The sequence below is a fragment of the Mercurialis annua genome, linkage group LG8 (genome assembly GCF_937616625.2).
Source record: "Mercurialis annua linkage group LG8, ddMerAnnu1.2, whole genome shotgun sequence".
Classification (NCBI taxonomy): Eukaryota; Viridiplantae; Streptophyta; class Magnoliopsida; order Malpighiales; family Euphorbiaceae; genus Mercurialis; species Mercurialis annua.
The window spans coordinates 17,383,116-17,455,204 of NC_065577.1; the positions used below are offsets into that span (position 1 = coordinate 17,383,116).

A 72,089-nucleotide genomic window follows, 5' to 3' on the forward strand; every position below is an offset into this window, starting at 1 on the left:
CGTTTAAAAATCATTATAAAACTTAAGTATTTTATTTTCAAAAATTTGGCAACATAACGGCTGTAACTTTAATAAACTTCACATGTTACAAAAACACACAAAAAACCCTGTATAAAATACCAGATAACCATATATTAATTTCTAGATAATTCACTTTTCAAAAATACATCGTTAGTATAGGGCGTAAGACAATCACAAATCGTTTGCTATCGACTAGGTCTTCTATCATGACTACTGCAGCTCTAAGAAGAATAAGACTCCCCATAACTGAGACTTCCGGAACAACGGATGGAAGCTCGACCACATCGTTATATATTAAGCCTGAAACGAAACATTATTGGGGGGTCAGACAACGCTGAGTGAGTTCAAAATTTACTAACAGTATTATAATTAAAATAAGGTCGCATTAACGATAAAACATACTTCTCTAAATACTTCAACAATAAACCTGTATTTAAACATACTTCGATAATAAACGATTAATTAAACATAAATAAACATAAAATATAATTTAATAGTTTCCAATATCGGATTCGTTCGAAACCCTAAACCCAAGAGCTACGGACTTATTTGACATAATCGACGATAACTGTTTTTTTGAATCATATCTTCCGAGTGGCCGGGTCCCGAGATAGTTCGACCGAGTTACCCGCTACCACGTGGCATAGTCCCGAGATAGCTCAACCGAGTTACTAATGCCACTTCTTAATCCCAAGTTGTGGGTCCCGAGATAGTTCGACCGAGTTACCCACTAGACACAGGTCCCAAATAGTTCAACCGAGTTACCTTGTGTCTATCATATTTCTTTTATCCTCCTTATTCCATTAATCGATCGATAATCACAATTTATCATTTCAAATCATTGACCATAGACGCCTAGACTCGTATCAGTACTGGTGATCACACAGCCTATTTACGCCCAATAGGTAGCTCGTTTCTCCCGGATCACATATTGGGTTTAATAATAATAATTTCATAAGATAGGCATCTTACAAATTACATATAATAACCTTACAATTAACAAAACTTTTAAAATAATAAGTATTTTATAAATCTCATAAATTTTCTATGCCAGTGTATGTATCTTAGACTTTTAAAACTACATAGCATCTATTTAAATAAATTTGAGCTATGTAACACGATATACGTCATTTCTATGACGTTCTCACGATATGACAATCATCACTTATACTTCACATTGCTCTTACTAAAATCAAAGAATATTATAATTTGATAATGTGATATAAAATACCACCTATTATAATTCAACTTCATTTTATGCGACCTTTACGAAAATATAGGATATCTTTGTCATTTATTGCATAAAGTGAGTTAATAATAGAAAAATTAAGAATTTCTATTAAATTATTTTTAATAGGTTCCCTAGGAACATCGAAGATAGATTCATTAATCAATACATATATTTTTAAACTAAAATGCTTAACAACATATATATACATATTAAAATAATAATACGCGAAAGTAAATCGTAAACTCACCTCGACCGCTTATTCCAAAACACCAAAACAAAATAAAGAAACGGCTCGTCGCTTAATCGCCAAAATCCTCTGTTTTGTCGCCAAACAGTTTGTAGGATCTATAAATAAAATATAACGTCGTATTAAATTTTACCTACAACTAGCTCTTTTAGCGATTTTTGAACTTAAACTCAAGTATTCGAACTTGAATTCAAACTATTCCTTTTTCTTTTTATACTTTCCTTCTTAACCTATACTTAAACACCCATCATTTTCACACGTAATCAATTGACGTTTTTCATATGCAATCCATCTCTTAACAATTTGTTCAAGCTAACCATTCTTAAGAATCCATATTCAAGTATTTAAACTTGAATTTAAACTATATATTTTTTTATACAGAAAATTAACTCCAAATTACCTATTTAACTCATCATTTTAACATAACTTTCTTTTAATCTTTTTAATCCCGGAATTAATTCAACAAAGGGAGAAACCGCCACCCGTGAGGACCCACACCACCCGGCTGGTCTGCCCTGTCACGACCCGATTTCCGCCTCGAAACTCGAGCCGAGACCGGCGCTAGGGAATGGGAATGGTTGTTCTGAAACCCGTAGCAAGCCTAAAATCTCTATAAATTTTTCGCCTCCTAAATATAAATATATATAAATCTAGGTCGTACCTCGCGTACGACCCGTTTTCAGAAAACACCGTTAAATTATTTTTTCGTTTAACGTGGAAAACACATTCTGAAAATATTCATATAAGCAAAATCGCATTTTCAGAAATTCTGGTTGAATAACCCTGGTTATTCTGACCCACGCGCATTTCTGAAAACCGGTGCGATGGTACAGGGACTTAGCTCACGTGCCTTGCCTCGCAGGCAGCCCTGTCTTAAACCACGCATCCGAACAATATGTTTAAAAATATATCAAACACTTTTCTTTTCAAAGCGTTATATCAAACATATTAAAAACATGCACAGCAGGCACACAAACGTAAGGCCAGCTAAACTACACACAGTGTCTTTGCAAACCAAAGACACGAAGCTTGGCCCACCCGTAGGGGACACCATAAAACACCATATGCCTATTAAGTAGCCACTCATTAGAGCTAGACAAAGTCAGGTTCCTATCAGAGTATATAAACAGGGGAACCATGACGTGGCCACATGCATATCAAACCTATATACACTATTGCAGCATCTAAGAGTTTAAAGTGTTATTTACATAGCAACAGAATAAGCTTCCCTGATGGAAAAAGGGTGGAAGCTTGACCAGACCCGGTAGCTAGGTACCTGAAAATGATAAACAACAACGGGGTCAGAAATATAAATATTTCTGAGTGAGTAGATAGGTTTACAGTTAAATACCAAAATCGCGTATAGACAAAATATCGGTATATAAAAATATTACCAGTCCTCGATCCAAATGAAACCCTAATCCTGATTACGTTATAATGCTATCATAAATAATGCATATGCACAACTCTTGTTTAATACAGGATGAGCTGTATACTTATGTATCACAACCATCTTGACTCTGTATAGGGTTGCTGGGCCGGAACTTAAATCACTGCCACCTCAGGACTACCCATTAGGTTTAAGCCGCTTAGCAAGCATCTGGCTTAAAACCTAATCTCAATATGTATGCTAATAATATTTACCTCTCATCTAGTTCATTAACACCGGTGATCACACAGTCCTATTGTTGCCCAATAGATAGCTCGTTTCAATGGATCTTCCTTGGCTAAGTTTCATACTTAGTGCGATTTATGGAGTTAAAACAATTGAATACTAATATTCAAAAGTAAACAAATGAACTCACAAACACCGCTAGGTCTGGAACTTAATCCTGTGGTTGTGGTCAGACTGCTCACTAGCTGGTCGGACTAAACACACAAAGCAAACAGGATAAAATACATCAATATATGTTTCCTATAAAATTTCTAGGTCCTTAAACCCAGTTCTAGGTCAAACATATAATTATTTAAACACGTAGCACTTATGGTCTGTTTTCTTTTAAAATCATATTATAAATTCTCATTTTGAGAAAACGTTCTAACTTCTCTCTAGAAGTTATTTTAGGTATCGCAATACCTTAAGAAAATTATTTATAGTATAGACCTGATTGTCAAAACAATTCTCGGTCATATACTAAGTATTTAGCAAAACTGATTGCTAAATCTTTAAAACCGTTTAAACGTTGACTTTAACTCTTTTAAAGTCCATTATAAACGTTTAACTTTACTTTTAAAATCTCCTTTTAAAAGTCTTTAGGTTTAGTATGTAAAACCTTTTCACTTTCTTCTAACACAAGTTATCGTTTTAAAACGTTTTCGAATCAACGAAACTACGTCAAGTTCTTAGGGCAAAAAGCCCCGAAAAGTCCCCATCCGTCGGCTTCTCAGCAGGGTACACGATCGTGCACCTTGGGTGCATGATCGTGCACCTTAGGGTAGTACACGATCGTGCATTATTGGTGCACGTTCAAGCATCCCAGATGGTACACGTTCGTGTACCTTAGTGCACGTTTGTGCACCATCTCATGGTACACGTTCGTGTACCAAATGGTACACGTTCGTGCACCCTAGTGCACAGCCCCGGGAAAGTTGATTTCCCGGGCTTTCCGACGTGCTTTAACTCCATTTTTCCGCCCCTAACACGTATACACATTCCAATCTATCCATATTTACGTTCGAAACGTAAAACTAATACGTTTACGTTCGATTCGATACGGTAACCGTTTATAAACGAATATATATTCGAAATATATCGATATATATCAAAATAACCGTTTAATACGGGTATAATACCTCGATTACGTGAGTAATCGTTGAAGAAATGGAGTTAGAATCGAGAAACGGATCGAACGGCCGAAACCCTAATCGTCGCGCACGTTCAGAGCCTAAGCAGCTCACTTAATTCTTTCAGAATGAAAGAATGAGGCTTCTGCCTCTAATTTCCAAAACAAATGATATATATATAGTAATGGCTAAAGTGCAGTTTAGTACTAGCTCAATCATGCACTTTAAACCAACTTTTAAACTAGTCGTCCGTAGCCTAAACGGAAACGATTTCAAAATTTCGTAAACATTTTACCAAAAATCTAATAAAATATAAAAAGAATAAAAATATTATTTTTATTCCCATCCGACTTATATTTTATTCTTAATAAATCATTTTTGATTTATTAAGCCCGCATTGACTGCGCTTGATAAAATTTCTACTTCCAAATTTTATCAAATTTTCACGATAACCTTTTTAAAATATTTCGCGAATACTAGTACCAAAAATATTCGCTAGGGACTTATGAATTATTCTGCACCCAATTCATAAATCCAAATTTCCACCGTTAACTATATAGTTAATCAAATTTAAATTCTAAAAATTTAAATCTGCAATCCTATAGCCATATTAAAAATTTAGGGACACTTGTAAATTAAATTTATCTTTAAATTTAATTTACCTACTCCCGTCTAATAAAATATTAGACACGTGGCTATATTTTAACTCTTAAATTTCCGGGTTATTACATGCCCAGCCAAGCAGACCAGCCAGGTCTGCTCTGCTGAGCAAACTCAGGTCTGCTCGGTTGAGCAGACTGATCAGGCCACAGAGTGGCCTGATCGGTCCTCCTCCGGCCGCCACGTTCCGATAACTTCGACCTCAATCCGCCCTCAATCCACAACACATCATAATACGCAAATTTTCAGCTTTAATTCATAAAATCTCTTAAGGGAAAGTTGCTTAATTAAACACCCAACTACACTAATCAACCAATAATTCAAACACTAATTCATTAATTACCCACAACAAATCATCCATAACATCTTTAAAACACTTAGAGATTAATAATAAACTTTCAATTAAACCTCTTTTTAAAACCCACAACGTTCCAACCAAAACAGCCCTTTTAAAGTCAAAAATACAACCAAAAACGTGGCTCTTAGCTTAATTAACAACCCTAGGATGATAGAGAATTGATTTCTTGAAATGTTGGTTAAACACTTTAACTCAATTATTTACGTATTATTTATAATCAAATAAATAATACTACTCCGAGACTTTAATAAAATAATGTCCGCTAATCTTGTATAAATTAATTTCGGATATTAATATCCAAATTTTCAATTTAAAGTATAACGCTCACGCTATAATTATTCTCATTCTTTTTCTTTTTAACTCCTCTTTTATCCAAAATATTACTTATTGCCTTTTTTTCTTAGAAATTTATTATTTAGCCGTATAATTTATTATCGCGCTTAAATCCGTATTTAAAAAAATAATATTCCAATTATTTATGGATTCTGTTATAATAATCCAATTGTTTAATAGGAATTTCTCCAATTTATCCATTAAATCACAATATATTTATCTCGATATCCAAATACGAGATAAAATTTTAATCTAATAATATAGTCCAACTTTATTAAAATTCACTCCTCGTCAAAACACTATTTTCCGCCTCATTTACGGAAATTCTCCTCATATTAGCTCCCATTGGCTAAAATAATATAACTAATCCAATTAAATATTTATCCCAAAAATACGGGGTATTACATAACTCTAGAATTAACTCTATACCTTCTTAATTTAATTTAATTAATTAATTCTAGCCTTCAAATTATTCCTTATTTAATAACTCTATATTTTTATTCATATAATTTTTTCTTTACTTATCTCTTTTTACACATAAAACCATTTTTCAGAAATATTCATTTAAATATTTCACTTTTCATAAATATACTTTAATATATATATATTTTTATATAGAATAATACTTTCCACTTGAAGGTTATTTATTTAAATTTATTAAATCAGCCCCGCATTAGCGTAAATTCCATTTTTGGTTAAAATACTAAAATACCCTCAAACTTTTTAAAATTGACCATTTAGGTCCTTTCGTAAATCAATAAATTTTAGAATCAACAAAATCATTTTATCTCAGATTATTAACTTACATAATCTGGAATTTATGGCTAACATACCATGTAATCCCATCAATTTTGGAAAAAATACAATTTAACTCAAAAACTCTAGTTTTCGGCAAACATATCCAATTCTTTCAAAAATCATCAAAATTCTTTAAAATTCTCAAAATCATTTCACATCATATTATACACATCCATAATATGAAAATATGGTTAAATTATAGATTGGTCATTTATTTTATAAAAAATGCATTTTAACCCCCCTAAACTTTAAATTTTGACAATCAAGTCCAAATCCAACCAAATTTAATAAATCATCAAATCTCAAACTCAGAATCCCAACTATGGTTTGATCACTCCGGTCACCAAGTTCCGTTCACCGGATTCCGGTCAAGTTCCAATGAGCTTTAAATCGTTAAAACGTTAAAGAATTATTTTTACACAATTTTAATCACCCAAAAATTAACCAATACATATTTTAATTTAATATTTTAAAAACAGCAGCCCCTAAATCACAATAAATTATTTTTCATGGTTTTAATAATTTAAAACCGATTAAACAATTAATAATCAAAACCGATTATTAAACCACCAAAACTCATCACTTTAACACATTAATCTCATGAAAATTTAACCAATAAATATATTTAATTTATCAAAAACATAAATCAGCCCAGAAATTAAATTCAACTTAAATATCCACATTTTAATAATTTTTACCAAAAACCAAAACCCATCTCTTTAAACTAATTACCCACTATTTTTAACACTTTTAATCCATGAATATCACATTTTTAAACATATATAAAAATAGTATTTAACATCAGCCCATAACTTAAAATTAATTTAATTTCCCATATATAAAAATTAATTCAAATCGAATATATCAAAACTATACATAAAAACCGAATTAAACACAATTAAACCACAAATTTCAACAACTAAAACACATACTTTAAGCTTATTAAATATTAGAAAATAAACACAGAGTTTTGAGCTAGCAATTGTACCTTGATCCTGCATGCAATTGTAGATTAGTAATTAGCGGGTGATTTCCAACGTTTTTCGTTAAGGAATTATTGAGATATAACAAATAAATAATATAGCTAAGGGTAAATGGTGAGTTGAGAGCATTCAACAATGGAGGTAAAAGAAATTTGCTGGAAATGAAGTGGGAAAGAAGACTTAGGATTATTAGTCTAGGCAAAATTACAAGTTTGCCCTTGTGGCAATTTCATAAATAAATCGAAGTTTAGGGTAAAATTGACTTTTACCATTTTCGATATTTAATTCTCAAATATTTCAAAATATTATTTCATGAATAATAACCTCCAAATTATTATCTCGGGACGTCTATTTTATTTTATAATGTATTTTCTTTATTAATTCTGCAGTCCAATTGCAGTCCGGCTAAAATATACTTTTTCGTCCAAAAATTCTCAAATTTATTCTTTGGACTCCAAATTTATTAATAAGCTTCCTCGATTATTTAAATTCTCAATTTGAACTTAAATAATACGTTTCCTTAGTCCTGGTTACCTAAATCCTGACGAACCCAGCGGTTCGATTTGAGCTGCATTGTTCTTTAATTTCTGCACTGTTTTTCATTCAAATTTTATAAAATAAAATTCATAAAACAGAAGAGGACGTCGATAGCTTCGATTTGACATATAGATCATCGAATTCTGACGTCGGAATAGGAAGATATGAATTTTGGAAGTTCGTCATTCCAAAATTGCATATTATTATACTTATCCAAAAAATTTCAAAATAATTTCTTATGATTCCAATATTGTTATGGGCTTCCCTAAATATTTAAATTCTCCACTGGAATTTAAACATCACTTCTTATAATCCGATCGTCCAAATTACGACATATAGCTTAATTTAATAATTTAAAATTCCGGGTTATTACAAAAACAAACTCAATATAAATAATAGTTTTGACAAATTCATCGATAGAATCAATAAATAACAACATACAAAATAATAACATCAAAGCATATAAAATAAGAAAAATAAAAAAATTATCTCAAATATTAAATTTTTCTAATAGATGATTCTTATTTATTTGGATAAAATATATTAGAAGAACATCTTTGACCTTTCTAAAAAAAATTAACTAAAGATCTTAATATGTATATTTATAGAAATAGTTTTCTGAGTTCCCTAATGCATTTTTGTTGGACTCTATATGTTTGTATTAAAATACACTACAAATATAATAGTAATTGGTTTAGTTTCTCAGATTTATAGTTGCATTAAGATTGTAAATCATTATCCGTATTTGTTTTACTCCTATTAAATGTAAAACTCTAATTATAATTATTCTTCTTTAACCATAATTTTTTAGTATAAATTATACCCTTAATGAAGTCTATTATGGTAATTTTGCTTGTCCCCCTTCCCCCCTCTTTCCCACGTATAAGATAGTTATATCTATACTATATATAAAATCACGGAGGGGGGGGGGGGGGGGGGGGAGGGGGGGGACAGACAAATTTACTGAATAATCGTTTTCAGTTTATTACTAAATAAAGGTTTTATAGTCATTAACTAATTAGTTATTTAATTAATCACTATTATAATTAAAGTCCTAATTAGAATAGGTAGCTAAATTATCTCCAATTTAATTTTTAGTATATAAAAAATAACTAAATTGTCTCCAAATTAGTATAAATACCTATCTTTTAGTTTGATTGAACTACAACTATTGTAATAACTAAATTGTCTCCAAATTAGTAGAAATACCTATCTTTTAGTTTGATTGAACTATAAAATTAAAATATTGTATTTGGTCAATATATTATTATTTAAATTTTTATCTTATTATTTTTAAAGATATTATTAATAAAATTAAGTTAATTATTTAATTATGTTTATTATAAAACCAAAAGAAGAATAAATTTAGTATGGAAAAAAAATTTAATAATCGAATATATTATATTTATTTTTATAAAAATTCTTAACTAATTTAATATTAATTATAAATAAAAAATTGATATAATTATAATAAATTTACTAATATACTCATTGACGAGTTACGTTACGAGCCACGTGCAATAAAAAATTGATATAATTATAATAAATTGATATAATTATAATAAACTAATATAGATAGATAGATAGATTATAGATAGATTAAGTGTATTAATGTATTTTTTTATGTATTTTAAGTATACTAGTGTATTTATAGTATATCTATGGTGGTTTTTAGAGTATTTATAATGTATTTATTGTATTTAGTAAATTGAAATTAAATCAAACTTTTAAAGTTTTTTTGGTTTATTTTTTTGTTTACTTTTGATATACTTCAATTGCTCCAATTAAATTAAATTCTCAATAATTTAAGATTCTATTGTAGCATATTAAAAAATATTATTAGTGTTTTTTAGTTTGATTTTAAGTGTACTTTTAATGTATTACTAGTGTATTTTTAATTTGATTTTAAGTGTATTTTTAGTGTATATTATAAAAAGATTTGGTTAATTCCTAAAACAATCACGAACTTTACACGAAATTTTATTTTAATCATGACCTTTAAAAGTTGCCATTTAAAGACACGAACTTTCACATTGTTTCAAATTCATCATTTCAGTGTATTTTTATTGACTAAATTCTTCACTAAACCATTAATGAAAGACCCAAGTTATTTAATCAACATCAAATCTTATTATCTTTCAGTTAGAGTATTGTCACGATCCAATTTCATGGATCGCGACCGGCGTTAGGGTATGGGTATAGTTGTACCAAAACCCGTATCAAGCCTTGCGGAAAACAACCATTCATGTAAACCTGCAGAAAATCCAATGCTCGGAGGCAACTGAGACTTTAACTAAAACAAACAGTCTATATAATAATATTTTTATTAAATATTAAATAACCAGAGTTAAACAATTTAATATGCCAAAGCATAAAATAGGCAAGTCAGACCCAATCCGACAATAACTATAATAATATAGATTTCTAGTTTACTACTGCGGTCTAAGAATAAAAATTAGTTTAACAACTTGTTAAAATGAAGTAAACCTCCGAGGAATAAAGAATCGGAGATCAGCAAACTCGCTCAAAATAATAAACCTGAAAAATTTGGAAAAATAACGGGGTCAGATATACTCACATGAGTTCGCAACGCTATTTACATTTATTAAGTTTAAAACCCTTAAATCAAAACCTTTTATATTAATATAATATTATTATGAAATAACAGTATTGAAATGATCACAACGTTAGTATGACATAACATACTGTAAAATAAACCCAGAGTGGACTGGAACAAATCCTCGTCAAATTACCAGCGTAAGAAAAACCATAAATAATAAATAATAATGCGGTAAATAGCACTACAAACTCACTGCTTGCTTATCCACGTGAAACTTGGCAAACAGCTAGCCCTGCGTAGACACCGAAGAACGAGCACTCGACGGGTCTAAAATAATAAATAAGTTAAAATCCATTCAACCCCTAACTCTAAGAATACTATACACCACATAGTACTAGCACAATACCGAGTCAAGCATAAACGTAGCCAGAATAGAATGAACAATTAACCACGTAATTACCCTAGTCAAAATGAACCACATCGAATAAAACAATACTCAAATAAATAAATAAGCCAAGTCTATTGGGTTTTCCGCTTTAAAATTTGTTCCGAAAAATATTACTTAAATAATAAATATATGATAACTTAAATTCATTTCCTCAAACATTGGGTTAGCCGAATTACCAATAACTACCAAACTACCTCACATGTCGGGTGACCCAAGTCTAATCCGACCCAAAATATTTTATCATAATATAAAACATAGTTTATAATTCCCAAAATCACTTTGATAAAATATGTATAATCATATCCAATTATAAACCATAGTTTATAATTATAAATCAATTTTTGATAAAATAATAAATTAATATTTAAAATGGAACTCAATAGCTTTAACTTCAAGTAACCCAAGTTACAACCAAAAACTTAATCAAATAAGTTTTAAAAAAAACGATCAAGGGTTAAATTATAATTTATCCAAAAAGACATACCAAAAAGATATTTACAATCAAATATAATTACCCGAGTAATTACTATAAATTTTAGATAGTAAAATAATCACCGATTTCAATTTGTCAATCTATAACTCGAAACAAAAAGCAAAAGTTAAAAATATAAATTTAGTCACATTCGCATGTAAAGCCAAAATCTCAAAATAATAATTAAATAATAATATCCAATTCCCATCGAATATAGTTAAAATAAATAATTTAAATTAAAATTATTTAAATTAGGCTTAATTACTTAAAAACCACCCACCTTGAACTTTTTTTTCCTTTATATCCTGACCTAGGAAAAAATTCATTTGTACCCTGACGTATGTGTTTATGTTTCACCTCTACCCCAAATTTTAAAAAAAAGGATGATTTATTGAAAACAATTAAATATAAGGATTATTTCATACTTTTTTCTATTAAAAAATATGCAAAAAATCATTGTTTTACCTCTATCATGACGTTATTTAAATTTTGTTCTAAATGAAAAGAAGTTAATTTAGTGCCTCGGGGTAGAGGTGAAACATAAACACATACGTCATGGTATTAATGAATTTTTTTTCTAGGTCAGGGTATAAACGAAAAAAGTTTCAAGGTTGGTGGTTTTTAAATAATTAAGCCTTTAAATAATAATAAGATTAGTATAAATTCTCATATTAAAACAATGAGGCCCAAAGTAATTTAATATCATAAATACTAATATTATTAACTTGCCAAATTATAAGTCGAAACTAAAACCATAGATTAAAATTTAAAATACTTAACAATAGATGAAATGTGAAAATAGCTAATAATTAATTTAAGGAACCACTTGTTTTAAGCTAAACAATTCAGTGACTATAATAATCCTTTAACCATAAAAATGGCCACACAAGACCTAACCAATCTCACAATCAAAAGTATAGGCCCAACACGCCTAACAAGTGATGAATCATCACTATCAACACAAGTCATGTAGTAACTAAAATCAATTACACAGACATATAAACTTGAACAGAAACTCAAGCCCGCCAAGAAATAATGAGAAACATAATCACGCAAGAATGAAGCAAACAAGAATTTTTCATTCAAAGACTTCTTATGGACTTCATTAAGACAAAACAAAGAAACCTAAATAACCAAACGAAACCCGGTTTAATAACAGTCAGGAATAAATATCAAACAAAGCAGCAACTTTAAATATCAATATAACCAATAATATAAAGAAAAACGATGAAATGACAACAGATATAACAGATGGGATAACATACCAAATCCGAATCTGAAACTTAAGAATTGTAGAGGATTGAGTAAACTACGGCGAGAATTTTAAAGAATATGGACGGATTTGCAGCGAATGATTTTAGAGGATAATAGGACGTAATGACGGCTAGGGTTTATATTAGAAAAACAAGAGAATGGATTTTGGGTTAATAAGGAGCATCAATATACTAACTTATAAAAGAGAAGCAAAAATCACTGTTCATTGAACAGTGTTCTGCTTCTCTCTTTTTTAACCTTCGCACCGCCTTTACTTCAATAGATATGAAAACTGGTTTTGTTGAAATAGTGCCTTATTAACTGTCTAATTATGTAATTTCATTCCTTTTTTACTATTCAGTCCTTGGAATAGAACACAATCACACATTAATAACAGGGTATTTACGCCTTTTACTTATTACAACAAGCCACATGCTGTTATTAAATTGAAAATGGATGTCCTTTACGGTAAATAGTGCGCAACTTCTTGAAGAAGCACCTTCTTGGAGAAGTTATATTTCTTTGTGAGCTTATCCAAATGGTTACAGCTGTTAAGTTGTCTCATGTGGCAGCTTCCTGTCCACACTTTCTGTTTATATCCTTCAATCTTTACCTCAACATTAAACCAATATATAACTCAGTGTTTGAAGAAGACTACCAACTTTCATTTTCCATCTTCTTCATTAGGTTAGCAATTAGTTGCAGTACCGATTAATTGTTTGCTAATTGAGCTTCTTTAATTTGTTTCAGAATTACAAGTCCAGTTACACAAGCTATTCATGTACAAATAATGAATTAGATAATTTGTATTGCTTATATTACCTACAAGTGAGCTCTTTACTGTCGATTTTACTACTAACTCTTTTCATCTCTTGGTATTAGAGACAGAAAGCAGGAGATCCAGGTTATTCAATTCAACTTATCAGTAATTCACTGTTGGTCTTTCTATCGGTCTTGCATGTGTCCTTGATTGTTGCGTTTCACCTCGCATATACATAAATTTAGAATATTCAAAGAGAAATATAATTTTGAATTGAACACGTAAAAGCAGTGTATGCAGTTTCAATGTTACTCTATGCGATTGATCTTTTTCCTTATCGGAAGTCTGCTTCTTTTCTCTGTTCCGTGTGTATCCAGATGACTCTCACCGTTTTCTCTTGATAGTGGCTATTGCAATGACTTTTAAAGTTTCTTTTTGAATTTGAGACAACATTAGACGGCTGAAGATGATGAAAATGAACGTTGTTTAATGTGATGTTCGTTTAGGGTTAGAGACACGGCTGTCAAATCAAACGAATGTGAATAGCCGATAAAATGAACGCTACAATTTAAGTGGTGCTAATTAACTAAATAATGCTACGTTTAACCCGTAAACGCAGCCTTTGACAGCACGTTGAGCTGATGACCTTGAATCCATTCTGCCCTTAATTGACTGGATTCCAAATATCGGAGAGGAGGTGGCCTAATTTTAAAATTATTAATCATCAAGTATAATTAAAAATTAGTATTGGACAAAACACTCCAACCATTAATTGGCCCATTAATTTAATTTCTTAAGAGTTGGTAGAGGGCTATAATCATGGAAATAACTGGAGTCTATAAAAAAAACACCATTTTTCTAAGTTTAATTTTGCACAGTACAATTGTTTTAGAATAAATTTAGTATGTAATTTTTTTTTTCAATTTAACTAAATGATATTTAAATAGAGAAAAAAATACTTTTTATTATTGCTATTAATAAATAGACATGCATTTTAGTCGCTTATCATTTTTTGAGTTTTGTAGTATTTAAAAATATTCTTAAAAAGATGTGAATAAAAGAACCCGTTATATTTAATTTTAATAGTTATTAGCGGGTATTAGTTGCTTCGTATGAGTCACGGTAATGGTTTTACATGGTAAATAATTAATATAGTGTTTTTAAGTTTCAACAATGTGTTTTTAATAAAATTAAAAACACGTATTTGATATTAGACGGATTTACAGTATTAGAATTAATATTTTTTACATACATGAACAGATAAATAATCTTAAAATTAATTTTAAATACAATTATGTCCAAGCATGTTTTATTTATTTCTGATAAGGGCGTTAAAAAAGATTACTTTATTATACTTCAATTTTTTTCGTCTGTAATTGAATTTTTTTATCTTGAATTATTTTTACCTTTCTAAAACTCATTCACATAAATGTATATATCAATCTTTTCATTTAGGATTTTATTGTCCAATCAATATTGTCTAACTACAATACTCCCGAAGCAAAGCGAGGGTGAATGTACTAGTATATATATAAAGGAAGAAGAATACAATTTCACGCATAATTAACATGATTCATGTTAACAAATTTCATGGTTAAATTGCATGGGCTTTTCATGACAAAAAAGGCATGGCCCAAGCTAGAACATAATCATGGGCCAACTTAGCCATGCATCATAGACTTTAAAAGATTCATAGAAAATATTTAGTTTAATAAAAATAATAATAAATTAACTAAAGCTCGACGTAATATCAAATTTAAATTAAAATTTTTAAAAAATAAAGTAAAAGAAAAATACGGGATATTACAAGTATCTAGGATTAGGAATTTTTAGTCAGATAAAATACACCGAATTTTACTTTGGTGATAGATTTGAAATAAAATGAAAGTTCGTGCCTTTAAATGACAACTTTTAAACGTCATGATTAAAATGAAACTTCGTGTAAAGTTCGTGATTTTTTTAAGAATTAACCCTAGAAAGATTATTAATATATTTTTGATGTATTTTTAGTGTATTATAGTATATTCAATAACATTAATTCTAGTTTACTAAATAACAACCTAAAAGACAATAAAAATCTCTTAATGAAAACAAATTCAATTATGTTCATTAGTGCACTAAAAATACAGTGAGAATACACCTTAAGAAACACCTTAACTAATTTTTAAGATCGCAAAAATTCAAATAATGCAAAAATCATAAGCTTAATACAACAATCGTGCACCGCGCTACCGATTTGCAAGTGTTTACACCGGCCCAAATAATTACCGGGTAGAACTTCATATGGGCTTATCAGGGATTAAGGCCCAACGGAAAGCTTGTTTATTATTGCTTTTTCTATTTTATAGGAATTTGTAGCTCATTAGGAGTGATTATCTATTAGAGTTTTAGTCTTAGTTGGATTAGGAGTCTCGATTGTGAGGAGCTATAAATAGCTCAGAGCTTTATTATTGTTGTATCAACAAATCAATCAATCAAAAACCAAGCCCAGTGCTTTTTATCTCGCAATCTCCGGATTGTTTTAATTTAGGAGTAGTTTTCGGTATTAATCTCGCCTGAGTTCTTAACTCCCAGATTATTACTTCTTAAATCACGTGGTTAAGTGTCTTTTACCAAACAAGCCCTGTGAATATCTGCATAGGTTCGTTAAAGTATCAAACCTCAAACCGATCCCGATTATAAATTCAAAGATTCGAGTCCGGAATATTTCCAGGCGAACATCTTTTGGCGACTCCACTGGGAACCAGTTTATGGTTAGCACAAAAACGGACTTTAAGGACGTTTCCAGGCACGCTCGGTCCATACGCCGACAACAACGGAAGGAAGGTGACATAGTAGACGAATCAGATTCGGACAAATCAGAAACCATGGCCAAGGACAAACAGGTGAACCAATCAAGTAAGGTGCCGAATACAACGGATACCGAGGGGAACCTACCTAAGGACAAGGTCGACGACGCGACCGATGATATGATAGACTACTCACGTCAGCTTCCTCCCTCTCGCCCTTCTTTATCACAAGCCGATTTCTCGGCCATGAGGGGCGAGATAGCGCAGGAGAACAAACAAATGTTCGACGGTGCTATGCATCAGATGTCCGAAGTAATGAGGAACATCATGGCCGACCAAACGTCGGTCCAAAGGCAGATCCAAGGGAACTTAGACGGCCTCAACAAGGCAATGGAAAACCTAGGACGATTATTTTCTGGGCAATCCACGGCCGATCAGGGGTACAGGAGGGCCGAACAGAACCAAACACCGAGCCGTTTTGGTCAACCAGGTGGTTCGGCCGAACAACAACCCAGCAAGATGGGGTATACATATGGTTCCGTTAAGCTCTTAACGAGGAACGAGGCCGAGTTCTCAGGAAGGGCCGATCACCCGGGGGCAAGCTCGTCCAACCCACAAGGCGAAGCTAGACCACAAGGGGGAGCTACTGGGGCCAACACCCAGGAGCCCAACACGGGCGAACGATCGTACTCCGAGGGAGGCGATCCAAATATATACAATCAAGGGCAACTCGTGGACATGCTAGAAAGGCTCGGGGTGGACCTGCGACCCATGCCTCGCCCATCGTACATGAAACCATATCCAGACTGGATCGACAAGTTATATCCTTTCCCAAGAGGGTATAAAGTGTCGGAGTTTAGTCTGTTTTCGGGCGAGGAGAAGGGCCAATCTACGGTTGAACATGTCGCCCGTTTTTCAGCCCAATGCGGCGAAGCAGCCGCTCACGATTTCTGGAAGCTCCGGCTTTTCGCCAGCTCTTTGACAAAAATGGCGTTTACGTGGTACTCTAGATTGTCGCCCAATTCGGTTGACACATGGAAGGACCTCGAAATCCTCTTCCATGAAGAGTTTTACAGGGCACCACCTGATGTCACCCTGGCCGACCTCGCCCGAATCTCGCAGCTACCAAGCGAATCGGCAGAGAAGTACATCGGCCGATTTAGAAATCTCAGGACTAGGTGCTCCACCAAAATGTCAGAGGCCGATTGCGTACCTATGGTGGTAAGAGGGATGAGTTTCGCCATGAGGGAGCACTTCGAGGGCCACAGGTTTCGTGACTTGTTCGAGCTAACGAACAGGGTGACGAGCTACGAAAGACTCCTCCAGGAGAAAGAACAGAGGAGAGGCGCATCTAAAGGGACCTATTACAAAGACCAGCTTGACGTGGCCGTGGTGTCCGATAGCGAGGATAGTGGTTCCGAAGATGAAGTCAACATGGCCGAATTTTTGGGAACGAAACCCCTGGAGTGTTCGGCCTTGCGAAAGCCTGGCTTTGTTAAGAGAAATAAAACCGCGGTGGTACAAAAGGAGTATTCGTTCGACCTGACTAAAGCCGACGACATATTCGATGCCTTGTTGAAGGATGGACAGATCGCCTTAAGCGAAGGTCATACAATTCCACCGTCGGAGGAGCTGGTTGGTAAAGATTATTGCAAGTACCACAATTCCTGGAGGCACAGTACGAACAATTGCGTAAATTTCAGAAACGTGATCCAGAAGGCAATTAACGAAGGAAAACTTCTCTTCCCAACGAAGAAAGAGGCCGATGTAAAATGCGTGTCCATTAACACCGTTCGGCCCCACTTTGATAGCTACCTAGAGCAAGGGCAGATACAAAGCAAGTGGAACCCTAGAAGGCCCAAGCCGAGAGTAGAGACCGACGCTTCCAAGTGGCGAGGAGAAAAAGGACGACCTCAGCAACAGAAGAGGAAGCGATACAGCTCGCCCACTACAGATATGACTTGCCCATCATGCAGTACGTGTTTTAAGGTCAAAGGAGGCGAGAACACGAGGAAGCATCCCAAGACCTTTAAACCAAGATCGCCCACAGAGCAGTGGCAGAGGCATGAGCCACAACGGAGGCCTCCCACTAACGTATTCAAGAGGATTTTTCGGCCAACGGAGGAGACCCCTCGTATGACGAAGACCCAGAAGAGGCGAATGCAAAGGCCGCGACAAGAGTCGCGGGCGAATCACGGGGCAGAATCGGTTCCCAGAGAGCGGCACGGAAATAGGCCAATAGCCGAGAGACTGGGGACAAGGAACCAGGCTGATGCGGAAACCGAATCACCTGATAGGCGAAATGCCAAGGTAAGGAAGGTATGGATGCCGAAGGGCGAAAATCAAGTGGCCGATGTGTCCGTTACGGCAGTAGTTCATGAGGATGGCGAAGATTCCAGCGGCCGATCGTCCTACAAGGACGTACTTGTATCGCACCAGGGTGGCCAGCTTAAAGCGAGATTACCCAAAGACCGCGAGGTCGTCGTTTCGCACAAGAAGGGCGTGTTGAAAGCCTGGGTCCCGGTGGTAAGGGATGAATACGGAGTAAAAGTGGTCACGCTCCCCAACTCATACAGAAGTAAACCGGGGCAGAAGGCAACGTTGGAAGGCGATGTAATCGTACCGGAAGGAGATAGCGCCGATAGTACCGCGGTAGTATCTCTTAGCAAACCTCCAACGAGGATGACTAGGCACATTCGGCCACTGTATATCAAGGCCGATTTGAATGGGGTGTCGGTTAACAGAGTCCTCATCGATAACGGGGCTGACGTCAACATACTACCGACGAAGATGCTCAAAAAACTGGGCGTAACGCGAGATCAGCTGGACCCGACCGATGTTTACATGACCGACTTCGCAGGGGGCGAAACGCCGGCCGAGGGGTATATTACCCTCAGAATCAAGGTAGGGCGAGTGGAAACCGAAGAAGGGTTTTTCGTAGTCAACGCCCGGAGCAACTACAACATTTTGCTCGGCCGCGATTGGATACACTCCAACATGTGCATACCGTCGACTATGCATCAAATGCTCTTTATATGGCGAGATGATGGAGAGGCCGAAGTTGTGCAGGGTGACCTCAACCCCTTCGGCGAAGACCATAACGTGCTCGAGGCACGTTTATATGATGAAGAGGTGCGCAACATACAATCCCTTAGCTCGAAAGGAGAGACGGTCGTCCCTCGCTTGCTTGTTAACTCGGATCGGCCGGTATCAGTGACCCTCGGGGGCAAAGGCCGATCCACCATCCTCAGAGATTCAAAATGATAGCACGACATAAAGAATTGAGGGAGAAAATTAGACAGCTAACCTCGCTATATGATATTACATCGGCCGAATGCATCTATGAGGACCAAGATCAAGACCCAACAGGATCGTTGCGGATCGGGGACATACGATTGGCAACCGGGAAGTTAGAAGACGATCCCGCCCAGGTACAGGATGACCTCCTCGAAATCAATCTGGGGACAGATGAATCACCTAAGCCCATATACATCAACGCAGGATTGGACGAAGGATTCAGAGAGCAACTGGTCGCTCTACTCATTGAGTTCCGCGACTGTTTTGCCTGGTCGTATGATGAAATGCCGGGCCTTGATCCTGATATCGCCGAGCATAAGCTCCCATTAAAGAGTGGGTTTCGGCCATTTCGGCAACCTCCCCGGCGAATGTCCAGGGAAGTGGATACTCTCATCCAGGATGAGATTAAGCGGCTGGAAGATGCCAAGTTTATTCGGGAAGCCCAATACACCGGATGGCTCTCTAACATCGTACCAGTGATGAAGAAAAACGGGAAGCTACGAGTATGCGTTGATTTTCGGAACCTCAACCTGGCCACACCCAAGGACGAATACCCGATGCCTGTGGCCGATATGCTGATCGACAGGGCAGCTGGACACACGATACTCAGTTTCCTAGATGCGCACTCTGGGTACAACCAAGTTCCAATCAGCAAGGAAGACATCTCCAAAACGGCTTTTAGGTGCCCCGGGCCGATCGGAGCGTACGAATGGGTCGTGATGCCCTTCGGCTTGAAAAACGCGGGGGCAACATATCAGAGGGCGATGAACAAGATGTTCAGAGGCCTTGATTGCCTTGAAGTCTACATCGACGACGTCGTAATCAAGTCAAATACCGGCGAAATTCATCTGGCCGACCTCCGGAAAGGTTTCGAGCGTATACGACGCAACGGGTTAAAGATGAATCCTTTGAAATGCGCATTCGGCGTTTCGGCTGGAAACTTCTTGGGTTTCTTGGTTCACCAGCGGGGAGTAGAAATAGACAAGAACAAAGCCAAGGCGATTATCAATGCTGAACCACCCAAAACCAAGAAGCAGCTCCAGAGGCTCATCGGTCAAATCAATTTTTTAAGAAGATTCATAGCGAACACAGCGGGCCGGCTGCGCAGCTGGAGTGTTTTGCTGAGAGGAAAAGAGACCGATGAGTGGGTATGGACGGACGAGCAATAGAGGGTGTTCGACGATTTGAAAGGTTACTTGGCAAAACCTCCGGTTATGACTCCTCCAAAGCCGAATCAGCCTTTATTGCTATACCTATCGGCTGCACACGAATCCCTAGGATGTATGCTCGCCCAAGAGGACGATGGGATCGAGAGAGCAGTTTACTATTTGAGCCGAGGACTGACGGACACGGAAATTCGTTATACCGACATAGAAAAAATGTGTCTATGCCTGTACTTCACGTGCTGTAAGCTGCGATACTATATGTTGCCGGTCGTAGTGTATGTTTTGTCCCAAACCGATATCATTAAGTATATCTTATCAAAACCGTACTTAAGGAATCGGATTGGAAAATGGGCGATTGCAATGTCCGAATTCACATTGGTGTATGTTCCCCAAAGAGCAGTAAAAGGACAAGTGTTGGCAGACTTCTTGACCGATCACCCTGGTATTACCCTCAAGGAAGAAACAGTCACGTTCTTCGACATCGCCGTGTGGAAGATGTGGTTCGACGGATCCAGGACAAGCCAGGGGGCAGGCGCGGGGGTACACATCGTCACGCCCTTGGGGGCATCCTACCAGTTGTCATTCAGACTCCAGTTCGAATGCACCAACAATCAGGCAGAATATGAGGCCCTCATATTCGGTTTTGAGATTTTAGCCGAGCTAGGGGCAAGGGCGATCAGTGTAAAAGGAGATTCTTTGCTAGTCATTAAACAAGTGATATGAGAATTCAAATGCGAGTCCGAGCTGTTGGTAAGGTATTGCAACAAGGCGAAACACCTGATCGAAGGCTTTCAAGATACGAGGATAGAATACACAGAGAGGGCCGATAACGGCGTTGCAAACGACCTAGCTCAGCACGGTAGTGGTTACAAGGTAAACCGAGAGTTCGACGCTATAGAGAGGGAAACGCCGAATCTCCATACCGGGGGCATCACGATCGACGAAAGACAATTCTCGGTTTACCAGCTGGACGTCACCCAAGATTGGAGGGACGAGCTCCTGAAGTGGTTCGAAAAACCAGACTCCACGAATAGGAGGCTGAGGACTTTAGCCCTTAATTACGTGGTCTTAGCCGGCGAATTATATAAGAAGGGCTTTGAAGGGCTACTCTTCAGATGCATCGGTCCAAAAGAGGCAATGCTTGCTATGGCCGAGATACACGAAGGTATAGCGGGCGCCCACCAGGCGGGCCCCAGAATGAGGTGGCTTATCCATAAATACGGCTTTTATTGGCCGAAAATGGAACAAGACTGCATAAGATATGCCAAAGGTTGCGAAGCTTGTCAGAAATTCGGCCCAATACAACACGTCCCGGCCGAAGACCTGCACTATCATCAAGCCATGGCCATTCAGAGGATGGGCGGTCGACCTGATAGGGAAAGTATACCCCGGCTCGTCTGATGGTCATACTTTTGTGATTATCGCCACTTGCTACTTCACCAAGTGGGTCGAAGCTAAACCTTTAAAGTCGCCGACACAAGAAGCGGTGATCAAGTTCTTCAAGGAATACATCGTCCACCGACACGGCTTGACCGAGTCCATAACTACAGATCAAGGGACTATGTTCACAGGAGGCGATATAAGTTGGTGGGCTTCCCAAATGAAGATAAAAATGTTACATTCAACACCGTACTACGCTCAAGCTAACGGACAGGCCGAAGCCACCAACAAGGCCATCAAGCTTATAGTCCAAAAGATGATTGAAGAGAATCCAAGACAATGGCACGTGCTTTTATCGGAAGCCGTTTGGGCGAATAGAACCAGTCAGAAGTCGGCTACTGGGACCTCGCCGTTCCGATTGGTATACCGGTATGATGCAACGCTGCCAATGGAGTTGACAGTCATGTCGACTCGTCGCCGATACCAGAGCCAACTGTCCAATGACGACTACTTCGATAAAATGGTGATAGACGCTTTAGACCTGGACGAGGAACGATTAGCAGCATTGGATCACCTTGAAGCCCAGAAAAGAAGAGTCGAGAGGGCATACAACAAACGTGTAAAACGAAGAGTATTTACAGTGGGCGACATAGTCTGGAAGGCAGTCTTGCCTATCGGTCATAAAAATAATCGGCTTGGCAAATGGAGCCCAAATTGGGAAGGCCCCTTTATTGTAGTCAACAAGTTAGAAGGCGGTGCTTACTTGCTGGCGAATATTGACGGAGAGGAGCATGACAGGGCAATCAGCGGACAGTTCCTAAAAAAGTATGTTCCTAGTTGCTGGGAGGGCATCGACCGACGGCTGTTTGGGGCCAACGACGAATAGACGCGACCGCAAAATTAGGTCAAACACCGAGTCAGGAGAAATGTTCGTTTTGTTTGTGGCTTCGGCGGCGCTTTTAAATATTGCTGCTAGCCGATTATACGAGATACTTCGGCTGATCATTGTCACAGGTGAACATACTTTTTTACCTCGGACGCTCAGTTTTTATAACGACCAACGGCTGTCGAGAGCCGACGAGGAATAATGTTGGTTGTAAACTTTCGCCGAGCAATACCATAATTTGTTAAAATTCATGGAAAGCTCGGCAAATATATGCGAACGCCGATCATTTGGTAATACCATTTACGTTTCGGCGGTTCTGCGTTAGTTGAGTTTTTTCAACGGGTCCTCCGTTTTTCTCAACATTTTGTAATCATTTTTTGATAATAAATAACATTATTTCGTGTCGGACTAATTACGGACCGATAATATGAAAATAAGTAGACATGAAAGCAATGCAAGGTGTGAATAATGGTGAAATTTTCGGCTCTCTGGCCGAATAAACATTGAAAAATAACCGAAAAACAAACGAGATACGGCCCCAGGCCGATCAAAACATAGTGTGATTCAAAGTATTACAAAATTAAACAAACAGACATTAACATTGTTCGGAACTTGAAAAAACTAAAAATGGCTAAAAATATCGCCAAGCTCACTACGAACTGTGTTAAAAGACTTCCGGGCTTCATCCACCTTCGGCTTCATCTTGGCGAGGCTTTGTTTCAGCTCATTCCGGCTCTTCTTCACACCGACCCCCTCGAGCAAGCTCTTGTCCATGGCAGCTTCCAGTTCGCCTATGCCCTTCTCTTCAGTCTCCAGCTCGAGCTTCAAGGCTGAAATTTTGTCACTCAACTCCTTGGCATGGTCCCGGCGAGCAGTCAAGGTCGAAACAGATGCTTTCACGGAAGCCTTGAGCGTTTCCAGTTTCTCCCTTGCTTCGGCCTCCCGAAGGGTCAGTTGGTCATGATATGTCTGGATCTGCGTCGCCTCATCATAGATCTTTTGGAATGCGGGTAGCGACGCAGACAGCTGGACCATGGCACTACGAGCCTTCTCGTTCAAAACCTCTGGAGGGGCATCGGCCAGAGCAGTCGCCGCTCTTTTAAGACGACCAAAGTCTTCAAGTGACTTGAAGATCGCCACACCTTGGGACTTCAAAGAGCCAACGACGTCTAGGTGATCGCCCCATCCCTCAGAAAGACCGCTGATCACTTCGGCCTGTTGCTCAATCTCTGGTGCGGACATCTCTTCTTCCTCACTGTCAGAGTTAAGGAAGGCCGCTGCTTTTGCTGCCAGGTCGTCATGCTTCGCCGGGTCGTCATCCGGTATCTGCCATGTTTGGCCACAATAAAAAATTAGCTGATAGGGACATTGTTAAGGCGATAATAAGCAAAAATAAGGTACCTTAGTTTTAGCAGCAAGACGAGCCGGGAGGTTCACCAGGTCTGAACCAAGGGGCGAATGCAGAGTAGGGAGCGGAGAAAAGTTGAGCATTTGCGACACCGTCGGGGCGACTTCAGACGATGTTTTTTGAGGAGAGCGGTTCCCCGTCAAGGAGATGCCTTCGTCGCAAGTGTGATCGTCCCCCGTCTGGGTATCACCCCTTGAAGAGGAATGAGCGCTCCTGGAAGGGCGATTTATTTCTGGGTCAGAAGGAGCGGGATCAAAAAGGCGAGACCCAGAAAGTTCAGCCCTCATTTTCTTTGGCTTTGGCTCCTTAGGCTCCTTCTTGGACGATTTTTTGCTCGCCGGACGCTTGCGCCGAGATTTCTTTGCTTCTGGCGGGTCTTCGCCATCTGTGTCGTAAACGTCCCCTTTCGCCCATTTCGGCACGCCAACTGGAAAACAGCAAGTTAGTATGAAATAAAGGAAAGTTTCAAAGGCGAAATGATATCTTTGTTACCTGGTATTCTAGTGTAGCCATGTTTGACCAGTTCACTTATCGCCTCGACATCAGAGGGACATCTGATGCCAGTATAAGTGACCCCTTCGTTATTTACGATCGGCTTAGACTTTTTTACTCGTTTTTTAGGCAGTTTAATTGGATTAGGGGTGGACATGTTACACTTAGGAACTGGTGGACTCTTATATTTGAACTTCGGGCGAATATGGGCTAAGAAGAATTCATAAGAGTATGTTTTTTCGTACTTATCTTTCCAAACTTTTTTCATCTTTTCGTTGAATTTAGTCCTAGCTATTCGTCTATGACGTTGCATCCTAAGGTTCATGCCTGGCCGATCTAACGGGTCATATTTAAATTTGTAAAAACGTTCGGACCTAGAAATTTCAAAAAGAGGGAATAGGTTACCTTCATATTTGGGACGTTTCGGTGCCTGCAAAAGAAACAGATCGGCATGAGTTGGGTTTCTTGATAAAGGAGGTAAAGAAAAAGTATGAAGAGAGAGGATTTCTTTTGGAGAGAGGTCGAAACACGATTCTACGACTGAAGCCCACCAGCTATCAAATTCAGGGGTACACTTGGGTGAGGTGGAAGGGCGAGAAATTTCTGATATGGGGGGAAGATAGGCTCTATTAAGGCGAGTTATGAATTGCAAGTCGGCATAGTTTTCTAATGAAGGTCTGTAGGTCCCGCGATTATTGACGGAGATCAATAAAGGACAGGGAATTCCTAGGTTATAGCCGAACTGCCGAGCCACATAGTTAGGGCAGTATGCCTCTATACTACTGCGGTTATATTCCAAACCGGCGATTAAATTCCTGCTCTTTAAAGAGCTACCCCAATATTGACCTCCAAGTCTCCTTTTAGGGTCGCCCATAGCTTCTTCTGTATCGTCACTATCCCAGCCGAGGTATAACCAAGATGGGGGATACTTCAGGGTCAGGATGGGACAAAAAAGCTCTGAGGTACGAACAGAGTTGGTAAACACTTCTAGAACGTCCAATACATGAGGGAGACGGGTACCAGCAGCGATCAATTGGTAACCGCACAAATCGGCTTTGATGTGAGGGCCGATTTCAAAGAGCTCTGGAAAGTAAAGGGCAAGCCATAATTGCAGGACCCACAGTGGACCACTGGGGCATTGGAAAATTCATTTTTCGGCATGAGGAGCGATCTCATTCAGACTTCTGTACAAGTGAGCCAGCATGAACTCGCCCAAATTGCATTTCCTCCCTTCGGCCAGAGCAGTGGCGAGTGTGAAGCAGTCAGTTGTAACTCTGAAAGATGAAGTACAGAGGACGAACTTCGCCACAAAGAAGGCCAGGAATGCGATGTGCTCTTTGGTGTCTGGTTTGTAGTGTTCTTCGCCCATAAAAAGTTTGACGAAGGGACCGTAACTTCGTTGGGCCTTTGTCAGTTTAAAAGCAGGGATTTCGGCGTCCAGGTTGGGCGAGATACGTTCGCCGATTACAGGGATGTTCAAGATTGCAGCCATATCCAGGAGAGTGATGGTCATCATACCAAACTTGAAACAGAAGCAGTTGACAGCGGACGACCAGAAGAGGGAGGCCCCCATGATATAATGCTTCGCTATCGGTCTGCTCGCCTTACAGAGGCCGATCATGTCGTATATGCCAACATCTTTCCACAATTGGCCGAAGTGAGGTTTTAATCGGTTTACCCATCCTTGATAACCCTTGTGCTCTGTCGGCCAGTTTCTAAACATTGTGTTCACCCAAATGGAAGACTGGTGGGCGAGTGAGAATCGTGGTAGGACTTCTTCGTGAAAAGGGGTAGCAATTTCGCAGAGATGACTGGGCGAAACGAGTATTGGACCGACACATTCTTTGTCGTCGTTGGTTTTCACTATTACCTGAAGATCGGTATTTGGAGCAGCAGCTTGGATTTCGTTCATCTTGTCGGTCACTTGAGCGGCGATAGCGTCATTAGGAGCAGCCATTATAACTGCAGAATGGGATATCTCAGTTAGGCGAATGATCAGAAGAGGCGAATCAAAGACAAGAGAGGTTAGGGCGAAAACTTACCAGAAGAGACTTGGTGAATTACTTGAGGATTGCTGAGGAGAGAGAAAGCTTGATAAATGCAGAGAGAGTAGGTAAGTGATGAAATGAAATGGTATTTTTGTTAAAAGACAAAATCAGAGGAAGCCGAAGGGTCGTGGGGCCAAAACGTGGCATCGTGGAGAACAACTGGAGATGACGTGGCTTAAAGGGGGTACCGAAAGGGTTATGGATGCGCACCCCTTTAAATTTTTTCGAATGAATTGGGCCTCAGTAGTGGGCTTGGAAGTGCTGAGAAGGAAGAACAAGCCCAAAAGATAAACGTTTCAGACTTGTTGGGGGCATTGTTTACACCGGCCCAAATAATTACCGGGTAGAACTTCATATGGGCTTATCAGGGATTAAGGCCCAACGGAAAGCTTGTTTATTATTGCTTTTTCTATTTTATAGGAATTTGTAGCTCATTAGGAGTGATTATCTATTAGAGTTTTAGTCTTAGTTGGATTAGGAGTCTCGATTGTGAGGAGCTATAAATAGCTCAGAGCTTTATTATTGTTGTATCAACAAATCAATCAATCAAAAACCAAGCCCAGTGCTTTTTATCTCGCAATTTCCGGATTGTTTTAATTTAGGAGTAGTTTTCGGTATTAATCTCGCCTGAGTTCTTAACTCCCAGATTATTACTTCTTAAATCACGTGGTTAAGTGTCTTTAACCAAACAAGCCCTGTGAATATCTGCATAGGTTCGTTAAAGTATCAAACCTCAAACCGATCCCGATTATAAATTCAAAAATTCGAGTCCGGAATATTTCCAGGCGAACAGCAAGCATCATCACCAATTAGCTTGTCAGCAATCTGGAGGTTGACACTTTCTTTAAGCATGGCTTCGCTCTTGATGTTAGCATCCTCAGATCTTGCATTTTGATAATGAATTTTAAAACCTAGCTTAACTGGGACAAAATTAATAATGAATTCTTCACATCTAAACAACTTCTTAAAAGTTATGAGAGAAAAACAATTAAAAGCTATGATCATAAAAATCAATCAAGATAATCAAATACTTGAGCTCATTAAATCAACTGATATAAAATCATATATCCTCTCAAATTCATATTAGATTTTGCGAAAATGAACAGTTCCAGCGGTGGATCGAATTTGAAATTAACAACAGTATATATACATAGCGCAGCACAAACAATAGCTAAGATAAAATTATGACGGAAATCCTAGACAAAAACAATTGATAGCAGAGAAACGTGAAAAATTAATAAAAGAACATCAAACAAATTACCTGCAAAAGTGATAGCGATCAGATCATATTAGATGTTGATGATGGCGGCAATGGCTGGGCGTTAGACGGTGTAATGACGATGAACAAGGAATATGATGATTTTTGAAACAGAAACAGAAACAAAAATATTTTTATGTTGGGTTTGAAAGCTCCATAAATTAATTCCTCACTATAATTCACCAGTCCTGCTTATATTTGGGGATTTCTTGAGATCAGACCAAGGTTGAGCAAATGGAAGAACAGCAGAGACAAAATACACTTAAAAAACACTAAAAATACACCAAAATAGTTATAAAATTAATCACTTTCATTCATTAAAATTATCAAATATACTATCAAACTCAACACTTGAAAAATTCAATGAACCTAAATCAACAATCTAATTAGAAACTACAAGAAAATAAATATCCGAACTCTTGATTATCAAACCAAATATGATCTATTTCTGCCACAAGCAAATAAGTAGCTGTAGTAACTTCGAACCCCATTTATTGCTCATTTAACTTTCTGATACCCTCCGGCAGCAGGTTGAGAACTCACTTGATTAACTAGCAATTCATTCGCTCAACCTTAAACCCAATGACCCAATTGCAACAAATGTTATTATATTACATTTATACAGCGAATCAAAACCTATTACACAGCTCGAGCCAAATAGATCTACCTAAACACAGCAACTAAATTGCACAAACGATTATATTACATTACACAACAAATTAGAACTATCGACATGAGCTTAGAACAACAAAAACAAAGACTACATGCGTAATAAGTGCCAACAACAAGGACAAAATACACGAAATGAGAAAAGCACCAAGCAACTAAACATCAATTTACAAATCTTCCCAACTTACAATCTGACTAGATGAACATCACAAATCTCTCAATATGCTATAATATATAAAAACCAATGAAAATTATTACCTCATATTGAAGTTTCTTGTTGAGTTTGGGGTTGGCAGTTTAATTGCAAAAGAAAATTCTCACATCACATTTGGTTGTTTGAATTATGCAGCAGCACCAGCAGTAGTAGATGACTGTCTTGTCCGCCAAAACAACCACAAGTTCACACCATCCGCATTACTGGTATCATTCACAAGAAGATTCTCCACAAACAGCAAACTGGAGATTTTGTCATTTGGAGCCGGATTATCTCAGCAGATTCATGTCACTGATACCGCGATGGACAAACGAAAGTATATCAATTTCAATTCAAAGCAAAATCAGCCAAAAATTGAACAATAACACTAAAATTAAAAAACAAGAAAACCTAAAGATTATAAAAACTGATTACATAGTTGACTCTCATGTGCCACTGCTCCGACAACCGTTCCTGCAACTCCACCGCCATCATCTCCCTAAGCAACTACACATAAGATATATTAAAATTCTTAGTTAGTTACTTCTTGATTTTTGCATTCCGTAGACCGAAATAAAACCATTTAGCCTTCGTTAGCTTGTCAGATTCAAACATTTATACTAAATTGATCACTAATTCAAATCATAAACATAAGAGCTAATTTTCAAAATAATATATATGTTCCAATTAGTATCAAAATTAAACCGAATGTATTCCAAAATTAAAACTGAATGTTCAGATTGATAGATTACCTTTTAGACTGTTGGATCAAAAACTCGGGTTAGCATAATAATCGAGGTTCGGTATAGAGCGAACATCACAACAACAACCGTCGAACATCTGAAAACTGCAACGCACAATAAACAGCGACAGTAGCGTCTTCTCCGCTGAATGAAGTGGTGATTGATTTTAAAGCCACTAAGACTTGAAATTTCAGGGAAGTTTCTCGTTTCAGGGAAGCTTCGGGAATTTCAGGAAAGCCTCTTGTTAATTGGCCACCATCGGAGAAAAAACCACCACAGCCATCGGAGCAGCAACCACCATCGCCACTATTTACACCACCAGAATCAACATATAATCGAGGAGTAGCGGTGGAGTTCCGGTGGAGCAGGATTAGGGATTCAATTTGAAAGCTTTCCATCTTCATTTTCACTTTTGTCTAATTTTAGGGTAATGACAAACACCATTTGGTGTGTCCCGTTAGTACGAGTGGACGTTTGTACGACTGTGAAAGCCTTTTTAGACGGAGCTCTTCTTCCACGAGGCTTGAACCATACGACCATTACGCTAATTCCAAAAGTCAGCGTTCCTACGTCTATGGATGATCTTCGACCTATAAGCTTGTGTCCGGTGTTTTATAAAATCATTGTTCGAATTTTAACAAATCGTTTGCAACCCCACATGACTTCTCTTGTGAGTGAGCATCAAAGCGCTTTTGTGAAAGGTTGTAGGCACATGAATTGACGCATTATTTAAAAACAAGACGGGAAAATTCCAAGTTTGAGCTGGCTTTAATGCTCGATATGAGCAAAGCGTATGAACGAATCGAATGGAACTTTGTTAAAAAGGTTATGAGAAAATTGGGTTTTGACCATCAATGGATTCGCTGGATCATGGTTTGCATTTCCTCAGTTTCCTACTCCGTCGCCCTCAATGGTACCTCACATGGCTTCATCAAACCTTCGAGGGGGTTCGTTAGGGAGACCCGCTTTCCCCATTCCTTTTTCTGTTGTGCGCTGAATGCCTATCTTCCATATTAATCCGGGTAGAGGTGGAAAACCATATCAACAGAATTAAAATAGCGCGCCGAAGTCCTGAGGTTTCTCACTTACTATTTACCGACGATTCCCTTCTCTTTTTTCAAGCAAACCGCAGTCAAGCGAAGAAAGTTTCTGAATTGTTAAGCCTGTATTGTGACGCCTCCGGTCAGCAAATTAACAGAAATAAATCATCAATTTTTTATGGTCGCAATATACCAGTGTCTATAAGGCAGCAGCTTGGTTTGGTTTTGGAAGTTAGAAATTCTGGAGGTCAGGATAAATACTTGGGGCTTCCGGCGTTAGTAAACAAGTCCAAAGCAGAGACGTTTAAGGAAATAATTGTGAAAGTTCATCAAAAGGTCAGCGGGTGGCAAGGCAATCTTCTCTCCAATGGTGGTCGTGAGGTTCTCATAAAAAACATAGCTATCGATGTCCCGGTTTTCTCCATGGCCTGTTTCATGCTACCAAAGTCTCTCCATTAAGAAATCAATTCTACCATCTCAAATTTTTGGTGGGCGCAAAAGGGTGGCGAACGGAGAATGCATTGGATCTCGTGGGCAAAGATGTGTAAGCCAAAGATCGAAGGGGGTTTGGGTTTTCGGGATCTCGAACACTTTAATCTTGCTCTTTTGGCAAAGCAAGGGTGGAGATTTACTACTTAGCCCGACACGCTTATATCTAGAGTTTTTAAGGGTCGCTATTTTCCTCATGACTCTTTCCTCGACACAGAACACCGCTCCAATAGGTCATCGGCGTGGCAAAGTATCCTCTGGGGCAAATTTGTGTTATCTAAAGGGATTTGTTGGCAAGTGAGGTCCGGAGATCATATCTTGGTCAGAGATGACCTGTGGATTCCCATCACCCATCCCTTTAAGATTGATCAGGGAACGAGTATTCCCCAAGCCGTCTCAACTTTTGCAGACTTTATTGATAGAAATGCTGGGGTTTTGAAAGAAATCCTGATCAAATCCATCTTCACTGCTTCGGATGCAAATGCCATTTTATCCTTCCCTATCAGTCTTATGGGAGGAAGGGATAAAATCATATGGAACTACACTAACAATGATAAGTTCTCTGTCAAGTTAGCATATCATCTAGCTTTCGACGGCCCAAACCCCAACATCAGGAGCATATCCATCATCCGGAAAGAAATGCTGTTAAGTGGAGAGTCTTGTGGAAAATGAAGGTTACACAAAACCTCAAATGTTTTCAATGGAAATTTTTTAATAATGGAATGGCGGTAAACGGTAACATTCGTAAGAGGATCCGGGTGGCGGTTGGCACTTGCCCGAGATGTTGTGAAGAAGAGACTGTTGACCATCTCCTGTGTTAATGTCCTTTTGCGGATGCAGTGTGGATGGATACCCTTTTTTATAGTCTTATGACAGGCCATGGCATCAGTTCCTTCACTGAACTATGGACACAAATTATTATATTGAAGGAGAATGGGACGGATTTAACGGACACCCTTGATCGGATTGCTTGGATAGCGTGTGCTATCTGGCTTAGCAGGAATGCCATAATATTCAGAGACGATGCCGACCATCCACTGCACATCATTCAAACCGCTAATCTACTGTACAAGGAGTGCAACGAAGCCCTGAAAAAGGAACCAAGCAGCATTGAGAGTGCCCCATTAACAACTCAGTGGACTCCGCCCTGGAAAACGTTGTTAAAATAAATTTTGATGGCGCTTTTCATCAATGTTCAAGCACTGGGGTTGGAGCCTGTGTCATTCGGAACAAGTAATTGAAGTTATGGCACTTCGGGAAGCAATTTGCTTAGCCACCGGAATGCACTTAACATCATTTATTTTTGAAGGAGATACGAAGGGAATTATCGAAGCTATGTCAAGGGGTGTCTCTACAAATGCTGCTTGTGATGTTGTCCTTCATGATTTCTGTCTTTTAAGTCAAGCTTTTAGTGTTTGTTCTTTTAGTTTAATTAGGCGTATTAGTAATTGGGTGACTGATTCGATAGTCAAGCAATCCCTCAGAGATAATTCGTTTCATTGTAATTCTCTAGCACAAATGCAGTGGCTAGAGTCCAGACTCTTGTAGTCGCGTTTTGTTTAATGAAATTAACATCTTTAGACAAAAAAAAAATTAGAGAATCAGGTAGCGACGGGAAATAGGAAAAGATGGAACAAAATGCCGTAGATACTTTGGCAAAAACAGGTATTTGAAAAATAATCCCTTTTAAATCTAATAAAAAGATGGAATAGCTGCCAGAAATTAATATAGAATTTGGAGTCCATGTATTTAAATTGTTTCAAAATTCAAACTGAACTTTGTATTAATAAAAACTCAAACGCATAATAGTAATTAAATTTTAATATATATCTTAATCTAATTAAGACTTTAATTTTAAAAGTAATTAAATGTTTAATATAATTTCTATCATATTACAATATTGTTCTATATTTTACGGAAACCACTCATTATTTTTCAATTATAAATACAACGCATCATTATTCATGATGAATTTTATTAAAATAATAAATTAAATCCAATTAAGAAGATATTTTTAATTCAAATAAAATTCTAAATAATTTAACATCGATTATACATAAAATGTTGTAGTGTATAAATAATTTAACGTGGATTATAAATAATAGGGTTAATTCCATAAAAACTCACGACCTTTACACGAAATTTTATTTTAATCACGATCTTTAAAAATTACCATATAAAACCATATATTTTTTTTGACTAAGTTTACACATTAATTAAAGACACAAATCATAAATTGACACCAAATATTATTATCTTTCGGTTAGAGTATGTAGAATTGGTAATTTTTCGTTAGAAAAAAATACACCAAATTTTACTTATGTGATAGATTTGAAATAAAATGAAAGGTCGTGATTTTAGATGACATTCTTTAAAAGTAATTATTAAAATGAAATTTCATGTAATGGTCGCGATTTTTTATGAAATTAATCCTAAATAATATTATCAACGTTAATTAATTCCAGAAAATAATAAATTTGAAGTATTATATTTATTTATAATAAAAACCTAACTAATTTTAATATTGATGAGATTATAAATAAAAAACATTTCCATAATTATTATTAATTTAATAAATATATAAGTTGACGAGTCATGTTTACAAGTCACGTGCGTAGCACATAATGCGAAACTAGTATATATAAAAACTCATATAAATATCACTCATGTCATGTAAAATTATAATAATAATCTTCATTAAAATAAATGTAATTAGTTATAATTAGCAAAAGAAATGATAAGATTTAACAAGAGTTTGATTCTAATTTGACGAGTAATTATCGGGAGGTCAACATTGCATTAGGACTCTACCTCTACAACATACATGCATAATCTTCTAAATAATTGAATATAATTTTAAAAGTTTAATACAAAATTTCATTATCATGTCCAAATTTTAGTCTTCAATCATGCTAAATAAGTAGTAAACGTAATTAGTAATTGTTCGTCTGTAAATATTCCGGACTCGAATTTTTGAATTTATAATCGGGATCGGTTTGAGGTTTGATGCTTTAACAGACCAATAAAGATATTCACACCGCTTCTTGGTTAATATACTTAACCACATTATCTAAATAATATTAATATGAGAGTTAAGGAACTCAGGCGCGATTAATATCGAAACTACTCCTAAATTAAAGACAATCCGGAGATTGTGGGATAAAAGGTATTGGGCTTGGTTTTTTTATTGATTGATTTGTTGATATAAAAATAATAAAGATGTAATACCCAGTATATGTTTCGGTGTTTTCTAACGAGCTTCCAGTTGTGTTTTGAGGTTATTTTAAAGTTTTATGGTTTGGTTCATGGTTCGGTTTGAATCTAGTTTCGGTTTGGGTTCCCTTTTGGCTTGTGGTCCAAGCGGATAAACCAGGTGGCTCAACTCAGGTCTCAGCTTGACACCTGAATTGCTTCGTCAAGTCTCGTTCGAGACCATGCGGTCTCGAACGAGACCCCACGAAGTTTTGTGCTGGTTTCGTTCGAGACCAGCAAGGTATCGAACAAGACCTCAGCAATATTGCTGATCTCGTTCGAGACCAGCACCGTGTAACAGAGCATGGTATTGGCTCGTTGATTCTTTCCTACTTTAACTCTAATTCTAACCTAATTAATTCCTTTAAATACCAAATTTTTCAACCCTAAATCCTTCCTCACACTTTCAAGTAAACCCTAGCCTTTTTTCCTACTCTAAATCTCTGAGATTTCTTGTGCCATTCATCAATCAAGTTTGGTGTCCATCGGTAAGTTTTCATCTCTTGATTTCTCAGTTTTTCTTTTAAGGTATCTCCATATTTTGATCCGTTCGTAATCTTTCAAAACCGAATTCAGGATCGTTTCGTCTCAGTCGATGTAGACTCGATTCTTTACAATTCCCAACCTTGATTTCGCAAACCGTTATGTAGATAATTTCATTTCGTTCGCCGTCGTCTCACCTCTTTCAAATTCTTGTAATTGTGAATGCTTATATGGTTGCTGCCGAGTTCATGGGCATTAATTTTGTTACTTTTATGATAATTAGCATCCTTGGTTATTGGGTTATCTGAATTGTTTGAGTTGTGTTTTCCGCTGTGTTGATTTTCGTACGGTTCATCGTCGTCTTGTGTTGCTATATGTCGTGCCCTCATTACTGTTGCTACTGTTTCTTTTGGTTATTCTTCTAGGTTGTTTATTAGTTTAGATTTCTAACTCAGGATCTTCATAATAATGGTTTCAGATTGCATTGTTTCATGTTGTAAGGTTTGGAGGGAATTGGTTTTGTTTGATTGTTAAGATTGAATGGTTTCTTATTAAAAGCTTGAGCGGGGATTAGTTGGATTTTGCATTGAAGAGGATGGTTAATTGGCTAATGTAATCACTCCTTTGTTTTGTTTAAATCAATTAAATCCTTCAAGTTAAACTTTACCTATTGTTTTAATAATAATTTGGATTTTGTTTTGATTTATAATTAATACATTATATACGATATTTATTTATAAATTAAATTAATATAATTTCTCGGGTAATTATATTTGATTTCGAATATCATTTTGGCATGTAAATTGGTTAAATTACAATTTATCCCTTGAACGTTTTTTTAAACTTATTTGATTAAGTTTTTGGTTTGTAACTCGGGTTACTTAAAAATGAAGTTATTGAGTTCTGTTTTTTAAAATGGTTTATTATTTGATAAAAATATTTTATAAATATAAACTCGCGTTTATATTTGATAAACGTTTGAGTCGGGTTAAACTTGGGCCACCCGGCGAGTGAGGTTAGCTTGGTAGTTATCGGTAACTCTGCTAATCCACTATTTAGAAATTAATTATTATATAAAGATTATCAAATAATATTTATGAAATGGATTTTAAAGCAAGAATTCAATATACTTGTATTAATTGAGCGTTTTTACCTATTGGGTATTTGTGTTGCTCTGAATTGTTTATTCCGATGTGTTGTTTGTGCTAGTCCTATATGATGTCTAGTACTCTCTTGAGTTAGGGTCTGTTTTAATAATTATTGATATTGTCTAGACTCGTCGACTGTTCGTGCTTCGGAGAGGAACCAAGATTAGTTGCTTGCCAAGTTATCATGTGGATTAGCAAGCAGTGAGTTTGTACTTAATATTTACCGCTTTATTAAGTAAATTGTTATTTTAGTATATTAATATATATTGTATGTATATTTCAAATTGGTTTTCCATTATGGATTTTAGTTGGAACATGCTACCTAATGGACATCATTAGGACTGCGTGCGCAGCGGTAATGATCTAGGAAATGTATGTTGTGAAAAGGGGTAACTCGGTGTGAGCATAGCTCTCGGGATCCAGTAGAGTAACTCGGTGTAGCTCAGCTCTCGTGACTCTAGATATGGACTAATTATGGTAGGTGGTAACTCGGTGTAGCTCAGCTCTCGGGATCAGGCCTTTAGATTAAAGTATATATTTTAGAATATTGTGGTTTAGGGTTCCAACTATTAATCGTAATGCCTATATAATTTTTTAGCTATTTTAAAGGTTTTCCACTTAGTATGGACTCATCTCAGTATATCTGAGCCCGTTGTTTTTCCAATTTTTCCAAGGTTATGATTTGAGAGAGTCAGCTGATTTCCGTTCTTTACTTTCCTCGGAGGTTTCGTTTATTTTAATAAAATGTCAAATTGTTTTATTCTTAGACCACAGTAGTAACTAGACGTCTTATTATTATTCTAGTTGTTGGTCAGATCGGCCTGACTGGATATATTGCTTTGGCATATTATACTGTTTACTTTGATTTATATGTATAACATTTTGGAGACTCGTAGTTTGACGAGTATTTACTATATATTCTTGAATATTATGAACTGCTAGAACTAGGTTGAACTCTCGGTTTCCCCCGAGCATTGGTTTCTTGCATCTTTATGTGATTGTATGTTTTCCATAACGCTTGCTACGGGTTTTGGTACTACATTACCCTTACCCTAACGTCGGTCGCGATTCTTTGAAAATGGGTCATGACAAACTTGGTATCAGAGCTTTGGTTTCAAATCAAGGCCTTATGCATGTTAAGTTATGTGTTTTTGGCATGAAAAGTTGATGTCGTGTCTTAGGAACTACTGCGAAATTAGGATTCGTGCCTTGTCTTTTAAAACGTCATCTTTTGTTTTCAAACTCCCAGCCTACATCCTATAGATGATGTCTGTTTGTCTTTATGTGTTGTTGATGTTATGATTGATAATTAATTTCACTTGGATGTTACTTGTTGTGTTTTATCATATTGAGGTTATTTCACTTGGGTGATTATAATTGCTTTCGATTTCTCGGGAAATCTTAGGTTGGTGAATTTTCTAAAACTCATACTTCGGTATGATGTTGTTTGATAAACTTTGGCGTTTATGCTTGATACAATTTTGAGTGTATGGTATGGTTACGACTATTTTACATGATGTGTTGAATTTTTTTTGCCTTATTAATAAAGTACATCTTGGCTTTGGCCTCGATTGCTGATTTTAAATGTGATCGTATGTTGGGCGTTAGCCTTGTTTTTCTATTAAAGAGATCTTTGGTTAAACTTTAAAACGTCTTTTGGTGGTCATACATTGTTTGACCACATGTTGTTTTAAAGATTTACATTGAGAATATTGTTTTATCCGATAAGTGTTTCGACACAAAATAATAAGAGAAGTTTGACTTTTAGTTCTTTAAAGGTTTGATTTTGGTTAAGTGGCCAGTAAAAACAAATTCTCATGTTTTAAAATATAATGTTTGGTTTAGTGTTAACAAACGATGATTTCAAAAAGATATTTTTTTAAGAGATGAATCATTTAGTTGACAATTTAACGTTGAAGTTATTTGACCATGTTGTAGCATGTCAATAGTTTGATTTTTGGGATTTACGGAATGATTGTTTGAGATAAAAGATTTCTCACTTGAGTTTTAAAATTACTGTTTAGTGGTTGAGTTATGTTGAGCTCCTAAATTTGTAGGGATGGAAATTTTAGTTAAATATTTTTCGGATGTACAAATATTTCGAATACATTTTATAATTGATTGTTTTGGGTTCGACTTGGGTCACTCAAATTTAGGAGTTGAGCTTGGTAGTTGTAATGACTTGGCTAACTCGATGGTTTTATGGATTGAAATACTTGAGTATATTTTTTTAAGCAATTGATTAATAAGAAGAGACTTTTACATATAGAGATTTTGTTTTAACCATGAGGCTCAATAAAAATTTGGAAGTTTTGTGGTTGACTTTAAATTTCAAAATAAATTTTAAAGCGTACCCTTGAAAGATATTTTATTACAGGGTGATTTTATTATGAGATTTCAAAGCTTGTTGTAGTATGTCCTAGTTTTGTCTTTTAAGTATGTTAGGGTTAATTGTGATCAATGGCATGCTTTCGTGGTTTATGGTTTGTAGAAATCATAATATTCTTAGTTTTATTTGCGGTGTGTATCTCGCAAGTTTGGTCGGAATTTGTTGTTTGCTTTGTTGTGTCTCTTCGTGCGAAGCAGCACGTGAGATGATTTATTTCAACTGATCATGGTTGGCTTACCTTGATGTATGGTTTTAATTTACGAGTCAGACCTTTATTTAAACCCTGTATTGCGTTAGTTTTGGCGTTAGGTACGCGGGTTTGTTGTTGTTTCGTGAATTGAAATCTTTGGGTTTTGATATAAAGAAAGACGAGGGAAGTATTCCCTTTGGATGGTTAATGATTTCTGATTATCCTAGAACTGATATTGGAAATTCTGACCCAAGAGGATAGATCGGTATATTAATACACTGGTCTTTTCATCAATTATGATGATGTGATGCGAAAGCTGGCGGTAGATTTTTTTTCGAAACGAATGTGATGTGTTATTTTTGTTGAGTATAAGTTTCAGTTTGAATTGATGTTAGTTTGATACTTTATACAGAAGAGTTGTAACGAAGTTATTAGATTGAGTTGCTTTTTAGCATCGAATATTGGTAGGTTGCATTTAAGAAGTATTTCGAGCTTTTTGAGTGAAACCTCAGAAAGTGTAAAGTCTAGAAAAGGTTTTATTAAAAAATGGATTTTAAAGGTTGATTTATTAACATATTTAAAATATTTTCTACACGTAATTGTGCCCAGACATATCATGAACATGCGTTTTGAATGTCACGAATAGGATAACGTTGAGCACTAAGTATGTTCACTAAATAAAAGATAAATCAAAAATTGTTACATGCATAATAGTACATGCATGGAAATGATTAGGGTTGGATGCAACTCTTTGGGGATGAGAGATGTCATCACCCTGGCGCACAATTATGTAAAATGGATTTTATTGATAAAGCGTCATGAGAAAGATGTTTTAACATAAGCTCGCGAGTCACATTATGGTTAACTTATTTATAAAGTGATTGGATTTCAAATGATTTTGAAAATGTTACCGAAAGGGAGCTAGAGAAACACTCTATGATGATGATGATGGATTTTGGACGATTACGTTGTAATAGATCTATCTGTTTTGTCAGAATCTTGTGTTTTATAGAGAGTAAGAATAAATTGTGCAGTTGCACTCGAGATGAAGTTGTGCAAGTGCGGTGTACGGTTAGATTAAAATTAGAAATGTTCGTGATAATTTCCGATTTTTGATTTGGGGATTTGTCGATTAAGGATGTTGGTTATGCTACATGTGTGTGTATACGCTATATTTTTGTTTTTATACGAAACTTTATCTTTCAGATTAGATTTTGTCCAAGTACTTGGGTATATGTATATAAAAGTATTTTTATAAACAAAGAAATTTGCGTTGTTAAATTTTACCCTTTTAAGGAAAGGAAGGAATTTTATCAAATTGGATACAAAAAGGAACAATAATTTTGTGGGCTGAACGATTTCTTCAAATCGTGATTTTATTTACAAATTAAGCTTTGTAGTGACAATAAAATTTTAATGTTTTGGAAAATTAATGTGTATTTTCAATACGAATGATGTTTCCACGGTTTGTGTATTTTCGAAATGGGGTTAAATTGATTTTAACAAGTTTAGTTGAAAGAGGATATAAATTTTTTTCGATTGAACTATTTTATAAATTTGCAAATGTATTGAAAAGTAAAGGGAAAATTTCAGATCCAAAATGTGGATATTTGGAAAAATTTCAGGGGTTTACAAAATAGATGGTTTTTCAACGATAAAGGCATTTTGTTTCGAATATAAAAAGGACGTGAAAGACGTAAAGAGAAGTGGAAAATTTTAAATAAAAAAAAATGTTTTGTGTATTGAAATATTTTATACCCCAGCTGGTTGGTTTTGAGCATAACTAACAATTCAATCAGGGTGAATTGGTCAGGGTGAATTAGTCGTAGTGATCTCTTGTTATATATGAGGCAATAGTCAATTGAGGGAATAATTTTGTGAATTTGAGTCTGATTTTGATATATGAGTTAACTGATTCGAGAATCAAGGATCGCAGTTAATAGGTTTTGACAACTCGAATTGGTTGATCGATTTTTTTGATTGATAGAATTACTGTAATGTTCGGATATCGTTCGGGGCAATAGTCGAACCCTTGGTGTGGCTTGTAGTGTTTGTTTGGAATCGAAATATTATTTGATGTTTATTGGGTTGTGTTATCGATTACTTTGATGTCGAGATGACATAAGTGGAAGTAATTAAATATTGTAGAACGCACGAATTTATCATCTTGTGTTTCGCTTTTCCTGTTGAGGCGATAAAGTTTGGAATTATAGAATTATAATTGAACTAAGGGCTTGATCTTATATTTGATACCGAGGTCTTTATAATAGATGAGTTTCGAGATGGTTTTGGAGGACACTCCGGCATAGAGTAGTTGTGACTCTCAGTTGAATAATTGTTGTTTATTCATGTTGCGTTGAACGTGTAATAGTTGGAGCACCGAGTTGTTAATATCAGAATTTTGTGCATATGGGTGTTGTGACGTTATAGTGCAAATAAGTTCAGATTTGGCTGAGGACTGTCCTTGTAAGACAGAGTTTGTTTGCAATTTTGTTGTCCTCGTTATATTGGTATCTTGTTGATATGTTTTCATATCTGTTTTGTTCTTTTTGTTTGGTTAGACGTGTAACTTTGTGTTATGTCGTACGTCGATGATTTTGTTTTAAATTCGAGAACAAATTTTTAATAAGTTGGGGAGAATGTAATGCCCCGTATATTTTTTGATGTTTTTCGACGAGCATCCGGTTGTGTTTTGAGGTTATTTTAAAGTTTTGTGGTTTGTTTTGTGGTTCGGTTAGAATCTAGTTTCGGTTTGGGGTCCTTTTTGGCTTGTGCTTCAACCAAGCGGTTGAACCACGTGGTTCAACTCAGGTCTCAGTTTGAGACCTGAATTGCTTCATCAACTCTCGTTCGAGACCATGCGGTCTCGAACGAGACCTTACGAAGTTTTGTGCTGGTCTCGTTCGAGACCAACAAGGTATCGAACGAGATCTCAGCAATTTTGTTGGTCTCGTTCGAGACTAGCAACGTGCAACAGAGCATGGTTTTGGCTCGTTGATTCTTTCCTACTTTAACTCTAATTCTAACCTAAATAATTCATTTAAATACCAAAATTTTCAACCCTAAATCCTTTCTCACACTTTCAATTTAACCCTAGCCGTTTTTCCTACTCTAAATCTCTGAGATTTCTTGTGCCATTCATCACTCAAATTTGGTGTTCATCGGTAAGTTTTCATCTCTTGAGTTCTCAGTTTTGCTTTTAAACGGTATCTCCGTATTTTGATCCGTTCGTAATCGTTTCAAAATCGAATTCAGGACCGTTTCGACTCAGTCGTTGTAGACTCGATTCTCTATGATTCCCAACATTGATTTCGCAAAACGGTACGTATATAATCTCATTTCGTTCGCCGTCGTCTTACCACTTTCAAATTCTTGTAATTGTGAATACCTATATGGTTGCTGCCGAGTTCTTGGGCATTGATTTTGTTACTTTTATGATACTTAGCATCCTTGATTATTCGGTTATCTGAATTGTTTGAGTTGTCATGTTCCGCTGTGTTGATTGTCGTACGGTTCATCGTCGTCATGTGTTGCTATATGTCGTGCCTTCATTACTATTGCTACTGTTTCTTTTGGTTTATTCTTCTAGGTTGTTTATTAGTTTAGATTTCTAACTCAGCATCTTCATAATAATGGTTTCAGATTGCATTGTTTCATGTTGTAAGGTTTGGAGGGAATTGGTTTTGTTTGATTGTTAAGATTGAATGGTTTCTTATTAAAAGCTTCAGCGGGGATTAGTTGGATTTTGAATTGAAGAGGATGGTTAATTGGCTAATGTAATCACTCCTTTGTTTTGTCTCAATCAATTAAATCCTTCAAGTTAAACTTTACCTATTGTTTTAATAATAATTTGGATTTCGTTTTGATTTATAATTAATATATTATGAATGATAGTTATTTATAAATTAAGTTAATATTATTACTCGGGTAATTATATTTGATTTCGAATATCATTTTGGCATGTAAATTGGTTAAATTATAATTTACCCCTTGAACGTTTTTTAAAACTTATTTGATTAAGTTTTTGGTTTGTAACTCGGGTTACTTGAAATTGAAATTATTGAGTTCTGTTTTTTAAAATGGTTTATTATTTAACAAAAATATTTTGTAAATATAAACTCGGGTTTACATTTGATAAACGTTTGAGTCATGTTAAACTTGGACCACCCGGCGAGTGAGGTTAGCTTGGTAGTTATCGATAACTCGGCTAACCCACTATTTGGAAATTAATTATTATTAAAGATTATTAAATAATATTTATGAATAGGATTTTACAGCAAGAACTCAATATACTTGTATTAATTGAGTGTTTTTATCTATTGGGTATTTGTGTTGCTATTAATTGTTTATTCTGACGTGTTGTTTGTGCTAGTCTTATGTGGTGTCTAGTGCTCTCTAGAGTTAGTGTCTGTTTTAATAATTATTTATATTGTCTAGACTCGTCAACTGTTCGCGCTTCGGAGACGAACCCGGATTAGTTGCTTGCCAGGTTATCACGTCGTTTAGCAAGTAGTGAGTTTGTACTTACTATATATAGCTTTATTAAGTAAATTGTTATTTTAATATAGTAATATATACTTTATGTATATTTCGAATTGTTTTTCCATTATGGCTTTTAGTTGGAACATGCTACCTATTGTACATCATTAGGACTGCGTACACACCGGTAATGATCTGGGAAAGGTATGTTGTGAAATGTGGTAACTCGGTATGAGCATAACTCTCGGGACCCAGTAGAGTAACTCGGTGTAGTTTAGCTCTCGAGACTCTGGATATGGATTAAGTATGGTCGATTGTAACTCGGTATAGCTCAGCTCTCGGGACCAGGCCTTTAGATTAAATTATATATTTTAGAATACTGTGGTTTATGGTTCCAACTATTAATCGTAAAATGTTTTAATTGTTTTAAAGATTTTTACTTAATAAATGTAAATGGTGGTATGAACTCATCTCAGTATATCTGACCTTGTTGTTTTCCAAAAAATTTCAGGGTTATGATTTGAGAGAGTGAGCTGATCTCCGTTCTTTACTTTCCTCAGAGGTTTCGTTTATTTTAATAAAATGTCAAACTGTTTTATTCTTAGACCGCAGTAGTAACTAGACGTCTTATTATTATTCTAGTTGTTGGTCGGATCGGTCCGACTGGATATATTGTTTTGGCATGTTATACTGTTTACTTTGGTTTATATGTATAACATTTTGGAGACTCGTAGTTTGACGAGTATTTACTATATATTCTTGAATATTATGAACTGCTAGAACTAGGTTACCTCCGAGCATTGATTTCTTGCAGGTTTATGTGATTGTATATTTTCCATAAGCCTTGCTACGGGTTTTGGTACTACATTACCCATACCCTAGCGCCGGTCGCGATTCTTTAAAAATGGGTCGTGAGAGAAGCTCTAAGCTATAAATAGCTCTACAAATCAAGTTTGCTAATCTAACTCTAATTAATATTCCTAAAGAGAACTACTTCCAATGATATGCAAATTCCTAATAAATATAAAAGCTAATATGAAAAGGCTTCTAATTGGGATTAATTCCCTTGATAGGTCCATGTGATACTCTAGTTAAATCATACAACTAGTAGAACTCACCAACCATTGACTTTATTGTAAGCAGTAATTAGTAGAACTCACGACATCAACTTGCAGTGTAAACATTAATAATCACTTCCATTTCCCCATAAATAGTAGAACTCACGAACCATTGACTTTAGTGGTAATTTCCTGAAATACATGTTTTGGTAACTTATATACACCTTTACCTGCCAAGTTTTGATTTTTCTTTTTTATCTTTTTTTATTTACAAAAAATACCTTTTTGTTTTTTTAATTTCAAAAATACCTTTTTTTCGGTTTCCAATTTTGGTTTTTTGGTTTTTTCGGTTCGGTCGACCAAATCAACCGAACTGACCGATATTTTTTTTATAGTGTAAGATTAGTGTATATATAGTGTTAATTTTTATTTTTTATTGAATTTTTTCTGGAATTGTTTATAGTGTAACAGTAGTGTATATATAGTTTTTTTTATGGTGCTTATATAGTGTAAGATTACTGTATAAGTAGTATATATAGTGTATAAGTAGTATATTTTTGACACTTTATAGTGTTTTTTGTGGTTTACACCATGAAACACTGCAAATACAACATAAACACTGTAAATGCACCATCAATATACTAAAAAACGGTAGAAATACACTATAAATACACTAAAAATACACTAAAACGTAAATATATTATAAAATTACTACAAATGCACCATAAATCAATTTTTTCTTTATAAAATCAGTAGCAATAAACAAATCTATGAATAAGAGAAGACAAAATAAATAATTATATGAATAATAGAACAATTTTATAAACAAATTAAAATTATCGATCTACAATAATTTGTTTACAAAATATTTAAATCATTACAAAAAACATAAAAAATTACACAAATCAAAAAACAGGTCGAGAAATCTATAGCGCGAACGGAAGAGACGAACGGACTAGCACGAACGGACTAGCACGAAAGGAAAAGACGAACGGAAAAACGACCGAAAATGATGAGAAATCCATCGGAAGTAGACGAACGGAAGCGCGAACGGAAAGACGAACATAAAAATAATCGGAGGAGATAAACTGAAAATCAAATGAAAAATAAGAAGAAAAAAAGAAGAAAAAAAGAGAGAAGAGAGAGAAAAAAAATATGGCTATGTAAAAATTTAATTTAAAATGAGATAAGACTTCTTTATATAGTGGGTATTTTTGGTAAATAAGTTAACTTATTAGGTAACATAGGATAAGAGGAAAAGATGGGTCAAAATAGTGTAAATACTTTACCTAAAATAGGTATATGAAAAACAATCCCTTAACTTTATTGTATAAGTAATTGATGGATATCGATTCCTACGATAGTTACAATGGAACCGAGTCATATGAGATCTATTCTCAGGTGATACCGGACTCTTAATAAAGACCTGAATATATGTGGAAGGCGGCCGAATCCCTTGAGATCCGCCGATATATCAATGAAGACCGAATCCCTTAGGATCCGCCCAAAGCGCGTTAATCCGGGATTCGGGTAGATCGCCATGATCCACTACAATATCTTGAAGTATCTTCCCATTTGGGTACAATCTCCAACATGGAAAGATAAGCTCTATCTTAGGAAGACGAGACTATTTAGGAAGATGTTTCTAAATACAACTCATGTCTGAATAAGGTAGATCACGACATATCAGGGTGAATCTCTACAAAGTAGCTCGATCTCTACAAAGTAGGATTCACTTACCTACTATGACTCTACAAGGTATGCATTCATCTACTATAAAAGGAGCATGAGGTATGCCTAGAATCACAATTACATTCATATACTCAAAACGCTGCTCAAAGTTCTAAACTTACTTTAGCATCAGAGAGTTAATCGGACTACCACCGTCCGGTTAGCTTCTACCCTGTTGTGAAGGTCTCATTCACCGGTTCAGAAGGCAGACTCCATCAGTAATACATTAAATTTGAAATATTAGTAATACAATAATAAAAGCTAAACAAATCATCTTTACATATTTCTAATAAATTATAAATAGAGAATCATCACTCAAATTTAACTATATAAAAAATACTGTTAAGGATCTAACTAATCAATTTTAATAGTTTTTTTTTTCTGAAAGGTATTTCAATAGTTTAAATTAGTATTTTATTACTACAATAATACTAAATTGAAATGATAATTTAATTATATTTAATGTATATAATGGATCATACAAATACAACTCGCAAATTATAATTTAAATTTAAATAAAAAATATTAAAACTAAAATTATTAAATGTAACAATTTAATTAATTGTAATAACCTAAATTTTTGAGGTATTACGTGTAGTGTCACGAGGTATAATCGAAAAGATTAAGAATGAGACTATCAGATTAGGATTGGATAATAAGGACTTAGACCGAAGCGGGTCTATTGGAATTATCGTAGAATAATAATTTAAATGGAAAATTATTATGCGATAAATTAGATTTAATCGGGACTAAAGGGAATAAAATAAAATAAGTTGGGAAGCCGAACTAATAATATTCACGTCAAGGTCCGTGAAATATTACTAATAAATGACTGTCAAAGTTTTGTAAGTATATGAAATTGTTTTAGAAGAAAGTTTGACGATTAGTTAAGAATAAGGATTAAAGTGTAAATTAGCCACTTTAGGGGTTAAAGTGGACTTTTAACCACAAACTTCCAGAGAAAGTTGTGTTTTACTCCATTTTTTCAAGATAATAAAATAATATCGATAAAGTGGTTATCGATAGTCATTAAAATGAAAATTGGACGAAAAAGTGAGAAAAAGTGCAAGTTAGCTCAAAATGGAAATTTGAGCGTTTTTGGCAAAAATTGCCAAAATAAATTATTGGAAAATAAAGCTATAAGATATGGAATTAAAATAATTTATTTGGAAATAAATAATACGGAATTTATCGAGAATCGAATGATTAAGCGATTAGTGGACTAAATTGGACGAAAGAAAAGTTAGAAGTTAGAGGTTGAGGAGGTGGCAAACTCAAGGACTAAAGGAGACTTTTACCTCACCTATTTAAGCCACTTGCATATGAGTTTAAACTCAGCAAGCATGTCATTTTCAGCTCCCAAAATTCGTCCTTCACCATTTTTTCATGAAAGAACATCAACCAAACTTTAAAGGAGCATAACTTCTTCGTTTCTCAACAGAATTGGACGATTCTTGCGGCCACGGAACCAGAAGAAGGAGAGCTACTGATCTAGCCATATTATTCAAGGTAAAATTCACATCTTGATTTTAGGGTTTAGGGCTGTAACTTTCGGGCTTGATTAATTAAGATGGTGATGAAGATTCTAATGGTAGAAATGATGTGTATGATGAATAAATTGATGATTTAAGTTAAGTCTAATGGTTGTTTTGGGGTAAGATGAAAGTTTTGAATTGTGTGTGATATGTATGTTAAGGGTTTTGAGGATTAAATTGGGGATTTTATGTGTTGATAATTATAGGTGTTCTTGAGTTGAATTGAAGCAAAATTGATGGCGAAATTGAGCTTGAAGTGTTCGGCCATGATCAATAATCCAAGGTGAGGGTGAATTCTGAAATTAGCTATATTTTGATTGATATGTTGGGTGAATTGGTGATTTAGGATTTAGTTTAGCTATGGTTATAATGATGGATAAAAAGTTGGTGTTTGAGCCATTGAAATAGTGTTATAATTGAATGAATTTTGACTTCAAAATGGACAAGGTTTTCGGCCCCTAAACTTGATGAATGAAATGATGTTCAAATGTTGGATTCATGCTTGTTTATGGAGGACTAGGGCTGAGTATAGATGATGTTTGATTAATGGAAGTTGAATGCAAATGATGATAATGATATTTGGTATTAATGTGTAGTTTAAGTTGTATGAGTTTGACGATATTGAATTATTGATTTGTGTATATACTGATGTGTAGTAGCTGGGTTAAGTTGCTGCTATAAACATATAATGTCGATAGGTGTAAGTCTTGACGAGTTCTAGTTACAAGTTGAATGGACGTGACTAGTTAACATTTTGCAGAAAATATCTTGCAAAACAGCGATATTGTAAAGGCAATATCTCGGGCTGTATAAGTCCAAATCAAGTTCCGTTTGTTGATACGAAAACTTTAGGATGTTAAATATAATTGTCTAAGTTTGAGTTTTTGTTGAATCGGATTCTAGGATGTTCATTTTAGACAGAACATTTTGTTGTGCAATCTGCCCTGCACTTGTAAACAGCTCCAAGGAAATAACTTATGAGCTTGTTTTCGACACATTCGGGTGCGTTTCATGGTCGGAGACCTAAACAAAAGTTGTAGGCGACGTTCTAAACTTTAAGAATGTCGATTTTATTTAGGGTTCGGACTAGTTTATGTGCGCGTTTTTAATAGGTTAAGTTGACTAGAAAACCAACTTCTTAGTTAAGTAGTTATAGCTTGAATGTTATTAATTCTTGCTATTCATATATTGCGTAGATCGGACGAGCGACTATCGATAAGGCTCGAGGGGAACGGATCGAGATGTCTTCGTGTTTATTTGAAGAATATGGATAGCAAGTGATGAGTACACTTTAAATTACTCATCAATATTCATAAAGCCGTGTATTTTTATACGAAAGGCTATATGAATATTTATATATTTGAAATGTTTGTTTTTTAAATGTATACGTATGTATGCTTTGAAAATGCTGTTTTATCGTAATGTGTTATTTGGATAATAACATAAATGTTAAGATACCGGGATGGGTAAAGTAAAATGACATGAATCGAACCAAATACAAATAAGAAAAATACAGTGCATTCCTATATGTACTATTATTCATATAATTATAAAGAAACATAATACGTTCCTATACGTACTTTTAATTATAATGAATACCCATACGTGCGTGTGTTATAGATGTATGCTTGTAGATTGTAATGTGCATGTCCTGGTCCATAAAGGATCAATACAACAGAACAAAAAAAAATATATACAAAATCAACTAGAAATGTAAAATGAGAATTGTACTATGGTACACCCAATAATAAGAACTAAGATACGAGGTTGAACTCGGCAGAACTATCCCGGGACCCGTATCTCATCCATTCTCGATAATAGTCCTCGGGACTCATATGAAAATAAAAACAAGCCTAATACATCGAGAATCACTATGAGATAAGAGCAATAATTAAGATTTGAAATAAGATACATCGGTTGGCGTAGCTATCGATGTCAAGTGATCGAAAACACATCGGTTGGCTTTGCTATCGATGTCAGACATGTGAAACACATCGGTTGGCTTTGCTATCGATGTGAGAAATTTATGAATCAATAGTTAAGTTCAAAAGACTTGCAGGGTGCAGAGTCCGAATGCAGATACGAAGGTAACTCGGTTGAACTATCTCGGGACCTGTGTCTGGTGAGTAACTCGGTTGAACTATCTCGGGACTCACAACTTAGGATTAAGTAGTGGCATGAGTAACTCGGTCGAACTATCTCGGGACTGTGCCACATGGTTGAAGGTAACTCGGTTGAACTATCTCAGGACCCAACCATAAGGATCAAGTCACAAGAGACTTGCCAATTATTTAATTCGACTTAGAATCATGATAATATAAACTAAGATTTAAGATTCGGTTGAATACTAATGAAACAAAACGAGAAAAGAAAAATATCAACACCATAATAAGAAATCAATGACGTCAAATACATATAAACAATAAGTTTATGAAATAAACAAAGAGTTATGAAGGAAAGTAAAGAGGATATGCAATATGACTTCAAAAGAGTATGTTCTATATATAAAATGGGTTTTCAACGGATTTTAACCCTTTATGTGATATTGCGTGTAATTTGGTGAACTCACTCAGTTTTATACTGACCCTGTTGTTTCTCCCATTTTTCAGGGATAGCATGATATGATTTGGAAAGTCAAGCTTCCGAAGTTTTAATTCTCGGAAGTCATTTGCATAAGAAGTGAAAGAAGGTTTTCATTCTAGCGGTCCGCAGTAGTCTAGATGTTTTTGTCTATGTATTTTTATAACGCATTTTAACTCTGATGTTTTTGTAAAATGGGGTCACATGTATTTTGATATATGAAATATGATCTGATTTGCGAAAAATTTACACAGGTTTGTTTTAGGCTTGCTACGGGTTTCAGAGCTACCACTCCCATTCCCTAGGGCCGGTCGCGACTCATAAATTTGGGTCGTGAAATTAATATTTAGGCTTAACCCATATAGAGGTCCCTGTACTTTACACATTTATTTCATAGGTCCTTATATTTCATTTTTGTATTATTTGGTCCCTGTACTTACCTATTTTTGATTTTCAAGTCCTTTATGAGAATTTTCCGGTCCTTTTGTGTGGCTGGAGGAAACAAAAATTATAAGTAGAGGGACTGGAGGAAACAAAAATTGTAAGTAGAGGGACTGGAAAAAAAACTCACAAAGGACCTGAAAATCAAAAATAGGAAAGTAGAGGGATCAGATAATACAAAAATGAAGTATAAGGACCTACCGAAAAAAGTGTAAAGTACAGGGATCTCTATATGGGTTTGGCCTAATATTTAATATAAATTACTGGTGATAGAAATATATGCAATTTAACTGAAATGAAATTTTTGAGAGATCGTCAATATTGTACCCAAGGTAAAAATAATAATGATTCTTTATCTCATCCCTCAAAAATTATTATTGTTTCTTTTTTTACTTCTTCAAATCCAAAGAATTTCCTTTAATATGCGCATAGCACATGGTCAAATACTAGATTTTAGGAATTAATTTATAAATTTATTCAATTTATATTTTTACGATATAAATAATGGGGCACATTACTAACTTACTATTATGTATTTGTAATTTTGTTATATGAGAGCCATGCCCAAAATATTTATAAATAATTTGTCAGTTCAATAAAAAAATTTAAATTCTAAAAATATAATTATAAATAACGGATCATATAATATCGCTTTGGTGGATAGTACGTGGCGAAATCAACTCATTTTAATTAAGAAAGGGAAATCCCTGATCAAACCACTCTGCTGCATCATTCTCTTAAACTAGTAAAAGTTCTTTTTATTTTATTTATTTATATCTATCTACCTATATATCTATAACTATTATATAACTATGAAAGGAGGAGGAGAAGGGAGGGGGGCGGATAAAATTACAATATTAGCTTTTAAAAATTAAAAAAATTATAAAATTAAATACAAATCTAATTCTAATAAAAAAATAATTAAATTTTGTAAAACAAATGTAACATTAAATAGAAGTATAATTCTATTATAAAAGTTATTTTGGTTTAGTAAAGTCTATGTATTGTAGTAAAAATTTAACTAACAATCTATATCTATTGTCACGACCCAAAATCGAGAGCCGCTACCGGCGCTAGGGAATGAGAATTGTAGTTCCAAAACCCGTAGCAAGCCCGAAAATCATTAAATCTTTTTCGCAATAATCATATAAAATTTGACCTTACAAATGGAAGTAATTAAATAAAGAAACATTTATACATACTAGTTAAATCGTACAACTTGCTCGGGCATCGTTTCCGTACCATGTACCAACTAGCTCGGCATAAACTACTAGTGTCAAAATTACATAACGAGAATCTATCTCCGTGGTACAAAGCATAACTATCGTAGCCAAACCAACATATACACAACAGACAACAACTATAAACAATATAAAATTTTACTGCTGTACTAGGCCTCGACATTGGTACGACATCACACTATTGCAGCAACTATGGAAGTCAGGACTGTACATAGCCAAAGGGACTTCCGGTCAATGACGGACTTCTAAGCATGTCCAGAATCACGGTACTTAAAAAACACTATTGGGGGGGGGGGTTAGTTATTAAGCTGAGTGAGTTACACTTTACTTACCATATTATCAAAATAAGCATCGCATTTTAAAACATTTTTAAATTATATATAATCACATTTTAAAAATGTTTCAAACACGCAGAATCGAATTTTAGAACATTTAACATATATAAAATCACAGCATATAAGGAAAGTATTTGATCCGATCGAAACCTTATTCTTAAACTTCTAACCTTAAACTTGTAATTATTCCTATTTATAACATATCATAACAAATCGTATCGTCCTTAATGGTACGGTCCCGAGATCTTAAATCCACCGAGTTACTCGCTACCACATGGCATAGTCCCGAGATAGTTCAACCGAGTTACTCATGCCACTGCTTAATCCCAAGGTGTGAGTCCCAAGATAGTTCAACTGAGTTACTCACTAGATACAGGTCTCGAGATCCCAAATCCATAGAGTTACCTCGTATCTATAAAACATAATCCTCCTTCCATTTCATAATCACAAAAATAATCAACATTTAATGAGCTCACATCAACCGTTTCTATGTATGAATATCTAGACTCATATAAACACTAGTGATCACACGGCCTATTGACGCCCAATAGGTAGCTCGTTTCTTCGAATCATATACAAATTCACATTGGCAAGTAATCAACAAGTCATAAGCAAAGTAATACAATTCATATATCAAACAAGTCAAACCAATACAATGTGGTTCAATCCATAAACAAACAATTCAAATGTAATCCAATCCAATAAGAACAACTCAATAAAATATAACTATATAATTTATGTGATGCACTTAATAATAATAATATATATAGTATACATAAAATAGTTTTTAATACGATAATAAGAGTGATTAAAATATACTCACCGCTTGCTATCCATAATCTTTGATAATAGCTAAGCGATGTCGCGTTCTGTACGTTCTGGGTTTCATTGGTAGTCGCCTCGTCAAGTCTACATAAATTCAGTAATAGCTCGATAATTCCACCAACATCATCAAATTATTTCGCGCATACTTGACTCGTAACTTATGACTCGTTGATATTTGAAACCTATTTCTAGCATACCTTAATACCAGCCCTTATACCTGACTACAAACGCATTCATTTCATGTCTACTCACCATTCAAAATACTTTGGTATAAACTACTGTTTGCACCGGCCCAGAGATTCGGGTAAGAGGCCTGGTATGCGATAACCCAAGACTTGATGAGAGAATTAAATGGGCTCATATGGGATGATAGCCCAATGGGAGCTATATATATTTTTAGTCTTTTTCTTATTTAAATTCCTTTGTTGATTCGGAGATAGAATCTCATTAGGATTAGGACTCTCTATTAGAGTTTGTTCCCTATAAATAGCTAGCTTTAGGTTTGTATTAGACACAACTCAAATCAATCAAACAAATACAACATTAAAGCCCTGTGCTTTTCTATCCCCAACCTCCGCGGTTGGTTAATTTAGGAGTAGTTTTCAGTATTAATCTCGCCTGAGTTCATAGCTCCCAGATTATTACTATTAGATCACGTGGTTATGTGTCTTTAACCAAACAACACACTTTTCTGACTAAATTTCGGTCTAAAGCATACTTCCATACAGAACCCATTATAAATTGAAAGATTCGCGTGTCTGGAAATTTTCTCCGCAAACATCTTTTGGCGACTTCACTGGGGACAGTTTATGGTCAGCACAAAAACCGGAGTGTTTTCAGACGATTACAGGGAAACTCGGTCTCAAAGCCGAGTGAAATGTCAAAGGAAATTTGGAGAAACAGAACAACCGGATCCAGAAATCATCACCATCATGGCGAAAGGAGATAAGCAGCCACAAACCAAAGGAGTTCAAAATACGACACCTGAGGTGATTTCTGCTACCAACAAAGCCACGGAAGGCGATGACATGGAGAAAGACTTCGACGAATTTTCCCGAGAAATACCACCTACTCGCCCGTCGTTATCTAGGGCCGATTTTACCATTATGAGAGACGAAATAGCTCAGGAAAATCGGCAGATGTTTGACGGAGTGATGCAACAGATGTCCAATGTCTTCAATGGGATGTTGGCCGACCAAGCAGTTGTTCAACAATCAATCGTAAAAAACTTGAGCAACTTGACAAGCTCAATGGATAATCTGGGAAAGATCTTTTCGGGACAATCAGTGACCGATCAGAGTTACCGTATGGCCGATTATACCTCGACGTTGCAAAGAAACGGCGGTCTCGGTAGTTCGGCCGCTGCGGGGCATTCGCCGAGTAAAGCTGGCTTTACTTATGGATCGGTGCGGTTGTTAACATGCCCAGAGGGAGAAGCGGGTGCCAAGGGCGATCCATTCACATCAGGAGCCAGGCGATATCAGGGATGCGGCCCATCCGGCACCGGAGCAGCACGACACCAGGGCTATGATCTGTCTGGTTCAGGGGCCGGAAGGTACCAAGGCAACGACCAGTTGCCGGGGCAACAATGCCCGAACCAGCAGTCGCCGCAGGACAACATCTACGGGAGTAATAATGCCCCCATGGGAGAGAGCAGTAACTTATATAATCGGGGGCAATTGCTAGATGAACTGGAGAAGTTCGGCGTCGACGTTAGGCCGATGTCTAGGCCTTCATACATGAAGCCGTACCCGGATTGGATCGATAAACTATACCCATTCCCTAGAGGCTACAAAGTGCCCGAATTTAGCTTATTCTCAGGCGAAGAGAAAAGTCAGTCGATCGTGGAACACATCGCAAGATTTTCTGCTCAATGTGGAGAGCCAGGAGCCCACGACTTCTGGAAACTGCGTTTGTTCGCTAGTTCCCTCACCAAGGTGGCGTTCACGTGGTACTCCCATTTATCGCCTAACTCGGTCGACACATGGAAAGACCTGGAGATAAAATTCCACGAAGAATTTTATAGAGCGCCGCCCGACGTTACCTTGGCCGATCTGGCAAGAATTTTGCAGCTACCTAGTGAATCCGTTGAGAAATATATCGGCTGTTTCCGGAATTTGAGAACAAGGTGCATGACCCATATATCCGAAGGGGATTGCGTGCCGATGGTTGTGAAAGGGATGAACTTCTCCATGCGGGAACATTTCGAAGGCCACCGTTTTTGAGACTTGTTTGAACTCACCAACAGAGTTACAGGTTATGAACGATTTCTCCAGGAGAAAAAACAGAGGCGAGGATCCTCGAAAGGTACCTATTATCGCGATCAGTTGGATGTTGCCGTCGTTACTGATAGCGAAGATGATTCATCTGACGATGAAATATGTATGGCTGAGTTCCTAGGGAAGAAACAAACGGAGTGCTCAGCGTTGAGGAAGCCGGGGTACGTAAAGAAGAATAAGATGGCGGTCATCCAACAGGAATATTCATTCGACTTAACAAAGGCCGATGATATATTCGAAGCCTTGCTAAAAGACGGGCAAATCTCCCTATCCGAAGGTCATGTTGTACCATCAAGCGAAGAGTTGGTCGGCAAAGATTATTGCAAATTCCACAACTCGTGGAGACACAGCACCAATAATTGCGTCGTATTCAGGAACGTGGTCCAAAAGGCGATAACCGAAGGAAAATTGTTGTTCCCCGCCAGAAGGGAGGTCGATGCAAAATGCATTTCGATCAACGTGATTATTGGGAAAGTTTTGGAGAAATGGAGTGCTAAGAAACCTCGGCAAAGAGTAGTAGTGAATAACGTAGTTAGGAAACATCGAACAACCAAGCAAATTGTGCCAGAGCCGATTTGCCTACATTGTCAGCATTGTCAGAGCCGCCCTCGGGACGAATTCGTCCAGAAATCGGCCAGAACAAACCCCAAAACCTTTAGGCCGAGGTCGCCCACAAAGGAGTGGCAGCAACACATTCCATCTGGACAAAAGGGTAGATCGGTTTTCAAAAGGGTGTTCAATCCAACGGAGGAGACCCCTCGTATGTCCAAGACATAGAAGAGGCGAATGTAGAGAATTTGACAGGAGTCGCGATTGGTTGCAGCAGAGCCCAAAACGGCACCAGGGTGCCGAGTGCCGGTCAAAGACCGTTTATCCACCACTACATCTTCTTTCGGTACTAAGAGATCGATTCAAGAAAGACTGGGGGAAACTAGAGACAGTCCAGAAATGACCCAAGGCAAGCATAATCAGTCGGAAGCTGAATCTTTTGATACACCGAAACGGAAACTTAGGAAAGTTTGGGTGGAGAAGAAACAAAATTCGGATAATGAGCTACATTCTCCTACATCAGCAAAGGTTGAGAAATCGCCAAACAGTGTTAGGCGATCTTACAAGGATGTAGTCCTGAGTCACTCAGAAGGCCAGTTGAAGGCTTGGGTGCCTGTGAAAAAAGAGTTAGTCGTTGTACACCAAGGTGGGCAACTCAAAGCGTGGATTCCAAAAAGCAATAACCGAAAAGAGGTACAAGTAGTTACTCTTCCGGATTCATTCAAGAATAAACTAGGACAGAAGTCAATTTTGGATGGAGATGTTATAATCCCGGGCGAGAATAGTTCCGATGCTTCGGCAGTTGTGTCTTTAAGCAAACCGCCGACAAGAATGACGAGGCACATCAGGCCGTTATATATCAAGGCCGAGGTAAATAGCGTCAACATTGGAAGAGTGCTAATTGACAATGGCACAGGAGTAAACATCCTGCCATCCCGAATGCTCAAAAAGTTCGGAATAGAACGTCACTAGCTGGAATCCACTGACGTTTACATGACGGATTTCGCTGGAGGCGAGACTCCCGCCGAAGGATACATTACCCTAAAAATAAAGGTTAGCCGAGTCGAGACTGAAGAAGGATTCTTTGTTGTTAATGCTAGGAGCAATTACAACATGTTACTCGGCCGTGACTGGATTCATTCCAACATGTGCATTCCTTCCATAATGCATCAGATGCTGATATTATGGCGAGAAGCTTTGGAGGCCGAGATAGTGCAAGGCAATCCAATCTCTTTTGGCGAAGATAGCAACGTTCTAGAAGCTATGATGTATGACGAGCAAGTGAGGAACATCCAATCTTTGAGTCATCGGGATACAAACAGTCCCAGGATCCTCATCAATGCGGATCGGCCAACAGACGTTACCCTCAGGGGCAACGGCCGATCCACCATCTTGCAACGTTCCGATGAATAAACGACATACGGAGTTGCGAAGTAAAATCCGAGACTTAGCACTAAGTCACGGAGTACTGTCCGCGAAGTGCATATACGAGGATCCCGATCAAGACCCCACCGGTACCTTGAAAATAGGGGACCTTAAGATAGCCACAGGGAAGTTGGGGGACGATCCAGCCCAAGTCCAAGATACACTCTTGGAGGTTAATTTAGGGTCAGATACATTCCCCAAGCCGATATACATTTGCGCAAGCCTCGACGTTACATTTAGAGACGAATTGATAACGCTTCTTCAAGAATACAAGGATTGTTTTGCGTGGTCATATGAAGAAATACCGGGCTTAGATAAATCCATTGCCGAACACAAGTTACCCCTAAAGGATGGCTTTCGCCCATTTAGGCAACCGCCCAGACGAATGTCTAAAGAGAGGAGTTGATCAGGGAAGAAATTAATCGGCTAAAAGAGGCTAACTTCATACGGGAGGCTAAGTACACAGAATGGTTATCCAACATAGTGCCCGTCATGAAAAAGAATGGCAAGCTACGAGTATGCGTTGATTTCAGAAACTTGAACCTGGCAACACCCAAAGATGAGTATCCGATGCCGATAGCCGATATGCTAATCGATGGAGCAGCCGGGCATACCATCCTTAGTTTTTTGGACGCCCATTCCGGGTATAATCAGGTGCCGATCCACGAAGCCGATATTTCTAAAACCGCATTTCGCTGCCCTGGGCCGATTGGTGCATATGAATGGATCGTGATGCCTTTCGGTTTAAAGAACGCTGGTGCAACTTACCAAAGGACTATGAACAAAATGTTTGAAGGGTTGGAATGTTTGGAAGTATACATCGACGATGTGGTCGTAAAATTGCCAATCAATGCGGCACACCTGGCCGATTTGAAAAAAGGTTTTGAGCGTATCTGAACTAATGGTTTGAAGATGAATCCATTGAAATGCGCTTTCAGGGTATCGGCAAGAAATTTCTTGGGATTTTTGGTTCACCAGCGGGGGGTGGAGGTAGATAAGAATAAAGCGAAAGAAATAATCAATGCTGAACCTCCAAAGACCAAGAAACAACTACAGTGATTGATCGGACAAATAAATTTTCTGAGGCGATTCATTTTAAATACAACAGGCCGATTACGCAGTTGGAGCGTTTTGTTGAAAGGGAATGACAACGACCAGTTTGTATGGACCCCTGAGCAACAACAACTATTTGACGAGCTGAAAAAAATACTCGGTGAAGCCGCCGATTATGATGCCACCAAAGCCGAACCAACCTTTGTTGCTATACATATCAGCGGATCCTCAATCTTTGGGGTGTATGCTCGCGCAGGAGGAACAAGGTATTGAAAGATCGGTCTACTACCTCAGTAGAGCTCTGAACGATACTGAAACCCGATATTCAGACATCGAGAAACTGTGTTTGTGTTTATATTTCACCTGCTGCAAGTTGAGATACTACATGCTGCCAGTCGTAGTTTACGTCCTTGCACAGACCGATGTAATAAAGTACATTCTATCCCGACCATATCTCAGGAATCGGATGGGAAAATGGGCTGTCGCAATGTCAGAGTTCACTCTTGTGTACGTACCTCAGAAAGCTGTGAAAGGACAGGTCCTTGCCGATTTCCTTGCAGATCACCCAGGGATCGCCATAAAGGAGGAAATCGGCTGTATGGAACTACACCCTTGGAAATTATGGTTTGATGGCTCTAAAACAGATAGGGGTGCCGGAGCGGGAATCGTTATCGTCTTACCCTCGGGGGCACGGTTCACAATGTCTTGTTCCTTAACTTTCAAGTGCACCAACAATCAAGCCGAGTATGAAGCTCTCATTTTGGGTTTAGAAATCTTGATGGAATTGGGGGCAACATCGATCCAAGTATGGGGAGATTCGTTGTTGGTGATAAAATAAGTAGCTGGAGAATACGAGTGTGAGTTAGAACTTTTAATCCGATACTGCAACAAAGCCAAACATCTTATCGGTGGTTTCTCAGACACATGGTTAGAATAATCAGAGTGAAGCGACAACATGGAAGCAAATGATCTCGTACAACACGGTAGTGGTTATAAACCTTGTTATGAGTACGAGGCAATCCAGCGAGATATGCCAAACCTGGTAACTAGAGACGATGCGATGTTTAAAGCAGTTCATTCCGTGTACCAATTGGATTTTTCTACAGATTAGAGGAAAGAAATAACCAAATGGTTTGAGCTACCAGATATGACCAACAGAAGATTACGAACTTTAGCTTTCAATTATGCAGTTCTGGCCAATGAATTATACAAAAGAGGGAGTGATGGTTTCTGTTTTAGATGCATCAGCCCAAAAGAGGCTATGTTGGTTATGGCCTAAGTACGCGAAGGGATCGCAGGCGCACAACAGGCTGGTCCAAGGATGAGGTGGCTCACTCACAAATATGGGCCTAAAATGGAACAAGATTGTATCCGGTACTCCAAAGGATGTGAAGCATGCCAAAAGTGCGGTCCCGTTCAGCATGTTCCGGCAAGGACGTTGCATTCGATAATTAATCCTTGGCCGTTTCATGGTTGGGCTGTCGATTTAATCGGTAAAATATACCCATCGTCATCCAAAGGACATACATTTGTGATTGTCGCTGCCGATTACTACTCCAAATGGGTCGAAGCCGTGCCATTGAAGTCACCAAGTCAGGAATCGGTCATAAAGTTCTTTAGAGAGTGCATTATCCTGAGGCATGGTTTACCAGATACGATTACTACAGACCAAGGAACTATGTTTACCTGAAGAGATATCACCAATTACGCAAAAGATATGGGATTCAAATTCATACATTTCACTCCGTATTATGCGCAAGCAAATGGTCAAAATGAAGCAACTAATAAAGCGATTAAGGGGATAATCCAGAAGATGATAGAAGATAATCCAAAACAATGGCATCAATTGTTGACAGAAGCCGTTTAGGCGAATCGCACGAGTCAGAAATCGGCTACGGGGACTACACCTTTCAAACTCGTGTATGGATATGACGCGATGTTACCAATGGAATTGACAGTGGCATCTACGAGGCGAAATATGCAACACGTCTTGACAAAGGCCGATTATCATGACAAAATGGTGCTTGAAGCTTTAGACTTAGACGAAGAATGATTATTGGCACTTGACCAGTTGGAGGCTCAAAAGAGAAGGGTAGAACAAACGTACAAAAGGCGAGTTCGAGAAAAGAAGTTTCAGCTAGACCAACTTGTTTGGAAAGTTATTCTACCTATCGGGGCAAAGAAAGAAGCACTAGGAAAATGGTCGCCAAACTGGGAAGGACCTTATAAGATTTTCCAAGTATTGGGTAATGGTGCGTATGTACTTGCCGATGTAGAAGGACGAATTCATGATAGGGCGATAAACGCTCAATATCTCAAGACCGAGCTGCTGGGAAGGGGTCGACAGACATATTTTTGAGAAGTAGAAATATGACCTACAAACATCGAAACACCAGCCGATGACCCAGCACGATAGTGACCCGACAGAAGAATCGGAACGTGAGCCGATTACTAGGAAGATTGTAAATCATAAGCGCCGACTTTTGTGCTTATTTGGATTTAGTTTTATTAACATTATAGAAGCATCGGAAAATCAGCCGATCAAAATGTTATATGTTTTTTAAAAAAAAAAAACGATTCCCAGTTGATTTTTGTTAGCTCAAACCATCGGAGCACCAGCCGATGAGAATAACACAAAAGATTAGCATACGCTAGAAAATTTGAGACTTCGGAAATAAAGCCGATTCAACAGTTCTGATAAAAAATCTGTTTCAAAAACGATACAATAAAAGCTTAGTTCAAAACATCGTAAATTGTTTGAGTATTACAAAAATTAGCCAAAATGGCTGAACAAATCGCCCATGGAACTGCGAATGTCAGATAGGTACTTCACAGCTTCTGAATATTGTTTCTCAGCACTCGCCAGTGTTTTCTACAGCTGGTTCCGGCGATTCTTCAGGTCAGTTCCCTGGGAGATGAAATCATCAAGTTGTTGCTCCAAAGGGGCAGCGATTTCCTCTTCAGCTTTGAGCTCCACTTGAAGCTCCTCGATCTTGGACTTCAACTCGTCCATCTTGGAAGTGTGAGGAGCGAGTTGATCTGAGGTCTTTTTCGCGTTCGACCTTAGTGAGCCGAATTCGTCATCAAACTTGCGCTTGGTCTCCAGCGATTGCTCATTGGAAGATCTGGCAGGAGCAGCTTCAGCATATAACTTAGTCAAATTCGGAAGCTCTTTGACTATGTTGGCGATGGTTTTCTTTGCTTTCTCAGCTACCTTGCTTTCGTCTTTCACCAAGAGAAGCGCCTCTAGCGATGTTTTAAGTGACTTTGATTCATCTGGATCGCCCAGCACTTGCACACCCTTCTCTTTCATCGCGGCGATGTTGTTAAGATGTACGCTGACGTAAGGTTCAGAATCGCCAGTGTCCGTTTCTTCAAAACTAGAGGAGCCTTCGGAAGAGACTTCAACATCGCTTTCGGAGTCGGAATCGAAAGCGAGGAGCTTAGTCTGCAAAAGGAGGAGTTAGCTTTGTATGCATAGGTGATGACATACAGTTCCGAGAATAGAAATGTACCTTTAAAGCCTCGGTGCGAGTCATATCAGGCTTCAGAGTTGAAGGTCGTAGAGCTGAAACAATGGCAGTGGCCGATGTTGAAACAGGAGAGGCTTCAACACTTGGGCGATCAACAGAGCTCCCACTCATCTTGATGGATATACGAGCAGTACTCGTCTTTTTCTGAGCACCAACATCGGGTTGCTTTGGGGAAGCGGCTTTCGACGCTGCCGAAGGCTTGAGAGGTGCTGGTTGGACCTTTTCCAGTCTGGTTTTTGGCTTGGCGGCCGATCTGGTGGCTATCGGTTTCTTTCCAACCTTTTTCCTCTTGAGGGGTTGCTCATCTTCTTCTTCGTCTTCGTCGAATATAATCGTCCCTTCCATTTCGTTCTCCACTTCTGCAATATGAAACAAGAATGTTTAGAGCTCAAAGTAGGCAAGTGGACGATTACTGTTTTAAAGACTTACCAGCTGGGATTTTCATCTCCTGAACGAATTTGTCGATGTCCTTACAATTACCTGGTACAAAATAACTAGTAAATGTTACCTTTCTAGGGTGAGATTTTGGTTTTTTTATTGGCTAACATATATTCGGAATCGGGTACTAAAGGTGCGTTATATCGGAAAGAAGGGCAAATATACTGTTGGAAGATGGGGTATGGCCGATGTGGATATTTTTTCTCCAATACGTTCCTCCATTTGAGTATGTATTTTCTCCAAGCTTCTCTTCTATGGTTTTCTATTTTTAAATTAAGAAGGGGGCGATTGGTGGGGTCGTACTTGAATTTGTAAAAACGCTCAAATTTAATAAGTTCAAGGCGATGCTCGTAGTTACCTTTCCTTTTCTTTGGCTGTGGGACTTGTAAAAGAAAAACATCAGCGTGAGTACGTTTTCGCTTCGTTTCAGGAAGTTGAAAAATATTCAATTTAATGATATCTTCTGCCGATAATCCGAAATTAAGGCCGATCACAATCTCCCACCACTCTTCAAACTCATCTGTAGATGAAGGGTTCCCGCCGGGTATCGATAATTCATCAGGCGAGGGTAAATATTTTTCGTGAAGATGGCTAAGGTAAGCTATGTGCCTGGTGGTCGGTAAAGCGGGACGATTTCAGCCATAGTTATTTCGGTCGATCAAAAAGGGGCAAGGAATCGCTTGTGTGTAGCCAAATTGACGCGATAAGTAATTTGGACAGTACGCCTCCTATCCACTATGTTTGAAACTATTGTCGATTATAAGATTGCGGCTGGTTAAGGCATTACTCCAGTTATCCCACCATTGAGAGTGGAGTTCCTCGTCCAGTTCAGAGTCTTCCGTCACTTCCCAACCATACGTTAACCACTTTGGGGGAAATGGTATGCTCAAGATAGGGCACCATGGATTGGGCGATTGTTCACGGGTTTCTAAGAAATAGCCGATGACTTCTTTGAGGTGCGGTAATGTTGCGATTCCTTGGAACAGTGTATAGCCAAAGCACGCTTCCGAAGTCCGCTCAGAGAGTTTGACAATATCAGGGAAATACATAAACATCCATGCTTGGATTATCCACATCGGTCCACTGGGACACCGATGTGTCTTCACTCTATTGTCTTTAATCATACTGTGAAGACATCTGTAGAGCGATCCAAGGATAAATTCTCCCATATTCAAAGGGTGACCTTCGGCTAAGGCGATGGCGATACGGAGACATTCTTGGGTAACCCTAAAGGACGTTGGGCATATTATGAATTTTGCGAGGAAGTACGCAAGAAAGGCGATGTTTTCATTGGCAGTCGGGGGTTGATTGTTTTGACCGATCTTACTGGATAGGAAGTGCTTGAAACTTTTTGCGGATTTCTCAGGGCCAAGGTGCAGGTTCGGGGATGTTTGACAAGAAAGAAGTGATACTCGGATACCGGTTATGTTTACATTGAACATGAAAGCCAAGTCCATTAGGGTGATTGACATCGGTCCTCTTCGAAAGCAGAAAGTGTTGGTGGCATCAGACCAGAAGAGGGATGCCCCGAAGCAGTAGTGTTTGGCGATGGGGAAGGTGTTATGACTAATTCCAATAAGATTGTATAGACCTATAACTTTCCAGACATCGCCATAGTACCCATGGAGCCATAAGACCCAGTTTTTGTAACCGGCATTGGTGCTTGGCCAGTTTCTAAAGGTCTCGCCGGTCCACACGGATGAGTAGTGTTGTTCTGAGAAGTGAGGAGGGGCATGATCTGGGAAGGGAACGGCGGTTTCCCAAGGCTCTGAAGGAGTGGTGGGAATCGGACCTACGGAAAATCGGCTGCCATCTAATTCTGATATTACCTCGAAGGAAGTTGACGGTGCGTTGGATTTAACTTCGGCGATCTTGTTGGATGCTTCGAGAGTGGCTTGTTCTTGTTGAGACATGGTGACTTGGTGATTCGAGTTGAAGAATAGGCGATTCGGATATAGAAAATCGGCAAGAGGTCAACAGATTTGAGAGAATTTCGGAGTCAAAGATTCAGGTAAATCCAAAAAAGGAAATATTGGATATTTTATACCCGGGAAATGCGGTTACTGAAGTTCAAAAGTCAAAAAGAATATTACCGCGTGAGCCTTATGGTGTGGAGTGAAGCCCATTTGAGTCTCTAGGCCGAAAATAACAAGCCCAGAGCTGAAACTCTAAGCTTGTTGGGGGCATTGTTTGCACCGGCCCAGAGATCCGGGTAAGAGGCCTGGTATGCGATAACCCAAGACTTGATGAGAGAATTAAATGGGCTCATATGGGATGATAGCCCAATGGGAGCTATATTTATTTTTAGTCTTTTTCTTATTTAAATTCCTTTGTTGATTAGGAGATAGAATCTCATTAGGATTAGGACTCTCTATTAGGGTTTGTTCCCTATAAATAGCTAGCTTTAGGTTTGTATTAGACACAACTGAAATCAATCAAACAAATACAACTTCAAAGCCCTGTGCTTTTCTATCCCCAACCTCCGCGGTTGGTTAATTTAGGAGTAGTTTGATGAGAGAATTAAATGGGCACATATGGGATGATAGCCCAATGTGAGCTATATTTATTTTTAGTCTTTTTCTTATTTAAATTCCTTTGTTGATTAGGAGATAGAATCTCATTAGGATTAGGACTCTCTATTAGGGTTTGTTCCCTATAAATAGCTAGATTTAGGTTTGTATTAGACACGACTCAAATCAATCAAACAAATATAACTTCAAAGCCTTGTGCTTTTCTATCCCCAACCTCCGCGGTTGGTTAATTTAGGAGTAGTTTTCAGTACTAATCTCGCCTGAGTTCATAGCTCCCAGATTATACTATTAGATCACGTGGATAAGTGTCTTTAACCAAACAACACACTTTTCTGACTAAATTTCGGTCTAAAGCATACTTCCATACAGAACCCATTATAAATTCAAAGATTCGCGTGTTTGGAAATTTTCCACGCAAACAACTACACATTTTGGTCTAACTAAACATTGCCATTTTCTTTCAAATTTTAATCAACTTTGTAATCAACATTATACAATCCAAATTACTTCAATCCAGCTTTAACTAACTCAAACTAAAGCCTATGATTATCATTTAAAACCTTCACCCTTAACCCTTATCATGGCCGAATCCTTGACTCAAATTCATATCCAAAATTTTATCAATAATCAATCATACAACACCATTTCTATAACCTTAAACAATCAATAATCAAACATCACCACCATTATTAATCCAAACACCAATTGAAGCTCAAACCCTTAACATACATCTCCTATGATAAACAACTCTCAAGATTCACCAATTCAATCATTAAAGTTTGCATGACCATCAATTTACACATCATAAACACCAAATTCAAACTTAATCACATAATTATCACCATTAACATCAAAACCCGAAATAATTATCAAAACCCTAACTGATATATGGTGATTTTTATCTTGATTTTCAGTGCTAGATTTGTAGCTCTCGCTCCTCTCATTCCGTGGCCGCAAGAATCGCTCTAATCGGATCAAAAATGAAAAAGTTTTGGAGTTTTGAAAATTGTTCATATTGATTTCTCAAATGATGAAAATTATCTCGTTTTGGCTGCTGAAATTGGAATTTTGCTGAGTTTAAATCACATAAAATAGGCTTTTATATTAATGGCAAAGTGTCTTCTTTAACCCTTGAAGTTGCCACCTCCATAACTTTTAGTTTCCAACTTTTCTGTCGTCCAATTTCGGCCATCGATTGCTTAATCTTTCAAACTCGCTATTTTTTTTATTATTTATGTCCAAATATTAATATCACCTTAATACTTCATAATTTTATTTTCGAAAATTTATTTTAGCAATTTTATCGATATTATTTATATAAGTACTAACTCCCGTCAATAATATATTAAATTTCTATTTTTCGAGAATTAAAACCTTATTTTCTAATTTTCGAGTTTAAGTGCACTTTATCCACCTTTCCATATTTTCCTTTTTGAGTCTAATTCCATTTCCTTTATGGAATTTTAATATTGAAATTTTCTTTTTAAAATCTTAATATCGACCTACTCGGGTCTTCTTTTATTTAATTATTTTCTGATAATTCCTTTTCTGACTGCTTTAACTGTTTAAATTTAGATACATTGCTTACTTTGGCAACGTCAGACATACGGGGTATTACATTCTTCCACTCTTATAAAAATTCGTCCTCGAATATTTTTTATAGCTTAATTATTTTATTCTGTTAAAGATCTTACCATCTCCTTATATCGTCAGCTTTATCACATTAGTGGCGTGTAGGCTTGTCACTTCAACTATTGCACAACTCATGCGTTCTCACGTAACTGCTTAACACACATTTTCCGTTATAACCGGATCTCACTTATTATACATTGGAAATTTATTCCCGCCATCTGCTAATGTCTCGTTTGAATATGCTCATATTCATCGTTCTTTCCTCATTACTCTGCATGCCGTATTTATATTGCATCATACTTGATACAACCTTAAGACGTCCTTTTTAATACCTTTAGTTTTTTTTATGAAAATATTAATTTGATTAATTTAAAACAACTTAATTGAATAACTTGATATTTTAGGTTATTTTAAACATATCCAAAATTTCTCTTCTGGTCAACTTTGACCCTTAAAATCACTTATATCGAGTAGCTCGTTTATTAAACAAAATTGATAAACTTATAGTCTACAACGTTATCTCCAACTTTTGTTGGAACATCGAGTCAAAAATTATCCTTGATTATGTTGAAAACTTGTGCTGAGATCGCCTCCTTGAGATAGTTTTGAGACTGCACATGCAGGTCTTATAGGTCACTCTTCAAGTTCATGAACCAAGCGCTTAAAAACATTTAGCTCTGAATTAAATTCAGTATTCTTATATTTTTTTATCCCGTCTACAATTTTCATTAAGACCAAATTTCATTCCGACATTTCCTTAATGTCGAAAATCGTCCTCAAAGTTGGCTATTAGCCATTCTTTTACCCTTAGGTTAACTCACATTTTCAGCTCGTCTTTGATCTTGAAATACAACTAGTCCAATTAAATAATGTCATGACCAAATTATCCAAATTTAATCTATGCAATATCCTTTACTTATATCCATTGTTTCCGATTAAAATAATCGGGTTTTGGGGTCTGAAATTTGCCAAAAACATAGCTTTATGAGCTAATTTGGAATTGCGTTCTGCCGGCCAATTCCAATTTACCTTGTTTTGGAAATTCCTTTTTAACATCTGTACTTAATGTATATTTATACTTTTCTTATTAAATATAAGGTTAAGCCTTTATCATTTTTCGCACCTTTTCCCATGATATTCCGATTAGCATGTTTGTCTGAACCAAACAATGCGTAACTTATTAACTAATACTTGATTAACGTTGTTTCTTTACGTTTCCTTCTTAATCTCGATTTATTTCTCGATATGTTATGAACACCATGCACTTCTTATTCCAAATTAATGTATTTCCTTGTTCCTTACTTGTTTGCGTTCCTTAATATTCACGACGAATTATTATTCCATAATAATTTTATCGGTTTCCTTTCAATTGTTTCTCAAATCTTAATTTTTAACCCTAGCATCTTCTTGTTAGGTTGTACTATCCTTGATAGTCTTTACATATGTCCTTTCAATTGTTTCTTTGACGTTTCTCATCTTTCTCGTACTTGATCATGTTTATACTTATCTTTTCCTTTCCATGCTTTAGCTGCAATACTCTAATTGTTCATTTAATAACTTAGTCAACAATTAGATTCACACAATCGTTTATCTGAAATCCTTATCAACGTCTTATGGTAATTAGAAATATCTTTTCCTTTCTTATCAGTTTCATACTTCGCGGTTTCCTAGATCTCCTGAAGTAATGCTCGTTAAGCACTACTTAATATGTTTTATTTCCATATTTCATGGTGTATTTCTTATCTCTCGATCTATTAAATTTACTTGTCCATATCATATTTATAGCATCTTTTATATCGTTCTATGACATCCTTTTTCTTTTCTTGATATGTTTCTCGATCATTTCATAAGTTTTATTCAACTGCCTCTCAATCATTTTATATATTTCTTATTCCAATGTACATTTTGTACATGGTATTCCTTGATTATAATGAACGTAGGATTGCTAATTCCTTTATCAATGTCCAATGAAGTTCTTTATCTATGTCCTATTGCATTTATCGATCGTCTTATATTTCTCGTTTCAACATCTCTAATTATCGACTATCGACAAGGGGTCAAAGTTATTCCCTTTTTGAACTTGTCGACGTGTTGCACTCTTAAATCTGTGTACATTTCTATATCAAAATCTTACCAATATTTGATCTATCTGTAAAGTTACTCTTGTATTCTCGTTCAGTATATGCATTCGGTTCTTTCCGACTACAGTTATATCGAATTCGCTTTCTCTTATATCACTTCATTTTTTGTATGCTAGGCGTCTTTCCGTTGGACTACCTCATTACGATAAGCTCCTTCTCTGTTTGTTCTTATCAAGTACTAGGCATTATACACGTATTATTCTATTCTTCTCATTCCTTATATAGTTTTTCCAATGGCCCGTATGCTTTTAGGATCTTTTATATTTTTGTTTCGGTGTACAATTTCTCTGTTTACCCCATCTCATTCCTGGGTAAGTACCAATCATAGATACCTTGTCGATATCTTTCATGCCTTACATCGATTATCTCGATATTATCCTATTATTATTAGGGCTCAATGCTTATATTGGGGTGTGTTTTATCACCTATGTTCATTCTTGTTCATCAAGAATCTTTTTATTGTTATTGTCGCAGGGCTTTACATATGAGTTTCTTACAAAACAAAACACTTCTCAAACATCTTTGACTGGCCAGTCTTTCAAACTTTTCTTTCGATTCAGATACTTTTGCTTTAAATTGTTTGAAACATTAGTACAATTTTAGCTCAGAGTGATGATATCTCTCATCACTAAAGAGTTGGTCGATAAAATCACGTTTTCTTTGATGTTTAAATAAATATGATGCATAATCTATATTTTTTAAAATTATTTTTTTATATGCACTGCTAACGTGATCATGATGTATCATATGCAAGGTCTGAGAACAATTGCACTATTTAAAATCACAAGATTTTCGTTTCTTGGAAAAATAGTAAGTCCATCCAGACTACACACCTTGCGACATTAATGGCTTTTTATTATTATTTATTGGGGTTTATTATGATTTTAATATTGGAAGTTTCATTATCCATGAACACTTATCCAAGTGTTTTATAGCCAATGCTATTCTTAGCTAGCATTGCTAAACGAATATCCCGTTCCCCGTTCTTTAATACTCATCCATCTCTATTGTTCACCATCTCGATCATATTATGATCTCACGTAGACTTTAGGCTCACGTGTCAATCTTTCATAGCATCCTTTCTTTGATATTGTTTACCGTCCTTGTGATAATGGAAACGTAATATAGGGGATTACGTTTCACGTCATATATATTATGTATGTTGTATATTTTATGCATTCTTTGTTCAATTTCTATACTAGCAACTATGTATAGGATAAAGTCTATATGCGCGGTTTTCTCAATCTATCTCTATAGGCATTATCCTAACAATACAAAATTTTATCAATGCATGTCATATCAACCAATCACATAAAAAACATTTCAATCATATAAACACATTTGGCAGATAAGCATAGAAATCATTTCATATTTGGGGGCGTCTGACTGGACTCACCCCTTTCTCAGGTCATAATGCCACAACTACATCCTCTAGCGCGTCTAGCACTGCCTCTACCTCTGTAAAACAATTGCGGGGTTATGACAAATACTAGGAGTAGCATTCCTAAGAAACTGGAATGCCTGTCTCTCAGGTCGAAAGAAGAAAGGTGGAATGGATTCGTCATTCCACTCATGATTCTTAACTATCTGACAAGCTCTAGCGGCTAACGATTCTAAATGCTTATGTGCATCGTTGTATAGTTCAACAAAGTCGGGTCCTAAACCCCTAATGTACTGATGGTTTCACCTCTTCTAATGCTTCCTCTTTGGATGGGTCTTCCTCACTCTCCTCACTAATTTCAATCTCTAGGAAAATGGTCGAGTTACAAAAGATCCCTCAATGTTTGATATGCACTCATTCTGACGTACTCCTATAGTCTGTCAGTATCTACATGAAATCCATCTTGATAAATAAGAGGCGCTTCTCCTCTTCTGATGCAGTATGTAGCTGAGCACCATTTTGCCCAGATATACTGAACAATAACAATTCTTAATCATGAGATACTGTCCATACCACTTTTCCACAATATCCAATAATTTATTACTCCATCCGGTTCATAATATTTGTCGCATTCGATAAAAGTTTTTGGTCCATAATATTTGTCATGTTATAATACCAAGAGAGCATTAATTGCTATTTTTCCATGTGTTCCACCCATTAATTTATTGAAAAAATACAATAAACAAATAAAAATGGTAATCATAAATGTAGACAAGTATCAATGTAGGGTTAATTCAGTAAAAGTGTTTATAAATTAAGACATATTAATTGCTTTCTTAATTCTTGTGTTAGGTAAATGCGAGAAATATTATGGACCGGAGGAAGTATATGATATGCACTATCTAACTTAAAGCTTGACTACCTATCTAAGCATATCTCAGCCACTTAAACACTTAAGCAAACTCATATACACACGTTTTACTCAGCAATAGACAGCTTATAACATCAAACAAATTCAATCAAACACATATAGTCAATAAGGCTCGACTTTATACACTGTAGTAGTTTCTAGGTACTCAATCACAGACTCGCAGTGGTAACTGGACCAACTGCTCTGATACCAACTTTGTCACGACCCAAAATCGAGGGCCGCGACCGGCGCTAGGGAATGGGAATTGTGGTTCGAAGACCCGTAGCAAGCCCGAAATTCATTAAAACATTTTTGCAATTATCATATAAAACTTGACCTTACAAAACAGAAGCAATTAAAATAAAGACACATTTATACATACTAGTTAAATCGTACAACTTGCTCAGGCTTATCGTTTCCGTACCATGTACGTACTAGCTCGGCATAAACTACTAGTGTCAAAATTACATCACGGGAATCTACCTTTGTGATACAAATCATAAATATCGTAGGTAAACCAACATATACACAATAGACAGCAACTATAAACAATACAAAATTTTACTCCTGTACTAGGCCACGACATCGGTATGACAACACACTACTGCAGCAACTATGGAAGTCAGGACTGTGCATAGCCAAAGGGACTTCCGGTCAAAGACGGACTTCTGGCCTAGTCCAGAATCTAGGTAATTGAAAAACACTATTGGAGGGGGGACAGCTATTAAGCTGAGTAAGTTACCCTTTACTTACCATATGATCAAAATAAGCATCGTATTTTAAAATATTTTTAAATTATATATAATCATATTTTAAAAACGTTTCAAACATGCACAATCGAATTTTAGAACATTTAACATATACACAATCACATCATATAAGGAAAGTATTTGATCTGATCGAAACCTTAATCTTAAACTTCTAACCTTAAACTTGTAATTATTCCTATTTATAACATATCATAACAAATCGCATCGTCCTTAGTGGTACGATCTTGATATCTTAGATCCACTGAGTTACTCGCTACCACGTGGCATAGTCCCGAGATAGTTCAACTGAGTTACTCATGCCACTGCATAATCCCAAGGTGTGAGTCCCGAGATAGTTCAACCGAATTACACACTAGATACAGGTCCCGAGATCCCAGATCCACCGAGTTACCTCGTATCTACAAAACATAATCCTCGTTCCAATTCATAATCACAAAAATGATCACCATTTTATGA

At 36.8% G+C, this 72,089-nt stretch overlaps 3 protein-coding genes and 1 long non-coding RNA gene across 4 annotated transcripts; all 4 read left to right on the plus strand.

Annotated features, from left to right (window-relative positions):
* Positions 1 to 19,495: 19,495 nt before the first annotated feature.
* Positions 19,496 to 22,964, plus strand: LOC126661708 (uncharacterized). Its single transcript, XM_050355570.1, has 4 exons — positions 19,496 to 20,480; positions 20,724 to 21,412; positions 21,467 to 21,863; positions 21,958 to 22,964. Exons 1-4 carry the CDS (start codon positions 19,496 to 19,498, stop codon positions 22,962 to 22,964), a joined length of 3,078 nt encoding a protein of 1,025 aa, XP_050211527.1.
* A 7,241-nt stretch (positions 22,965 to 30,205) lies between these two features.
* LOC126661709 (uncharacterized) lies at positions 30,206 to 31,976 on the plus strand. Its single transcript, XM_050355571.1, has 4 exons — positions 30,206 to 30,382; positions 30,484 to 30,688; positions 30,802 to 31,196; positions 31,455 to 31,976. Exons 1-4 carry the CDS (start codon positions 30,206 to 30,208, stop codon positions 31,974 to 31,976), a joined length of 1,299 nt encoding a protein of 432 aa, XP_050211528.1.
* Positions 31,977 to 32,495: 519 nt separating this feature from the next.
* On the plus strand, positions 32,496 to 32,852 carry LOC126661711 (uncharacterized). Its single transcript, XM_050355572.1, has one exon. It carries the CDS (start codon positions 32,496 to 32,498, stop codon positions 32,850 to 32,852), a length of 357 nt encoding a protein of 118 aa, XP_050211529.1.
* Positions 32,853 to 47,387: 14,535 nt separating this feature from the next.
* On the plus strand, positions 47,388 to 50,417 carry LOC126660182 (uncharacterized). Its single transcript, XR_007635262.2, has 3 exons — positions 47,388 to 47,543; positions 47,776 to 47,852; positions 50,179 to 50,417. It is a non-coding gene; the product is annotated as an uncharacterized LOC126660182 (long non-coding RNA).
* The last annotated feature ends 21,672 nt before the right edge of the window (positions 50,418 to 72,089 follow it).

Excerpts from the sequence above, each read along its gene's own strand:
- LOC126661708 (XM_050355570.1), top strand. The coding sequence starts at position 19,496 with ATGATAGCACGACATAAAGAATTGAGGGAGAAAATTAGACAGCTAACC. Across the intron at positions 21,413-21,466 it reads CTTTGCTAGTCATTAAACAA|GCGAAACACCTGATCGAAGG; the intron begins GTGATATGAGAA and ends TATTGCAACAAG. Across the intron at positions 21,864-21,957 it reads TATGGCCGAGATACACGAAG|ATATGCCAAAGGTTGCGAAG; the intron begins GTATAGCGGGCG and ends AGACTGCATAAG.
- LOC126661709 (XM_050355571.1), top strand. The coding sequence starts at position 30,206 with ATGACAAACACCATTTGGTGTGTCCCGTTAGTACGAGTGGACGTTTGT. Across the intron at positions 30,383-30,483 it reads GACCTATAAGCTTGTGTCCG|GCACATGAATTGACGCATTA; the intron begins GTGTTTTATAAA and ends GAAAGGTTGTAG. Across the intron at positions 30,689-30,801 it reads CTACTCCGTCGCCCTCAATG|AGGTGGAAAACCATATCAAC; the intron begins GTACCTCACATG and ends TAATCCGGGTAG.
- LOC126661711 (XM_050355572.1), top strand. The coding sequence starts at position 32,496 with ATGTTCAAGCACTGGGGTTGGAGCCTGTGTCATTCGGAACAAGTAATT.